General features: G+C 41.7%; 4 protein-coding genes across 9 annotated transcripts in view; 3 read left to right on the top strand and 1 right to left on the bottom strand.

Moving 5' to 3' along the window:
- riox1 (ribosomal oxygenase 1) overlaps window positions 1-5,436 on the top strand; it is a 5,684-nt gene extending 248 nt beyond the window's left edge. Inside the window, exons 2-15 of one of the 2 annotated variants that reach the window (XM_069515257.1) lie at window positions 661-813; window positions 925-1,142; window positions 1,308-1,407; window positions 1,812-1,925; window positions 2,194-2,300; window positions 2,644-2,751; window positions 3,284-3,318; window positions 3,406-3,584; window positions 4,142-4,246; window positions 4,329-4,470; window positions 4,594-4,714; window positions 4,878-4,977; window positions 5,063-5,149; window positions 5,298-5,436. In XM_069515257.1, the coding sequence (XP_069371358.1) occupies window positions 661-813; window positions 925-1,142; window positions 1,308-1,407; window positions 1,812-1,925; window positions 2,194-2,300; window positions 2,644-2,751; window positions 3,284-3,318; window positions 3,406-3,584; window positions 4,142-4,246; window positions 4,329-4,470; window positions 4,594-4,714; window positions 4,878-4,977; window positions 5,063-5,149; window positions 5,298-5,357 (1,629 nt within the window). In that variant the 3' untranslated portion in view covers window positions 5,358-5,436. Of the gene's footprint in view, window positions 1-660; window positions 814-918; window positions 1,143-1,307; window positions 1,408-1,811; window positions 1,926-2,193; window positions 2,301-2,643; window positions 2,752-3,283; window positions 3,319-3,405; window positions 3,585-4,141; window positions 4,247-4,328; window positions 4,471-4,593; window positions 4,715-4,877; window positions 4,978-5,062; window positions 5,150-5,297 lie in introns of both variants that reach the window. The other variant, XM_020097634.2, reaches the window with a different exon arrangement.
- A 123-nt stretch (window positions 5,437-5,559) lies between these two features.
- On the bottom strand, window positions 5,560-7,750 carry LOC109636097 (NADH dehydrogenase [ubiquinone] 1 beta subcomplex subunit 1). The gene is made up of 4 exons (XM_020097635.2): window positions 7,612-7,750; window positions 7,356-7,472; window positions 6,229-6,373; window positions 5,560-5,757 (listed from the first exon to the last, which is right to left on the bottom strand). The coding sequence occupies exons 1-4, from the start codon at window positions 7,661-7,663 to the stop codon at window positions 5,721-5,723; spliced, it is 351 nt and encodes a 116-aa protein (XP_019953194.1). The 5' UTR covers window positions 7,664-7,750; the 3' UTR covers window positions 5,560-5,720.
- On the top strand, window positions 7,642-15,338 carry cpsf2 (cleavage and polyadenylation specific factor 2). 3 transcript variants are annotated; one of them, XM_069515251.1, is made up of 15 exons: window positions 7,642-7,789; window positions 8,125-8,288; window positions 9,014-9,173; window positions 9,265-9,370; window positions 9,462-9,591; window positions 9,674-9,789; window positions 9,948-10,135; window positions 10,238-10,528; window positions 10,629-10,729; window positions 10,953-11,156; window positions 11,237-11,389; window positions 11,730-11,952; window positions 12,269-12,583; window positions 13,461-13,595; window positions 14,876-15,338. In XM_069515251.1, exons 2-15 carry the CDS (start codon window positions 8,140-8,142, stop codon window positions 14,966-14,968), a joined length of 2,364 nt encoding a protein of 787 aa, XP_069371352.1. In that variant the 5' UTR covers window positions 7,642-7,789; window positions 8,125-8,139; the 3' UTR covers window positions 14,969-15,338. The 3 variants fall into 3 exon arrangements, with proteins under 3 accessions (XP_069371352.1, XP_069371351.1, XP_019953191.1); XM_069515250.1 differs by having other exon boundaries at window positions 7,650-7,789; window positions 8,029-8,288; XM_020097632.2 differs by having other exon boundaries at window positions 7,650-7,789; window positions 8,122-8,288.
- An 11,062-nt stretch (window positions 15,339-26,400) lies between these two features.
- slc24a4b (solute carrier family 24 member 4b) lies at window positions 26,401-59,868 on the top strand. Of its 3 annotated transcripts, none has more exons than XM_069514966.1 (17): window positions 26,401-27,152; window positions 33,565-33,672; window positions 43,726-43,802; window positions 46,083-46,157; window positions 46,252-46,336; window positions 46,445-46,548; window positions 46,922-46,996; window positions 47,098-47,123; window positions 47,228-47,281; window positions 49,471-49,622; window positions 51,905-52,074; window positions 52,275-52,416; window positions 53,740-53,906; window positions 54,364-54,478; window positions 55,473-55,585; window positions 55,732-55,797; window positions 56,564-59,868. In XM_069514966.1, the coding sequence occupies exons 1-17, from the start codon at window positions 26,990-26,992 to the stop codon at window positions 56,711-56,713; spliced, it is 1,842 nt and encodes a 613-aa protein (XP_069371067.1). In that variant the 5' UTR covers window positions 26,401-26,989; the 3' UTR covers window positions 56,714-59,868. The 3 variants fall into 3 exon arrangements, with proteins under 3 accessions (XP_069371067.1, XP_069371069.1, XP_019953244.1); XM_069514968.1 differs by having other exon boundaries at window positions 52,281-52,416; XM_020097685.2 differs by having other exon boundaries at window positions 49,471-49,562.
- The last annotated feature ends 1,080 nt before the right edge of the window (window positions 59,869-60,948 follow it).

The raw sequence follows: 60,948 nt of genomic DNA on the forward strand, positions 1-60,948 counted from the left end.
TATACTACTTCTACTACTACTACTACTACTACTACATCAGATACTACTTCTTCCTCCCTCATCTCTCCCTTCTGATTCCTCTCATGTTCCTCCTCACACTTTAAACATCACAGGTGTGATGACCTGATCTGATATGAACGGATTAGTAAGAAGAACATATTATTGGATTAAAAGCTTTTTATTTTATATACATATACAAATTAGAATTAGGAACCAGGAAGGTATACGGTTCATAATGGAACTCCACAGGGTAGTATTATCAGCCCAGTATTTTTCCCTATTATGAAAGATTATATTTTTGTCCGCAGTTTGCTGATGATGGAGAAAAAGGGGGGAAGAATATAATATATAATCATAATTTGGTAAAAATACAAGAGGTAGTTAATGTGGTTGAGAAATAGTCATACTCTAAGTAATTCAAGTTGTGAATAGAGCAAATGAGAATAGTAATGCTTATGAGAAAGAAAGAGAGGCGTTGATTCACAGATAAAGATGTTTGGACAGAGAATAAAACAAGTCGAACAGTAATAGGAAATATGAGTGTCCCAGAATTGGAGATAAGGTGAAGTGCAGAGGGAACTGAACTGAAACTAGATCATCTACTGTTTATGTCCCAGCTGTAATGTTTGACATTATGTGTTTCCTTGTATTTTTTTCTAGGTGGTCACTAAGAAGAGAAAGAGGAAGGAAAATGGATTTGCAGTTAAAAAGACCAACGCACTTAAAGCTCAACTGAAGTCTGAAAAGAGGAAGATGAAAAAGAAGCAGCAGAAGTCTGCACAGAGAGGAGAGAGACCGAAAGGAAGCACAGAGGTAAGATGAGATATCTGCCACGTTGATGACCACATCCATCAAATGTTACAGAATCAGTGGTTTTATTGTTTCTTCTGAAACATGAACAGAGTCTTTATATTTCAGAAGCAGCAGCAGCAGCAGCAGCAGCAGGAACAGCAGCAGCCGGAGGAGGAAGAGGGGGAGGGAGAGGTAGAGGAGCAGGAGTGTGTAAATGGTGATGGCGAGGCTGGAAGTGAGATGGTTGATACTTTGCTGGCCGAGCTGGCGAGAGTCAACAACAGCAGGGAGAGAGCGAGCCAACTGTTCAGGTGGCTCATTCACCCTGTTCCTGCCAAAGCTTTCTTCAGGTATAGATGTGTGTCTTCCTTTCTCTCTCTGTGTGTGTAGGATCATTGAAATCGTGAACTACAACCACAAGAAATATGTTTAGAAATCTTCCAAATGATGACAAGACAATGCATTTTACAGCAAATGCACATTTTCTTAACCTATGAATATTTTTCCTCCGTAAGGGACACGTGGGAAAAGAAGCCCATTCTCGTTCAACGCAAGAATCCACATTTCTACAAGGGACTGTTCTCCACAGCAGAGTTCGATCGCATATTAAGAGAAGTAAGAATCTGAAATATAATGCAAATTTAACACTCATCACTTTGCATCATACTGCATTTATCATAGACTATATATAAATATTCATACAGTATATTACAGTTCAGCCAGAACTCCAAAACTGGTCATAATGCAGAAATGTTTTGGAGAATTATAATTATATAAGAAGACTGTATTGTAATTAATGGGTGTCTTGTAATTCCAGAAAGAAATATATTAAAACAAGAATTTAGACTTGGTCAGGTCAGACATATCTTGATTTTTTCTAAATGGCCACATTAATTACGATTATTGCTTCTTGAATCTTTAATTGTATTGGCTGATTATTGTCAAGGGAAGTTTTCTAAAGTTTCATCTCATTGCTTAGTTCATATAAAGACAGAAAACATAATGTTTTTCAATTTTAGGAGGATGTTCAGTACGGCGTGAACCTGGACGTCACGAGCTACACCAACGGCAAGAGGGAGACGCACAATCCCCCTGGGCGAGCTCTGCCACTCACTGTGTGGAACTTCTATGAGGTGAACAAGATGCTGTGATGCAGGCAGTCGATTTGTATTTATACAGAATGTTGTTATTTCTAATGCAATATTAAAGTAATTATGCATTTTTATGGTTCTGATTACATTTTTAATAGTCAGGTGGAAAATCAGTCAGATGCATGTTTATCTGTTCAGGGACACATTTTTGCGAATTAACCAAATCAGCTCAAAGTCTGCACAGCGCTCTCACTGCAGATTAGCAATCATCATACTTACTGACTGTGTCTCCATTTTTTTTTTTTTCCAGAGTGGCTGCTCCCTTCGATTGCTGAATCCTCAGGCTTTCTCCTCCACCGTTTGGAACGTGCTGTCCATCCTTCAGGAGCAGTTCGGCAGCATGGCAGGAGCCAACGTGTAAGAAGCCGAGACAAAAACCCGTCAATGGAGATATTTAGATCTAGTGTTTCAGTTTTTACCTGCGTCTGTGTTTACGTCTGTTAGCAGGATTACGCAAAATCTATTTGACTGATATCCAGGGGGAGTTTTTCAACATTTTCACCAATTTCCCAGGAAATAATTAATGGATCTTGATAAAAAAACTAAAACAGACATATTTAAAGAAGTTCTATCTACGAGTATGTGAAATTTAATGCAGCTTGATTGGATTTAAGGGGACTGTCGAGGGGGGATAACTTTGTGTCATTGTAGTTTCAAAGTTTTTGTTTTGGTATTAAATGTGTGTACCTTCCTTCACCAGATACCTGACACCACCTGGAACACAAGGCTTTGCTCCACATTATGACGACATTGAGGCGTTTGTGGTTCAGCTGGAAGGGAAGAAACATTGGAGAGTGTACAAGCCGAGGTAAGATACAGCTACAAAGTTAAATTCACGCTGTCAAATGTTTACTTCATTTACATTAGAGAAAAATTAAAGAAACTGCTGTTTAATTTTACACATCTGAATTGTATTTTACCTTTGTGAAACCTTTTTGTCCCCAGGGTGCTGAGAGGGAGTTTTCATTTAAAATGTTACACTACACAAAACCTAATAATGCAAAATGTTGTTGCTAATCAGTGATGAAAGGAATTCATTATCATTTACTACACAGAAAATAATTCATTTTTTGTGCTATTAACATAAAAAATAAATATAAAAGTTTTTTAAAAAACTTGCAAAGGGTTAAAATACTGAAAATGAACGAAAAGTAATATAAAAGTGTTTTACAGCAGTTTGTTGTTATTCACTGTATGGTAGTCATGATATGCAGTGTTTATATAAAATGTATGTATATTTAGGGTTTGTGACATTTCTAATAAACAACCTGTCTCAATTTAATATGTGAGAAACAGATATGAAGGAACCCACTCTGAGTTGTTCCTCTAACTTTTTTTAGGACCGACGACGAGGTGCTGCCTGTGCTTTCAAGTAGTGAGTAAAATCTTTAGCGGTTTTTTTGATGTTATACTCTTCTAATGCAGCTGATAATCCATCTTTTCTTTTACGTTCCCTCTCCAGCGAACTTCGATCAGAGAGACATCGGGCGGCCGATCCTGGAGGTGGTGCTGGAAGCTGGAGATCTCCTCTACTTCCCCAGAGGATTCATCCACCAGGGCGACTGCCTCCCGGACGCTCACTCCCTGCACATCACCATCTCCTCCTTCCAGAAGAACAGCTGGGGCGATCTGCTGCAGAAGGTTAATACACACTCACGCGATGGTGGCAGAAGAAGACGAAGTCTGTATTATAAGTATATTGGAATAACCAATGACATTTTCCCTTTTGATGCTCGAATTTTGATTTATTCAAAGTAACATTCAAGAAACAAATATTAATAAATTGGACATTTTACGTTTGCCTTCGCAGTTGTCAAGAATACATCATTTGTTTTTGTAGTTCAGCAGTGACAACACAAATGGTTGAACCATCGATGGAAATAAAACCAAACTTTTAGATTATCTCTTTACGCTACAAGCAAAACCCTAAACTCAACATGAAATCTGACATTTTTAATTTATTGGTTATGTTTTGGTCTGTTTTTTTTACCAAACTTATCCTAGAGCTTTTTTTGGTAAACTTGAGTACGGCAAATTCCAAAAATGTGGATTATCATTTAAATTTAAGTGTAAGAAGTAAGTTAACAATGTAATAATTAGGAAATATATAATATATGTACAATGTGAACAGGATGTATGCTGCCGGGAGTACACATCATCTTAAATACTTCTGTAAAGTCACCAACTGCTCTTTTCAGGTTGTTCCTGCTGCACTGGAAGTCGCGATGGAGGAGGATGTGGACTTCAGACAGGGTCTACCTCTGGACTACCTGTCATACATGGGAGTACAGAATTCTGACAAGGTAGTGAGGCCGTTCATTTTTCAGCTGCTGCTACACTCCTTTGTCCTTTCACCATTTACTAACTCCAGTCCTCCTCGTGCAGGATGACCCACGGAGGATAAAATTCTTCTCCCGGATCGAGAATCTGATAAAGAGGCTTAAGAATTTCGCCCCGGTTGATGCAGCTGTGGATCAGAAAGCCAGAGATTTCTTCCATGACTGCCTCCCTCCCGTCCTGACTCCAGGTATGGAAACATGTTTTCATTGGACAGACCTTTAATGCCTGATTTTGTCATAAGTCTACCTGGAGATGAGACAATTGATCGACTTGTGAATAATGATCAGTCTGTTCTCTGCGTCTTCTACAGAGGAACTGGCCACCAGTGTTCAAGGGGCCCCTGTTAGGTGGGAATGTGGGCAAGTTGTGAATGTGGGTGAACGCATCAATATGCAGACCCAAGTCAGAGTCCTCCGTGCCGAATGTGCCAGGTAATTAAACGGTGAACATTCTTTATCGACACATACGCATCAGAAAACAATGAGTTTAGTGTCTCACCTGCTCCAATGATCCGCTAAGCAGAAATTCGATAAAATAACAATGTTCAAAATCTATTTATTCAAGTAGTTAGCTCAAGCTTTCTCTCTTTGCCAGGTTATGCAGTGATGGAGAGGCCGTTCATCTTTACTACACCACAGAAAACTCCAGAGTTTACCACAAAGAGGAGCCCAAGAGTTTTGAAATACAAACGGAGGTAGACACTGGAAGTTCTGTGCAATTCATGTGTAGAACGAAGCGCTCGGCTGAGTGTCAATGACTAATAATTGTTTTTCTTGCAGCACACGGACGCCATCGAGTTTCTGATCCATTCTTATCCCGAGTTTGTGAATGTAGGAAGCTTCCCATGCGATTCTGCTGAGGACAAGGTATATTGTAAATGTATGACCATATGGGGTTTGCTTTTGGAAATGTATGCGTTAAAGACAAAAAAAAACATCTTTGCAAAGATATCAATTCTAAATGATAAATATCTGAGCCTGTCTGTGACCAGTTCTATTTTTCCTTTTTGTCCAGGTTGCTTTGGCCGAGCTGCTATTCGAGAAGGGGATTATCCACACCGAAGAACCTCTGTAATGGTCTAAGATTCTTTAATCATGCTGACTGAGTAGATTAAAACTGCCTTTGTACAAAATACAATCTTTGATTCAAACCACTTCTTGTCCCAAATATATTCATTAGCTGTGCTGGAATGATTTTGCTGAACAAGACATTCATGAATAAACGTTCTATGTTCGGCATCAGATGAACCAGTTTTTAAAGATAGAATGAAACGGAGTTTGATGAGAAAGGGCATGTTTTATTATTGGTTGATACAACTCAAAAAGATTTCAGATGACTGTTTGAAATAACCCAAAAGCAGAGGTATAGGAGTCTTCTTAAATAATCTGATTTGAGGGGCACCCATCAGTCATTCACACCACAGGACACAGGAGTCGTCTACTTCCAGGTAACTTCCTCACCAGGCTTCAGTTCCCTATGGTGAGGACAAATTAGAGAGTTACATAATGTTGGTGCCTCGACCACGGCTGGCATTAGATGACCTTTTTAAGCAGTCCATTACGGAATAAATCTTCTGCTTTCACTTCAAACACTCTGAGGCTGCTGTAAAAATGTAGGAACCTTATTTGAACTGTTTCACATTTACAAATAAATCTTTTTTTCTACAGTTTTTTAAATTCCTCTTCACAGCTACAGGCTGCAGTAAGTGTTTTGATATGACTATGAAATTTTATCGTCTCATAAAAAAACCCTAAAATATTTAGTTGGGGAGTGACTGTATATGTAGAAGCTGATGCAACTTCATGCATTCCCCGATCTCCAGACTGCAACTGTGCAACTTCATACATATAATATGTACAAAGTTAGAGTACGTGAATAAAACCTGATATTCAATACACTCGCCTGTTTTACTTAAACATGGAGGTAGGTAATAGCTTTTTCTTACCTGCTGAACAAAATACTTTTGTTCCTGAATGCTGTCAACTTCTGGTCCTGTTGTTTGTCGAGGTACCACCCGATCACAAAACCCATGGGCACCAATATGTTCACCCAGTGGTCACGCGCTAGTGAGATAAAGTTGACCATGGTTCCTACAGAAATAAACAAAACAGTCACAATGCACTTAGTTTTACTCTCAGGTCAAATGTATTCAGGCTGTCACTTAAACTGATGGATTCATTATCAAACCATGAACATGAAACATACTATATAATAATACAATTGCCTTTCACTGTGATTTTGATTATCACAGCCCCTAAAAACAAACCAGTGCAAATGTACATGTTGAGGAAACTGAACACACTGGAGAGGCCAGTACACATTATTTTACAACTACATTGGCTGACACCTCTAAACCATATGTACTCTGTTGTTCTGTCTGCACCTAAATGAAAACCCATTTATTTTAAAAGGGATTTGATCTGAAGACAGTGAAACTGGGAGATATGACCAAAACACAATCATGATAAATGTAACATTATTTATTAAAGACTGGATTAAACTCCTGAGTGAAGGTTGTGGTTTGAAAACATGTATTTACTTTATATTTATTGATAAATGATACTGCGATAGTTAGCTATTGTTTTATTACCCAGCTCTATAAGACAGTGGAGATAATCATTAGCCAAACAAAGGTGGCATCAAGCTAGATTTATGTTATTGATGTATTAATGCAAAATAAAATGACAGATTTTCTTATTTGACAAAAAAACAAACATCACATATACATTTCAACAGAGCCTCGATTTCCAGCTTCCCAAATGACAACACAGGAAATGTGCACAGTTCCTCTGCTGCAGCCTCGATCATTTCTTCATTTGCACATAGTTAAATTAAGCTTTTGCTCAGTTTTTAAAAACACATGCTAACAGCTAACAGCCTGGGATCACCTCCAGTAGCCTGGCTAGCTAACCAGGGTAGCCATGTAGCATGCGCATTAATCGTCCTGATTTCGTTAAGAGCCGTGTCTCGTTTGGGATAGCTAGTTATCCTGCAGTACGGTAAACGTGTTAAAGCACACACACACTCAAACAACGATGAGCTTTAAACGGGTTTAAAATGTCTGAACTTTACCTTGTTGTGACTTCGAGCTGCGGCCTTTAGCTCTCCTATCAACAGAGGACACTGGACTGTACCAACTGCCCGACTTACGGCGTGGGGGCTTAAACAGGAGAGACGCTACAAAAACAACTACTGCCGCAATGTTTTTGAGCATCACGGCGAAAAAAAAAAGTGATTTCACATTATCAGTCGGATTTTGGAATTAATTTTTGTGCGATGAAATAATGAAAATACAGTGTTTTGTTATTAGAACTGCATTGGTTGGCACCTCTACACGTGGTACGCTCGTTTGCCCTTTGACACTGACGCAGCGCGAACATGTCGGCGAGTCCAGTGTGTTTGTTCAAGTCTGGAGTCAAAATGTCTTAAAGTTGGAATAATAGAGGCTCCACTTTGTAGTTTGTCCCTGACAACCCCAGGGGATTTACACCGTGTCACGTTGAATGGTGTGTTGCACGTTCCTCTTTCGATTTAAATCACACACACCCACACGCTACCATGTAGCTAGCATGCTAAAGATGCAGCGTTGTTGAACGTGTGAGCTAACGGCTACTAGCATCCACATTGTGTTTATTTGTTAAACTTGTGCTCGGCTGTTTATAGAACGCTCTGGAACCTGCAGTTATATATGATGACGTTTTCACTTGAAAACAGCGTCGTGGTTTTTCTTTGTTTTCTCCTGTAGTTTTAATGGAACTGATTCGTGAAGAACGAAGATGTTGATGTTCAGCTCGTTGTGGTGATTCAGTCTCATCCAGTGACGTCACTGTACTTTCAGCAGGACATCTGAAGAAGAATGACGTCCATTATCAAGCTGACAGCCGTGTCAGGGGTCCAGGAGGAGTCGGCCCTCTGTTACCTGCTGCAGGTGGATGAATTCCGGTTCCTCCTAGACTGTGGATGGGATGAGAACTTTTCCATGGAAATCATCGATGCTATGAAACGGTGAATATGATGCCCCACTCTGTCATTCTTTAGATTGAACCAAGTGTGATGATCGATGACAATATATGACATGCTAGGTCCCGTCTGGTCTCCTGTTTTCTTAATCTAAGTGATCTGTCCTCTGTAGCATGCAGAGTAAAACCTCTGCAAACTTTTTAAAACCTCTCCAAGTGGATATCTTGTCTTAATACAACATTCCCTCTTTGTTGCTACTCTTCTACTGCAGTTTAATATCGAAACTGTCCAGATATTCAGAGGAAATTGTTTTTACCGCTGAGAATGTTAACTTCATGAACAGATTGTCCTATATTTTGCAAGCAACAGGACAGTTACACTCAGGATGGAATTGTTGAACAGCCAGTTAGAACAGAGAAAACTATTACAGCAAGTAAAGTGCATTTCCTCTTCAGGGGGATCAATAAATGCACATCTTATCTTATCATAAAACTAGTTTCAATGTTCATATGAGCACCTGATTATTGGTGACTTGAAAATTTGTCTTGACTCACTCAGTTGAATCCCTTTTTTATCTTCCAAAATCATCCTGTCTCTCTTGATCCTTCTGTATCTCTTGTCATGCAACGTTGACACTTGTGTGGTCTGTGCAAAGACTTTTCCTTGATCCACTGCAGTTTGGATTGTACAACATTTTTATATTTTTGCATGCGTTTTGGACAAAATCAAATGCAAAATGAATGAATGTAAATACCCTTTCTCCTCCTCAGATATGTTCATCAGGTCGATGCTGTGCTCCTCTCCCACCCTGACCCCTTACACCTGGGAGCCCTGCCCTATGCTGTGGGCAAACTGGGTCTAAACTGTACAATTTATGCCACAATTCCTGTTTATAAGATGGGTCAGATGTTCATGTATGATCTTTATCAGGTAAGGAGAAGTAATTAAAAAAATGCTGTGCATGTAGATCTCAGTTGCATTGCTACAATTGTGTTACTAAATTATTTCTTATTCTCTTTAGTCTCGAAACAACAGTGAAGATTTCACGCTCTTCACTCTTGACGATGTGGACTGTGCTTTTGATAAAATCCAGCAGCTGAAATACTCTCAGATTGTCCACCTGAAAGGTGAGAGAGTTGCAGATCTGTATAGGCCAGAGGTCACCTGGGGTTAGGTATAACCACCAAATTCTCTGACATCTTTCTTTTTACTTGACAGGCAAAGGACATGGTCTCTCCATCACGCCCCTATCGGCCGGTCACATGATAGGAGGCACCATTTGGAAAATTGTGAAAGACGAGGAGGAGGAGATTATTTACGCCGTGGACTTCAACCATAAGAGAGAGATGTAAGCACAGACACAAGATAAACATTTATACAGGATTGTTTTTGGGGCAGTGAATTGATTTCCTGTTTTACTCTGTTTCTAGCCACCTGAATGGCTGCACACTGGAGAGCATCAGTCGTCCTTCCTTACTTATTACAGACTCCTTCAATGCCACTTATGTGCAGCCACGTCGTAAACAAAGAGATGAGCAGCTCCTTAGTAAGTATACTTTTAAAGATCAATAAAGCTGATTCAGATTTTTTATTATTCTCTGCCATTCTTTTATATCTGAAAAATTTACAAAAAAGATGAACAAAATAGGTGAATAATACAGTTTCTTAATTTTAAACATGTTCGTATGTGTTTTTTCCTCTCAGCTAATGTGATGGAGACCCTCCGAGGGGACGGTAACGTCCTTATTGCTGTGGATACAGCAGGGCGTGTGTTGGAATTGGCTCAGCTCCTGGACCAGATCTGGAGGACAAAAGATGCTGGGCTGGGGGTTTACCCACTTGCTCTGCTAAACAATGTCAGCTACAACGTGGTGGAGTTTTCCAAGTCCCAGGTAACGTTCACTGATCACATTTGCGAGTATATACCAAAAGTTGTCTTGGTGCAGATACCAGCAGCAAATCTTAACATTCTTATAATCTATGCTTGTCCGTAGGTGGAGTGGATGAGTGACAAACTCATGAGATGTTTTGAGGACAAGAGAAACAACCCCTTCCAGTTTCGTCACCTGACCTTGTGCCACAGTCTGGCAGACCTCGCCCGGGTGCCCAGCCCCAAGGTGGTTCTCTGCAGCCAGCCAGACCTCGAGTCCGGCTTTTCTCGGGAGCTCTTCATCCAGTGGTGCCAAGACACCAAAAACTCCATTATCCTGACCTACCGCACTACACCTGGAACCCTGGCCCGTTACCTCATCGACAACCCTGGAGAGAAGATGCTGGATCTGGAGGTGAGACCAGTGGTCATGAAGCTGGTTTACTCCTCACTCACATTCAGGCCCAGCTAAAGAAACAACTAAATATGTCTTTCTTTTCTCTCCATTTTGACAGGTGAGGAAAAGAGTGAAGCTGGAAGGCAAGGAGCTGGAAGAATTCCTTGAAAAGGACAAACAAAAGAAAGAAGCAGCTAAAAAACTTGAACAAGCAAAAGAGTAAGTCTCAGTGGAGAGACGCTACATTCATTTTGGTGGTTTATTGGTTAATTGTCTCGATGATGCATTTAGCTGGTATATATAGGTATAGGTATATATAGCTGTAAAAAAATCTGTAAATCGAGTAATGACATAATGAAAACAACATTTATAAAAACTAAAATCTGCCCTTGGAATGACACCCATTTGTATTTGTTTTAATGTTTTTTTGATGCTCCTGCAGGGTTGACGTGGACTCCAGCGATGAGAGTGATATGGACGATGATCTGGACCAGCCTGCTGTAGTTAAAAGCAAACACCATGACTTGATGATGAAGAGCGAGGGGAGCCGCAAAGGCAGTTTCTTCAAACAAGCAAAAAAATCGTATCCAATGTTCCCCACGCACGAGGAAAGGATCAGATTTGACGAATATGGGGAAATCATCAGGTACTAGAACACTGACACATTTACACATGAGATTTTCCAAACCTGTTGTTAACACTCAACAAATTCTGTTGTTTTCACAGACTAGAGGAGTTTCTGGTTCCCGAACTGCAAGCCACAGAGGAGGAGAAAAGCAAACTTGAATCTGGGTTGACCAATGGTGATGAACCTATGGACCAGGATCTCTCTGTCGTTCCCACCAAATGCATCTCCAGTATAGAAAACCTTGAAATTAGGTGAGTGTCCATCCAAAGCTATGGACCGCTGGGAATCATATTAATGAGAACAGGCTCTCTGTAGGTTTTCATTCACATAATACTTTGTAGTTGAATCTTCTGCCCTTACAGCTGGTCAGAGGCCAACAGTACAGTATTATGTTGTGGTTGTTGGATGGCCTCCAGGTGTGAATGAGTATAAATGTTTGAAAGTGGAGCTCAAGCCCCCTTTTCCACTGGGGGTGGACACAATCAGCATTCATCCCCGGGTCATATGACTCTGCAGTAGACACTGTTATTATTTGTGTAGTTTGCGTCAAATCTGCAGTATTAAAAAAAACATGTCTTTGTTCATTTTCAGAGCGAGAGTAACATACATAGACTACGAAGGTCGCTCTGATGGAGACTCCATCAAGAAGATCATTAATCAGATGAAGCCTAGGCAGCTCGCGATCGTTCATGGGCCTCCAGAAGCCAGTCTGGACTTGGCTGAGTCTTGCAAGGCTTTCAGCAAGGACATCAAGGTCTACACACCCAAACTACAGGAGACTATAGACGCCACCAGTGAGACACACATCTACCAGGTAAGTGCGCCTTGGTCGGGCCCTGCTGCTCTGTTAGAGTGAATTCAGTTGCCTCTTTAGGATTGGGTAAACAACGTGTTATATCACCCCTTAAATGTGTTTTGTAGATTCATAAATGCTCTGCTGTGAAATAGTAACATTTGATGGATCTGTCTTTGTCAGGTCATTTTTTGCATTTTTCACTTCCTCGGCAGTCGTGCCAAGAAGTGAAACCGCTGCAGGGTTGATTTATTTAGCAATTACTGTGTCGGAGGATAAAAGTAACCTTCCATGACAGGCCTGCGTCTTCATTCAATCTCGTCTTCTCATGATAAAGGTGCGGTTGAAGGACTCCTTGGTGAGCTCTCTGCAGTTCTGCAAAGCCAAGGACACAGAGCTGGCATGGATTGATGGCGTGCTGGACATGCGCGTGGTGAAGGTGGACACCGGCGTGATGCTTGAGGAGGGAGTGAAGGAGGATGTCGAGGACGGCGACCTGGCCATGGACGTCGCCCCCGATCTTGGCATCGACATCAACGCCACAACGGTGGCTGCACAGCGAGCCCTCAAGAACCTGTTTGGAGAGGACGATAAGGAGCTGTCTGAAGAGAGCGACGTGATTCCCATGTTAGAGCCGCTGCCTCCACAGGAGGTGAGGGAACACAAACAGACTTTTACTGCTGATTTGTTTTTTCCAGTAAAAATTACCCAGTTAGAATTTCTCAAAATTACCTGAACTCCTGCTTCCTCATGAAAAAAAAATCAGAATCTATGAACGTGCATCTGATCTATGAATACACATGATGTCTGCTACTTCATAGAATTGTCAATTCTCAGTATCTGCGCGATGAAAGTTTTATGTTTTCATATCACAGTTTATGGCACAGTTGCATTTCGGATCAGGATGGGCTCACTCGTTGTGTGATAGATGGATACACAGATGGATGACTCACTGACTTCTCCGCTTCCTCTATTGATCCCAAGGGAAATTTAGGATATTGCAATATGTGCTTGTACAAACGCACCATAAACTCAGGTTTAAATTACAAGTAGTAGCAGAAGATGACATTTCGGACCCAGCCGCTGAATGAGAACTACTCATATCTATCTTGATTGTATATCTTAATGCAGAGGAATCTATTAGGGATAACAAATGAAATGTTTGCTTGAACTAAAGAATAAGACATATTTCGAGTGAGTTTCTACCGACAGAACTGGAAGTGGGAAAAACTAGGACCCAAACAGGGTGCTCTTTTTTACGTCAGAGGAAAATGTATTAATAAAGTTTATTAAAGTAGAGTATAAATAATAGAAAGAGAGTTTTGCTTTTGTCTTTGATTTAAGAAAGTTGTCCTCAGCTCATTTTCCCCAAAGTGGGTCACAGAGGAGAGTTTATCCCAGGACGGACAACCACAGGACTCACGTCTGCAGGAGAGAGAGCGGCCTCATTGAGAGCCACTGTAACGTGATCCTGTGAAAGCAGTTCACACAAACCAAGAAAGAGTCTGACTCCTCTGTTCTCCCTCTAGATTGCTGGGCATCAGTCGGTGTTCATCAACGAGCCTCGTCTGTCTGACTTCAAGCAGGTCCTGCTGAGAGAGGGCATTCAGGCCGAGTTTGTGGGAGGAGTTCTGGTGTGCAACAACATGGTGGCCGTCCGCAGGGTGAGTGTCCTTCTGCCTGGCTCACTGAGCGCACCATCCATCTGCTACAGATACCAGTGCATTTTAAAATTCAACTTACATGATGTATTTTTTAACAGCTGTATGCTACTAACGCTGTATGAAATTAATAATTGTTATCGTTGTTGTTAGACCTGGCTTAAGTTTAAATCCTTTGAAAAACAAATACATTAATGTCATAGAACTTCTGTTATTATCAAGTTTATTAATAAATAGCTTGAATCTGAAGCCTATCTCACAGTACACTTCGTCATTTCGCATTATTGTGAATACGACCAAGTTGCTGACATTGGAGAGGCGAAGAAGTGATCCCCAGGAAAAGAAAATTGCACTTTTATCTGGTATCGTATTGGTATGATTTGTGCACTTGCAGATGCAAGTCACGACATTTTCAACTGCATTAGCTCTGATGCTGGTATTGGGAAAATTAAATTAAAATTAAATGTAACGAACTAAAGTTCCTGTATAAAAGCAAAGGAATCGAGTGTCCGGCCAAGATCACTCAAAAAGTAAATTTCAAGTTCTTTGGTTTGTGTAAAAAAAAAAGTTTCTCTCTCATCAGTTCAGGCACCTCTAATGAGCAGAGTCATGAGTATTTGTTGTTTCTGTTGTCTGAGCCATCAGAAGTAGCACTGAACAGCTGAATATTGTCCCCATAAGAACTACTCATCCTGTTGTAAAGTGTGTCTGAATGTGTTTTTGATGCTGACAGGAGAAATCAAGATTCAATTACTTTGAGATAAAAACTTGTCTCATCAAGATTCACAAAACACCTAACAAAGAAGATTTGTATCTTTAATTAGTCCGAAATGACCAAATTTCCAATTTACTTACACACAATGAAATTAAATGGAACATTAAACACGAAGAGAAACAAATACTGCCTCAGTCCAGATGCACACAAACGAATCCCAGGCAGAACTTAATGACTGAAGTAAAAGGAGAAGACGGAGGGAGCCAGGATACCAACAACAAAATGCATAATTGACAAGAACTAAAAATAGATGCAACCCAGAAAGTGAAATCAAAGAGGTGTGTGTGTTTGTGTGTATTCTGGATGGATTTGGATTCGTTAGGCAGTTCTTTTTAAAGTCAGTAAGAAGGAATTGGGAACATGTCTTAATATTTAGTTTTAGAGGTCAGCCATTTGCTGCACAAGGCTTTTACAGCCACTTTCAAAGGTGAAACCATGTTTTGCAAAGTGTAAATGAATGTTCCATGAGGACCGACATGACCTGATTGCCTTTGTGCTCTTTGTCCAGACGGAGGCCGGACGCATTGGACTGGAAGGCTGCCTGTGTGACGACTACTACAAGATCCGGGAGCTGCTGTATCAGCAGTACGCCGTGGTATAGAAGCAGCAGCAGCAGCAGCAGCAGCAGCAGACTATTCCATGGCGTTACAGAGACAATCCTAATGAGAACTTTACCCAGAGGACAAGAGTGTACCACACTCTGGCTTCCTCTGCTCCCGTGGGCGGTTCCAGCTGTTTTACTGCAGACATTCTTGTACATTTTCCATTTTATATATTTTTTTTTTTCCCCAGATAGCAATGTGTTTTTTTCTGTTAGTTTACTGCACAGAATGGGAGGCAGATTGTTTCTCTGTATGTTCACAGACTGATTCTCAATTATGGAAAACAGTAACATCCTAATGCACTGGATGAATGAGAGGCTGCCGACTTCTTTGTGTCATTAAACAGTCTCGTTTTTTTTCTTTTTCAAATGTGCGTCATTGTGAAAGGTTTGTCTCTGGTGTCCATTCTTTGGTTTGGGTATTGAAGTTTAAATACTTGCTTTTAAAATGTGACTTTACCAAGTATCAGTAGTTAAGAAATGAGGTCATAGTGATGTCATGTGTTGAATACTAGATTGCATAGTACTCAGAGGTACTTCATTTAAGTAAGTAGGAAAAACAAAAAACATAGGAACACCCTGCCTAATCTGTAATACAATACCTTCCTTTAACTATGACATCTGTTAAAAACAAATAATTTACACATTTCCAACCGTCACAAAAACCTGAACTTTATAAAGGCTTGTACTTTGTACTGAATTACATTAGGTTGTACAGGTGCACCCAATAAAATGGCCTCTGGGTGATGAGAAGATAAATCACTATTGTAAAGAATTCATCGTTGAAGGTATATTTCCAGATTAATCATAATACTTTGGTTTTTATAGACAAAGTTTGCAGCTATTTTCTGAAAGAAAACATTAGAGATGCACCAGCTATGAATCATCGCTTTTCAATTAAGTCGGAGAACTTGCAGGAGACGGATGAAGAAGAGAAATGCTGCAGCAGAGATACGCTGAGTTTTTTTGTCCCTAATATAGGTCAGGCTAAAAAAAGGTGGATCCTACACTCTCTGAAACGCAGCTTGATCGCATCCTCATTTATGTTTCGGTTCAACTGTCCCTTTCTGGGCAATTCTTCCACAGCTCCTGCTCAGACTGCAGGATTTCTGTCTGACGTTAGAGTAATAATATTAAAACTCATAAAGCTCCTCCACAGTCACAGGGGACATGTGTCAAATTTAGTTAAGTCAGGACAGGACACTGCAGTTGTGTCATCTGGTTTTCAAGCAGCTCCCAAATCAGAAGTAAAAATAATACAATTATTAATCTGGAAGTCCAAGTGGACATTTGTGCCTCATTCAAAAGCGTTCTCTCAAGGTGTTCTTCAGATAACGTGGTCATGAGGAAAAAACGGTTTTGTGATTCCACAGTAATCTTGACATTTGACCTTTAAACCAGTGTGTCTTTGAGTCCAAGTGAATATTTGTACCAGATTTGAAGAAACTCCCTCCAGGTGTTTCTAAGCTGTGTGATGTGTTGTGTAAGGTCACAGCAACTTTGACCTTTGACCACCAAATTCTAATCAGTCCATCTGTGCATCCATATAAACATTTGCACCAGATTTTAGAAATTCCCTCGAGGCTTTCTTGGGACATGGTGTTCACAAGAATGGGACAGACAGACGGAAAACCTGAAATCACTGACCGACTCTTAAATGAATAAACAAAAAAGACCAAACTGTCAGAGTATTGCTGAATACATGTGCAATGTTTAAATCATATCTAACATCATATCATAAATCTGCCAAATAAAGACTAGAAATAAAAATATTCTCTAAAATTCTGTAACAAAAAGAAAGCGGCCTCCTCATGACCGACAGATTTCATGGGTAAAATTGATGAAAGTCCCATTTAAACACATATACACATAAAATATAACATAAACAAAAACAATTAAAAAGTATAATCTTGACACCAGGACACCAAACATTATGAAATACTACGCAGCCCTGTCTGTACAAGGTGTGATCTGCTATCACAGCACAAGCTGCACTGATACCAGGTCAACTAGTTACTGCATTAACAGCAGATGGAGACATTTTTCATTCCCATCTCAGCAGCCTCTGAATAAACCACATGGAATCTGCCCGTGCAGCTGCACCATCTGTAACACGGGGCCGGGATGACATTGTCCCTGAAGTGATAACTGGGATTGAATGTAGCTCGGCCTGCTGTGTTGTGAGCTCGGATTATCATATGACTCTTTATGTTTCTAACTGCAGCGTTTGTGACATCGCAAGAAGAGAAAATGAAAATAATTTTAAAAAATGGTTCAGCAGTTTATTTTCTTATCTTTTCCCGGCACACATGGATATACAGCCTCACCTCTGCAAGGCCCCGGTGAGGTGAAACGGCAGCATTAGAAGGTGGGGTGATAAGAGGGAGTGTGGCCGCGGTGGCACATCGACTCGGTTGATTGTTTGCAGTGTTGTGTGTGAATCCCTGTGTTAGATCTGGATACACCAAAACAAACCACCTCTTCATCACACCCCCCCCCCCCAACTCTCCAGCTCTCACACGTGCCCACAGTTGTGACGACACGCTCGGTGATGGAGTCTCCTCCTACACTGATAGCCTGTTAAGCAATCACAGTGGGGGGGTACACACACGCAAGTGGGACAGTGAGAATGAGCTGTGAAAGTGTGTGTGAGTGTGTGTGTGTGTGTGTGTGTGTGTGAGGGGGTGATCATGCACATGGTTGGAGGAGTTAGACTTGAGCACGGATGGATGGCCGGCTGACGTGCAGGCCTGTTTTTCTACAGTTGCATAACATACAGTCTTGCACTTTAGAAACATTAAAATTTAAATGCTCTTTTTTAATCCGTCGCTCACACAGACAGACACACACACACACACACAAAAACATCTTTCATGTTCAGAGACACACCAGTGATGCATTTATTTATTTATTTATTTATTTATTTCCACCCTGAACCACAGTAACCTGTGACAGACTGAGGCCGGGCGAGCGACACAGAGCTCAAGTGGAGATGAGGAGGGTGAGAGAGGAGCTCCTCTGTGCCATAGAGCATGCCAGCCCTGCCCAGTCACTGCTTTTCATTTTGATAATTGACCGGCGACGCCAGAAATGTCCATCAGCTAATCCTCTTAGCTTTCATAATGCTGACTCTGTCACAGAAGCCCCTGTTTTAATGTAACGAGCAGCTAAGCCCAGAGCACAGGGGGGCAGAGTCGCCCTGGGGGCAACACAGGCCGCTCTGCCCCCTGGAGGCCAAGCGAGAGATCTGCTGTCCCACTCAACAAGTGCCCCCCCCCACACACACCTCGCCTACCAATCTGTCACACCACGTCAAGTCATAAATCCGTAACCTGGCTCCAGGGTGGCCGCCGGTCCCGCTTTTCACACCGCAATCATTAGCATGGAGCTGCACTCGGAAGAGAGCATCTTGGTGGAGTGTGTCCATTCATCTGTGTGGATTGGAGGATGAATGAATTTAATCCCTTCTGAATTCCCGGCCTCCTCGCTAAGCAGACCACTTAATGTAAATGACATCAGTGTAATAATGTGAAAAGGGGACGAATTTCTATGAAACATAGCATACGGCACAAAAATCCCACGATTTCTAAAAATGGAACTTGATCGCGTCACTCGGCCCAAATGGACTTCACGCAGAAATGTGTTGAGCGTTATCACAGTTGTTTTCCAGGCGCAGGCTGTAAATGAATACAAAGCAGTGCTGACAGTTGCCAGATATACTGTTTGGAGACATGCCGCAATATTTTCATCAAACATTTGAACTCAAGATGGGGAAGCAAGCAATGAGGAAACTAGCCTCTGCAAAATCTAAAAAATATGCCTAACAACATTTTATATCTCATTTGTTTAACACTAAAATTGAAATGTAACGATAAAATGGTATTGTAGCTATAATGTGATGCTAAATAAGGGGCAGCGCAACTGCTTTCAAAGCCAGTGGAGCTGGTCCGGCCCTCTGACAATGTTTAGAAATCCCAACTTGATATCTCATTGTGGTTAGTATACACAAATAAGACAACAAGTCATTGTTGTAGTTGTGTCTTAGCGTTGAAGCTAAATTCAGAGACGGTGCATTCTTCAAATTTACGGGAATGCTATGAAATGGTATTAAAAATTAGCTTCACTTAACTCGAGCTGATCTTCAACATGGGAACATTTTACAAAAAAAACACCACTTTTGTACTGTGGATTACGACACATTGTGCTAATAAGTGAGTTTCGGGCTTTTTCTGTTAGAGAGCTAACTGCACCGTATACTATATCTCCTTATGTCATAATAAATGAAGCTCCTTGCTCTGTGGTCAGCAGACAGATATCAGAGTGGTATTGATCTCTTACACTACCTCTAGGCCAGCAAGTGAAAACCGCATTTCCTAAAATGTCGTACTATTTTTTGTGAAAATCTATTTTATGTGGAGTATTCAAAACCTAAAAGTGCATTTTTTGTTGAAACTTTTTCTTCCTTTATTCATTTTCTACACTTCCTATTTTTCCCCAAGGCCCTCAGTTGCTTTTTCCCTCCATCTGTCTTCCCCAATTCCTCATCAATATATAATCTCAGTGTGCCAGCATCTTCCTGTGGTTATGGTCCTCGAGTAAAGGAACCTGAGCTCACCCACTCTTCGAAATACACAGTGAGACTGCATTGAGCAGGAATTCTGAATTACTCCTCTACAGAGGAGATATTCTTATGCAACCTGCTCTTCACACCCTGTCCACAAAGCAGGAATGCGCACGAGCACAAATCCACAAAGGCCCTCTCTGTCGGATTATCCGTCGTCCACAGTGCTGCGGCTGCCATGTTGCCTTTCTGAAGAAACAATGCCCTTTGTTGGTCGCACTCACGGCTGGGACTTATCGTCGTTGGCTCTCAGGCGCAGACATGTGGATGACTCAGTGATCATGTGTATGAGACTGGAGACTTGGCTCCATTACAAACAGTGCATTCTTCTCCATCTGGACCAGAACAAACTTGACTGGTTGGTTGTCTGTAATTTAAGGCGATGCAGGCAGTATAGTCAGGAACCGTGCCCCTGTGGTCAGTGCAGTATTAGCCTCGTAGAAAACTGCATCCAGGCTGACATGTGCTTCCAGCCAGTCAGCAGAATCAAACCTGGCCGGCCTGCTCTTTCCGCTCAGCACATCAGAGGGAAGAGGCTTCATCCGATGTGACACGGCTGACACCACCTTGAGAGCTGTGAGGAGTCCCTGCCGATGATTTATACTCGCTCAGAAAAAACCTGATGAGGATAAGCTCTCTGTGTTTACCCCTGCAGACGTGTCTCCTAAACTCAGGACGACTCCCTCGCGTGACACTGGGTCTTGTAATAAGGCTGAATCATTGGCGGGCAATGATGTTGACATGAAAATGAGTAGAGGCCAGACCGAGGACTCGGTGACGCGGCATTACAACCATTTATCTTCGTGCAGTTTAGTTTAGATGCGCTCTGAGTCGTGGCCTGCAGACCTCGGTTGAAGTGCATGTCCAAATTATTCTGCTTGCTTTAACTTGTGACACAACATAATAAAGATTTTCCTCAGATATTTTCCAGTCACAGGAAACAATACATTTTCTTTGAAATAGTCCAATGCTTTCTGTGTTAATGGAGTATTTTTACACTGTTGTCTGTGGTAATCTGATTAAATCTGTCAAGATTATGTAATAAAACAGATTTAATGTTAGGGCCGCCATCAATACAGTTTGTGTGGAGCTGTGGCCTGAGTGATGCATATATTATTACCAAATACATTTTTAATCAAACAACCACATGCACCACACATTGATCCTGGATCCTTCAGACATCCTGAGGCTCTAGTGCTCGAGGGCAGTCGACCACTTGACCTCGTTGATTATCGACCAGAGGAAGTATGTGACCTTTGAGTTAAGATTACCTCGTCACACGTGCTAATACAGCAGCTCTGAGAGGAATGTGATTGAACGTTGTATCATTTGAATTATTCAGAGACCTGGAGGACTGAAGTGAATTTTGCTCATGAACACTTGTGAACTTTCCCTTCAGGGATCGGCTTCTCCAGATATGACTCTCTACTGACTTCAGTCTTTAAGGGGGAACTCAAGCAATTAAACATTTTACTGTCATTAAGTCAGAGACTCACAAGAAACAGATTTAGATAATAATGGTCGGCACTGTAGCAAGATTTTTTCAGTTTCCACTCTTCTAAAGTTCTGAATTAGATGTAAATGCCATGAAAACCTAGAACATTATTATAGAAAAATTAAATCATAAAATAAATGTAATCATATAAGAAAATCTATAATTCCCTAGTATGATAATTTAGGCATTACAACTTTTATTTTATTTTTTATTTATTGTATTGTTTTACAGGTATTTTTCAGGACAAAAGTTTAAACTGATCTGGGTGAGTTGCTCAGACTTTGGTGCTTTGCTCTTAAAAACATTTCTGATAAGTTTTCCATGTGAAAATCATGCTCCAGTCCTCGTGCCTGGTTATGAATAATAAGCACATGACATTAACAACTCCTACTCACCCTCCTACCACACAGTGCCTATAACTTTTGTGTCCAGCACGGAGGTGTTCAGGGGGATGAAATCACACAGCAGGGAAATCTACTGGCTCATTGACTCTGCTGCACACCCCTCCGCCTTCAGCTCCGACTGAATGAAGACCTCACCCTTGTTTCTCAGGTGTACTTCATATTAATTCTGTAACCCGTCTCTGCAACTCTGATGCTATCATATGAATTGGCTTCATATTTCTGCTGGCATGGGACTCTCCACTGTTCTTTAGCGAGGAGCAAGGGTTGCTCTTCGCCCGCCTGCTCTTTTCTCTACTGCTCTGCGAACAAAATAATAATGAAGTTATTTATGTGCAGCTCATTACAAAAAGGCAAAGACTCTCAGATATAACCTTTTTCCTCTGGCCACTACGTGTCGTTTGGCAGGAGAGTGCCGCGAACTGTGAAAACCTTCATCCAATTTCACGCGGTCCTGATGCTCGAGCACAAAATGAATTAAATATCGCCAAAAAAGTCGGGATTGATGTCTCGGGCCCAAAGGAGGAGGGTGATTCTCTGATATGTAGATGGAAGTTTGTATGAAGGAAGAAAGAAAAGTGAAAAATAAGGAGATGCGGTTATGAAAGTTTGTCACCAGAATAATGAAAAAGAGGTGAGAGATTGAGGCCTACCACTTATCCTTTGAGGGTCGAGAAAGACCAAACAACCATTCACACTATGACCCAAGATTACAAATCAAACATTTCTAAATCAGTCCATTCTGTCCTGATCCTTGGAAACCATTTAACTCACAGTTACCTTTCAGGCTTTTATTCTGGAACTTGCCATGTTCATCCTCAGCAGAAGGTGCAGCCTCAAACATCACCACTGAGATTCACAAACAATATCTGACACAGTTTCAACTATAGATCAATAAGTGATAGAAAATAACCATAGAGCATCATTAATTATGATTTCAATCATATTTCAAGCAAAAACAAATAATATTCTCTAATTCCAGCTGAGCAAACATAAGAATTGGATATTCTTATTCAACACTGTTTATTGGAAAATGTTTCCTGGGGTGCTGGGAATATTTTACAGACAAAGTGATTAAATTAGTGTGAAGTGAATAATCAGCAGATTAATCAATAATGAAAACTGTTGCCACAGTTGCAGCTCTGATTGCGTGCCACTCTGGTACCTATGTGTTATGTAATATGTGTTTTTTTTCTGAGAGAGCTGAAGAAACAAGCATAAAACACACATAATTGATCAATTTGCAGTTTTCTGGAGCATATAAACCTGTGTCTCATAAAGAGAACCGTATGATTCGTGGCGTTTTGCTCGGATGCTGACTCTGAGGTTGACTGAGTTGCCTCGTGTTGTCGACAGCTGTACAGATGAGTTTTCATGTCATGGGAGATGAAGAGAGCGGAGCAGGAGATGACTGCTGCTTCCAGAATACACAGATTAGACTCTCCGTCGATCTCCTCTGCCCTGTTTACTCTTCACACCTGAGCAGACATACAAATAAACCTGCGGTGCTGCCCCAGAATGCTCAACGCTCATGATGAATATTTTATTTTCCCTGTAGCCGACTGAGGAGCTTTTGCAAGAAGTGAAATCTGCAAGTCTCCAGAGACGTCTCCTGTGTGTGCACACGCACTGTGCAGTTAGTAACAGCCATTGTCTAAAGTGCATGGGCTCGGCGATAGTTGGCAGGTTGAGAGGAAAAACTGGTTCAAAGATGGAGGTGTTTATCCCTCCATCTGTTTTCTAGCTGCAGATAAGTTGAATATTAGTAAAAATGCCAGCAGAGCGTTAATGGAAGGTGTCACGCTTCTTTCTTTGGCTCAGTGTCACCTGGTCACCTGGACACGTCACGAAACACGACTCAGCAGAATCATCCTCCCTTATGCGATACACCAACAGACAAAAACTGAAAAATGATAGAACACCACGACGAGGTTCATAAACTAGTGTTTCCGGGAGCTTCTCCACTGAATCACCTGACCATAATCAGCAGATGGAGTTCACCCAGTTATTTGTGGAGCTGCAGATGCTCCAACTTCATTTATTCTGAGCCCCAAAGACAAGATGATGTAACTTCACTCACAGTGAGGAGCGTAAATTGAAGTTTTTCACATTGGAGTCGTGTTCACAGGAGCACGGCTGGAAACGGGAAAAAAGTTGATCCAGTGGAAGCTGTTTTTAAATTTCTGAAACGAATGTGATTACAATTCATTAAAATCTCAAGATTCTCTGACCACATCTTTTTGGTATCACCTACACAAGCATACAGAGGAAAATACAGATTGGACTTCTTTGGGGCAGTTTCAATCCTTCATGTCATATTTATATACATTGCTGTGGTTGTGTGTTATCACAGCAAATAGAAGATAATCCTAAAATAATCTTAAACTATCAGCATTAAGATAATAATAATCTATGCATATACATCTATGTTGCTCTGTTTGGCAAAATATCAACACAATTAGAAAAACATTACGTAAACGCAGAGCTCGATCTTAATCACGCTATTGAACCGGCGAACAAACCCCATGAATCATCGCTGCAGTTGGAAGTGAGCAGCTCTGTGTCAAATGGCAATTGTTGTGTAACACTCACATTCGCTCATTAGTGATCTGCAGCACGAGTACATGACACATACTTGGCATTTGTCTCAAACAACACATTTACATTACACCGACTGCTCCTTTTGAGATCTGCCCACGTTAAACCACTCCTGCAAAAAGTCGACTGCTCGCCGTCTCCCTGCAGCTAAAAGCAGAGTTCACACACATTATCTCTGCTGCAGATTAGCAGCCATTCACCGGCTCCTGCAGAAGGCAAAGACGACCGTGTGTATGTTTGCTCCAGCGAGGGAGTGTAAAGCAGTGGCTAAATCTCTGTAAGCAGGCGCTGGCACTGCTCCCCCGATTGCCTGCCTGCTGTGTGGGCAGGGGCCTGGAGGGGACTAATGCCCTGGCATGGGCACGGGTCACACATGATGTTCATGTGTGTGTGTGTGCACGCAGAAGACCCAAGCTGCAGGATAAACACAAGACCTGGTGACAGATTCAGAAAGCCCCGACTAATAACCTGCGACGCCCTCCACACTTAATCAGTGGCCTTCACGCAGCGTCTCCGATGCCTCTCGGAGATGACGGGGTAAATCTTTTTGGAGGTCTGCCTCACAATGTACCGACAGAGACGACCCTGATCTTACGTAACCTCGGTCTGCAGGAGATTGCGCTGGAGTTTGAGGCCTTTGACCCCAACATGCTGCTCGGTTTTTGCCTATGTGGGCAGCAGCAGTCAGAAGTGGACATGCTGTTTCAGCCTCGTCAGCCTGTTTCCATCAATGTCGACGAGGTTGTGGCAGAGATCCTGCGCATGTTATCTTAGCTGAGGTGACACGCAGCCGGCCTGGAGCCAGCGAGAGTCGGCTGTGATCTGTAGCCTCTCAAGTCCCCCAACACGTGTTTGTGTGTGTGTGTGGGGGGGGGCTGTTTTTAATTTCAAGACAAGATTGCTTAAGGATAAAGTTTGACTCTTTGTTCATTCACTTCATTAGACAGTTAGATGAGATGGTGTGGCTATGAAGCTACAGCTGGTAGCTTAGCTTATCTGTAGCTTAGCTCAGCACAGAGAGCAGGATCAGGCCTGGCTCTGCTCAAAGCTAACGGCTACAAGAAACACAACTCCAGCTCATCCTTTGATCTGGGAACTGGGCTTTGGCACAACTTTGGCATCAGCTTTGTGTATTCTGAATATTTGGATGTATTGTGAGTATTTGAATGTGTTGTGAGAATTTGGTTGTACTGTTTACATACAGTTGTATTGTTTGTGTTTAGTTGTGTTGTGTGTATTTCCTTATGTTGTATTTGGTTGTATCATGTACATTCGGTTGTGTTGTGTGTATTTGCAGTGTGTTTTCTTTGTGCGTGTGTTTTCTTTAATCGCGGTGCATTGAGCTCTGAGGGCCACCGTACACTCGATTTCTCTCCACAGCTTCTTTCATATCCCTGAATATAAAACTGATTTCTTTCTTGTATTATTCAGTCTGGTGCAGGTCCCACTGCTGTTTGTGTGAACTCATTTTCTGAGGAGTAAAATCCATGAGCCTTTAAAATCATAGGCACTGAGGAATTATTTCATGCCGGTAGATGTTTTGGGGTAAAATCAGGCATTGATGCCCGAGAACTGGACGATCTATAACCTCAGTTCTTCAGAGGACGGGCGACTTGTGGGTTGGTTATTAAAGGACCAACAAATATATGAGATTTGTTTTCATAACACAGTTTGCAAATCACAATGACAGCAACGTTAACAAACAAACACAAGGGCACTGACTTCCAGGGGGAAAGGCTTGATGCTGATTGGATGGCAGCACTGTCTGTGTTTGTGAGGTTGTGTTTTCTTGTTGAGGTTGTGTTTCCTTGTGTTTCCTGTTGTTTTCTTCTTTAAAGTTGTGTTTTCGTATTTGTTTTTATCTGTTGTGTTTTGTTTGTTACGTCTTCTATATTTGCCATTGTCTCCTTATTTGCCTTTGGTTTCCTGTTTGCAGTTGTGCTTTGTTACCGTTTGTGATTTGCTGTTGTGTTGCGTTTTGTGTTTTCTTATCTGCTGTTGATTTTTGTGATTTGTTGTCTTTTGTCGTTTTTCTTCTTCGACCGTTCGTTCGTTTTGGATCCACAGGGTCCAGAGTGATCGACGAGGAGCCGGTGGAGAAACAAATGAGAGGGAGGACAGTGGGAATTTTTCACATGCAGAGCTCAGGAAAGTTGAAGGAGGCCGGGGTCTCAGTGGAGGGAGCGCGGGGCGCAGAGGAGGAGGAGGAGGAGGAGGGCAGCTGGAGGCGCTGATGGTCCTCTCTCTCTCTTTCTCTCTCTCTCTCTTTCTCTCTCTCTCTCTCTCTCTCAGCACGGCTCCTCTGCTCTCTACTCATGTGGAGGGGGAGGCGCCCGAGCGAGTGGGCACGAGTGTTGGCCGCATCCAACAATTAACCTTGATGACCACGGATAGGTTTCACTCAACAGGCGCAGGTGCGTGGAGTCCACGGCACGGCGCAGCTGAGCGGTTCCACGCTGATCACCGGACACTGACGCATCTCACGCAAGAAAAAAAAAAAAAAAAAAACACGGATAGGAGGAGGATATCGCAGCCGAGATATATATTTTTAATTCTCTCTCGCTTTTCTTCACGGGACAGGATGCACGTTGCAGCAGGAGCTCTTCTGCCGCTCGCACGATCCGAATCCGGGAGCGTCGGAATTTGACCGCTCCGTGTCATTGCCCGGTTCGCCCGGTCCCAGCAGCAGCAGCGAGGAGAGGCTCAAGCTCCCGGGGAGACCCAACAGGAGGAAGGCGGGGAGAGAAACTGTCCTGGACGGCGTGAAATGAGTGGCACATCCCGGCTCTGAGGCGAGAGGGGCGGCTGTTTCATCGGCTCTCAAGGACGCACGGAAAAAAGGGGAAAAGAAGCGGAGGGGGAGGAGGAAGAGGGACAGAAGTGCCCGCCGGCCCGAACTGCGAAGCATGGAGCGGGACGACACCGACACCATGAGCTCGTCCAAAAAGACAATAATCGCGAGGATCTTTAAAGTTCGCAAGAGGAGGGAGATGCTTTTCGTGCAGGTGTGCTTCATCTGCAGTGTCCTCTTCGTGGCGTGGAGCATGTCGGCGCTGTTGACCAAGACAGGTGAGTGCATGAGGGGGGAGACTGCAGTGTAATCATGCACACACATGCTCGTGAATTACATGCAACCACGGAGCTACACCTGCCCTCCATCAACACCCCCAGTAATGTCAAGGACACGCCATGGAAACATTGCATCCGTGCGCATTTTGGAGCAGGAGCGTCTCCGTATTGTCCAAAATGCGCATGTGACGCCTTTGATAGTGATTATTTTTGATTTAGGACGCGTGTGTAGTTTGCGTTAGAATATCACAGGATGCATTTAGCCCCGCTGCTTCATCAGTCAGTAGGAAAAGTCATCTGCACATGTTAGAGATATATTTTCAGCTCGCAGGGTTGTTTGATTTGGAGAATTAACGCGCCTGTTTGTCGGTGTATGTATGCCGCAGTGTGAGCGCTGTGGCAGCGGCACGTTTCTTAATTTGAGAGGCAGGCTCATGGTCACGGCGCTCACACGCACACCTCCTCCTGCTCCACATGCGCACATGCACCGATCCAAAGTAACCGACCCCGCAACGAACCCAGATTTTGGCTTGTTTCCGCGTTTTTAATCCAAATTGTGGCGTTTTTCCTTCTGGTGCCAGGCGCAGAAATCCTCGGTCCCACAACACTGGAGCTGTGGTTATCATCGTGTCTGACTTTACACACACACACACACACACACAGTGGTTCAGCTCGATCACACTCGTGCACCATCATCACGCTGCTGCCAGGCTCCGCATGGCGATCGGAGGGGGATGCCGATTTTTACGCAGAGGCCTTTTAGGCAAAAGGAGGGAGGGTGGGATGCTTTCTGCTCGCTCCATGTTGCAATGTTCATAGCTCGTGTCCGAGGTGTGCAACGATAGATTTGGCTGAACATGCGTGACGCGTGTGATTCCTACACACACACACACACACACACACACACACACACACACTGCACAACAACATGCCCTTCCATGCACATGTGTCAAAACTCTTACTTCAGGCCCGTGGACTCGCTGACACTCAGAGCATCCCACACAGTCTCCCACACGGTTATGTAATCCAACCACCAACCTTGACATTTTGCTGGTGAAGAATGATATCTGACACACACTGGGATCAGGGGGCAATTACAAAACACACACACACACACACTCAGTGTTCTGTCAGTGCCAACATGAATTTTGAGAATTTTTATTCCAGCTGCATTTTTTTAATCAGGATATTTTTGTGTGAAAGAGCAAGTGCTTCTCCTAACCCTAACCCCCCCAAAGCCTCAGCCCCCAGACCCTGGATCCGTCCATCTGCAACCACTTAGGCTGGAAGCGCGGCTGTAAAACTCACCACCGCTATTTGCCTGACTGTAGATCTCTAACGGATGTATCTGGAGTTTTATTAATTACATTAAAAACAACAAGAGGCTTAAAAGATTATTCTGGAATGATATCATACAGGCGAGTACAAATCTCTTATCTCCAAAGGCAGGCTGTGGGAGCCAAAGTAAGTCAGTCTCTAATGGCTCGCCCTTTTTTTTTTTTCATTTAATCAAGTTCGCCTGACCCACACAGTGATTGTCATGTGGGGGTATTTGACAGAAGGCATTTCTTGTGAATCCCAGTCCCAGCAGCAGCAGCAGCTCTGGTGGTGGTGGTTTCAAGGTGACATGCATGAGAAGTGTTTGATGAGGGGCGAAGCAGAAAATCCCCATCTGAACCCAAGAGACCACAAAGTCCAACCATAACGGCCTTCTCATCTTTCAGCCATCACAACACGGAGCGAGCATTCGTCATATCTCAGTCACAAACCTGTGCCACGTGTTTGCCTCTCATTTGATTGATAGCAGTGTAAGGGGAGGTGGGTGCAGCGTTGATGTGCCGAATGGTCCAGATGGATGGGATTTGATGTACTACTCCTGGGTTACGTCTCCATAAAGAGGGGTGGGGCCCAACATGTTGTCGTGCATGCAGATCGGGCTTCATGTGTGATGGAGCTCGGCACGGGAGACTGTAAAACAGGTGTTTTTGGAGCGGCAGGGCAGGGCCCGAGCTCTGACAGGTAGCTGCAGCGGGCTGGCGGTGACGGGCGAGGGGGGGATGGCGGCAGACTGCTGGAGATGATTCTGTCGACGAGAGGGTGAATACTCGTATAAGGGAGCGTGTTCACAGCACAGGAAGATTGATGGATGGCTGTCCTTGGTCCATCTCCTTCCTGGGCTGATTGAGCAGAGCTGCAGGGATGACATTACGACTGTGCTGTCGTTGCCCATTCTGTGTCCCTCTGCTGCTCAGTGTAGTCTGATGGAGGTTTAGTCACAGCCTTTTTTTAAATCCCATCAGAGGTCATTTCTTACTTCTCCAAAATAGCCAAGGAGATGTGCTCCCTCTTTTTAATATAACCCTGTTTTCAATGTAGTCTTTAGGATTTCAGCTCAGCCTCTCTCCTCTATACTAAAACCAAGTGTGTATATATATATATATATATATATATAAACCAAGCAATCTGCCACGGCCCAACAGTCTCCTTATATTCAATCAACTCATAGATGTCAATCACCTTAAAAAGTGATTGAATTTCTAAACAGAAATAGATAAGTATGAATTTAAAAATTGTTTTCAGGCGTTGATTTAATTCAGCCGATCAACTAATCCACAGATTATTTAAAACACTTGACTAATCGGTTATTTAAGGATCTGATGAGATCTTGGCTCGAGGCGTCTTTTGAGATTTCCCGTCGTCACAAAACTGAGAATGAATTAGTTTTAAAGAACAAGTTCCTTTATGACAGCAGAACACTGGTCATCGAACAGTGAGTACGACCGTTAATCAGTGAGTCAACATGGAGAAGAACAGACTGCGAAGTACTGACAGAATCACGTCGCCTTTGTTTTCCCTCTCAAGTGTTTGGCAGAGAGCACAGTTACTGAACGTCCCCTGCACGCACGCACACACACGCACACACACACACACACACACTGATGCTTTGTCTTGGTGAAAATTGATTTCGTAGATCTTCCGTTTTAAACCAATAAGATTTCCTTGTTCTGGTCAAGTAAGTACTAATCCACAAATGACACCATGAAATTAGTGGTTGCATTTGTTACGTAGTCTGTGCTGACTTTTGTGCAGAGACCGTAACACTCTCATCATCATCATCAGCGTAACATGTGGCTGTCTGTAAAGTCGACAAATATAAATACACATTTCTGGTACTTTAAATTAGTAGTTCCTGAATCAGCTCGTTAAAAAGCCCGTTGGATTAGCTGTTTTTCTGAGCTCATGAAAGTTACAAGGTTCTCACAGAAATATAATGATCTTAAGGAATGTGATATATTATTTATATATATATATATATAAATAACAGTATATAAACTAGTTTGAGGTGAGATCAACCTTCAGATGGAGAAGTAAAACATTTTACTGCATTACAAGAACTTTTACTTTTCATTCCTAAAGCACATTTTGCTGATACATATGTTAATTTAGGGTTTTGAATGTCGCTGCTTGTAATAGAGGATCTGAATACTTCCTCCACCACTGAACGTCTCCTCTGAATAGCGTTCACTGATGCTTTGTGATGATATGCAAAATGTCCTTTTTAAAAGTAGTGTGATAGCTTGATATTCGCCTTAGTTCCCTAAACAGTTGTTTTCTTGTCAAACACAATACGTTCCACCTATTTACATCCTGTCCCCTAAAGTCAAATCGGACAGAGCTGTTGTTGTGAGCGTTGCTAGAACAGAAGTAAACAGAAACGGGGAGACCAGAGGCTGAGCTGGTTAGTGAGGAGGAACAGGTTGGAGCGATGACTGGAGGGTTCGGTCTTTTGGATCAGACCACTGTGGGAAGCAGCTGCAGTCGCCTTGTGCACAATCTGTTTGTCCAGCGCCTGCTGATCTCCAGGCTGTCCCAACTATGCTGGATTAAAACCCACATTTAATGAAGTCATTTCTGTGCCTTTGAAAAAACATTCAGGTCCAGTTTTATATCCACAATGAAGTAAAGGGCTACTCGTAATATCTGCCTCCGCCAAGGAGGTTGTGTTTTTATCTGCGTTTGTTTGTGTGTCAGTTTGTTAGCAGGATAACTAGTGGACAGATTATCATAACTATGTGGAAGGATGTGGTATGAGTCGGCGAAGAACCCATTCAATTTGGTGTGATTCTGGATCAGGGGGCGGATCCAGGAAGTGTTTATCCCTTCATACATTTCAAGATGGGGCATTTTTTTCAACTTTTTCGTGTATTTCCCACAAGAAAGTTCATGGACCTTGTTGAAAACAATGAGGTACATTTAGGGTGTGGCTAGATTACATTTAAGGGGACTGTCGGGGCCTTGGCGGAGGTGTGCGCTCTACTTAGTGAAGTTCTAGTTGTTTTGTTTTTCTAGTCTGGAGCCGCCGTGTTTTTAAGTCTCCACTCCCATCAGCTTTGTTTCAAATCGCAGGAGGCAGCTGTTATGTGCAAAGAGCTCTGACAAACCTTCTGCAGACTGACCTCTTTAGTAACCAAATGGCAAACTGACACAGTTAGCGACTTGCTGGTGAACACAGCGAAGCATTAGCCGCTAAAGAACCACATATTTTCCCTGGTCTCTCAGCGGAGAGCAAAGCGATGCTGGAAGGGCAAGAGCAGATGTGTCGCGGCTTTTCACAGTTTATAATTTACTTCAAATTAGAATTCAAATCTATAAATCATTCAAGTCGTTAATGAAACAAAATTCACACATTAATTAATTTAAACTTCCTCTTCTCATTTTCCCGAAAAGAGAGACCAAAGCGTCTTGATCACCGCTGGCTGCAGCATAGGCTACAAACCCTGCCTCTCCCATGTTAATGGATGGGACATGAGTCAAAGTCTACATCAAATAAACAATTTCAAACATGATTTCTGCCATTTTGGCTTTGATTAGTTATTCAATGCTTTAAAGTCATTGTAAAAGATGGGCCAGTCTATCAGAATGAACCTCTTTTACTGTTTATTTCATGGCAGCATCATTTCCTTTAGTAATCTTTAGTCTTTATTATGGGAGTGTGTTGCTGCCACGATCACAAAAAAGATTCAGTCTTGTAATAACGAGGAACTTTTCTTTCTAACATTAGAAATAAGAGTTGAATCACAAAGGATCAACACTTGACCAAAAGGAAAAGGGCAGATAAATTGATATTTCCCCTCAAGCATCTTCTTGTTATCAGCTGATCACTGATCCTGTTACATGTGCAGGAAGATAATATCTCTCATTTGACTGATTTAGTTTTCCACTCTTGAAATGCTCATAAGATTATGAGCATTTCAAGAAGCCAATGGTTCCTACATGAGAACACATTGTCTAATGAATCTGCTTTAAAGGCCAACTTTAAATTTTCTCCCTTTGAATAGTTAGTTGTCTCCTTTGTCTCCACCGTTACTTGGTCATAGACTGAGCCAGAGGGGAAATTGGTGAGACTGAGCGATCATACGCAGACATTCACATGGTTCCAGGGATCATGTGACTCTAGAAGGTTTTTCACAGCCACAGGGAAACCTACATCTAAGAGCCAGACAGAGGTGATTCGCTGATTCTACAAGAACACAACTACCAGTCCTGGGTTCTCCCCATAGAGCAGCACATAATGTGTATACAACAATACAGTTCAATCAGCATGAAAAACGCTGCTCAGCTCATTGGCAGCTTATTTTACATAATAGATTTGGGACTGCTGTGTTTTTATGTTCTCATTACGGAAGCTTAAGAGCAGTTTAATGAAAAATGAAAGTTGTACTCTGCACTTCCCACTCTGCCATCCCAAAACATAATGACACAGCATCTGCATTTTGATGTTGTTGCTGCCGTCGGATGAAAATGTCATATAGGCATAAACAAAACGCTAAAGGAAAATCATCTGGATAAATGATCATGGATCTTTTAGGTCGTGAAACATATTCCGTGCAAGATTGGCAGTATTCAAACCAGAATATCACTCAGCAGAGCTCATTTCTCCTCCAAGGCCCAACAATCCCTTTTTTAAATTGAATAAAGCTGCACCAAACGGAATAAACTCAAAGATAATAGTTCCATAGTTATGTCTGATCTTTTCAAAATCAAGCTCAATGAATGAGTCTCTGGGAAATCAGGGTTAAGAAAGGGATTCCTTGATCCACGTCTTTGTTCAGATCTGCACCAAAAAACTAATGAGTTCTTTATTGTCCAATGTCCCAGCCTTCAAGTTTTGTGGAAATCAGTGAAGTCATTTTTTGTGAAATCCTGCTGACAACAACCAGCAAATAGGTGAAAACATAAACACCTTGTCAGATGGAAATATGTAAAACTGGAGTTTCTATGTTTCCCTGCAGCAAAAAGAACGATTTTAAATTATTGACGTCCAACACTTTGTGTGCTGTCGACTTGGCCGCAGGCGTAGATGCCGTATTTATGTGATAGTCTGATAATCAAATCTTTTTTTCTGTTGCAGGTCATGGGATGGTGGTGGAAGGACAGCCGAACATGGAATACTGGGGAAGACGACTCATGGCTTCAGTTCCAGAGAATGAGACGGAGCCGAAGAACTGTTCAGAGCCGGGTACGTACGATCAACAGTGGTGTAATGTGAAACTTCTTCAGCTGGGATGAAACACTTCTAGTATGTTTTGGCTCATTGTGTAGTTTTTTCACAATTAAATGTACATACTAATTTGCATTATGATGTGATACTGTCAACATTACAGAATTACAAAAATAAATGCTTTGAATCAGTAATTTTTGTATTCAGCCATGGTATGGTTAGTATATGTTCATCATTATATATCATCGTTCCATTAACCTTTTAAATTTTTTCCTGAAAATGTCTAGTGTTTTCTTTTGTGAGAATGAAAACGTCTGTGTCAGTTGCTGCTGACATTTTCCAGAACGTTTCCCCGAGTAAAGAAAATGTCTGAGTGACTCTATGTGAGAATTGTGTTGTTGAAGTTTCTAATGAGACCGACGCAAAACTGAAATATGTCAGGATGAAAAAGAGGTGTTTTTTGTTGATAAGGGCAGACGCTGGGATTTCTGCAGCTGAATGTCTACGTCATGTCCAGACTCCTGAATTCTCTATCGAGGTCCTACTCCTCACCTGAATGCTCTGTTGTTGTGGACGTGTCTCACTCAGACGATCTCCTGCTGCGTTTTCCTGTTGTGAAAGGCAAAGTCTGGAAAATGTCTGGACCCAATCAAGCGGACATTTTTTCAGAGTTCATGTCTGAAAACAGCAGCTCAGATCCAGCACAGTGTAGTAAATACCATCTCTATATTGTTGTCTGAGAAAAATAAGCAACACAAATCAAAGTGTTGTGAAAACTCACAGTAATGAGTTGTGTAGTTTAAGTTGATCTACTGCTTGAATTCTCAATGAGTCTGTATTTCACTGACTCAGTTTAGATCAGGCGCTGTACTAAGCTCTATTAAAAGAGTCAGGTATTGATTATTTCACTGCATCTTCGGTACATTTAAAGGAAGCAGCATTTTCTATAATTAGTTCCACTGGACTGTATGTTGACAGCTGCTGACATCTGCACTATGACAAACATTCATGAAATTATTGTTTGAAACTGTGGTAATGACTGCGATGACAAGACATGTCTTGTTATTTCATGTCTGTTATCTCAGTTTGAATCATTTCTTTAACAAACACTGTTGGTGTTTCCACAGCTGAACGTCCAGAGCGATGGTTTGTGCTTTTCAAAGTTTGACAAACACTATACCTGACAGTGATTGGTTCAACCGTGTGTGTGTGTGTGTGTGTGTGTGTGTGTGTTTGTCTCTGTGTGTGTGTGTGTGATGGATGTTGGTGTGATGTCAGTTTAACAGCATTTTTTAGCTTTCATGGAGGATAATGATTCGATTCGTTGTGTTGCCGCTGCATCATCCAGTCTTGATGGCTTATGGTTTATTTTTATCGTTGTAGCACATTACAGCTAAATATTTCATCTCCTCCTCTCCCATGCATGTGCTACATCATCTTTACTTGTCTACCGGTTATTTTTATCTTCTACTGGTTGAATGATGATGAGCCACCTCAGCTTCCTGTAAATGCTCTGAAGTCTCTTTGGGTCTTTGGTCCGGGGCACTTGTCACACCTGCTTAGAGCGTGAGCGAATTATTGGTTGGCCGATAACAATCCGCTAAAATGAACCATCTTAAACAATAAACAACACAAGCAACGTTTCATCATTTGACGTATTTTCAAGTTTAATATTTGTATCACACCATCACCAGATTTCAGTAGATGTGAAAGCAAACTTTGATTCCCTTTCTGTGATCCTGTGACACGGGGGAGAAACACCGATGAAACTGTCAGGGTCTCCTTTTTCGTCCCATTTGGAAATTTCATGATACACATATGAACGTCTGGTGCAGTGATATCAACTGGTCGTAAAGTATTTTGGGACAACCTGCTCGTTGAATTATCACAAACGTCAACATATATGAAACAACGATTTTTAATAGTTATTTAGCTGAACGAGGTGGATTTACATTTTTGAAATCCTTTGAAGGGTTAAATCTAACGTCTCATTTTGCATCATAATGACCCAGTGAGGCAGTGAACCGAACCCCTCAGGGTTAGTGAATCTGCTGTTTCACATATAAACAAGCAAAAACAAACACTTTTTCAGCTTTGTGACCATTTAAATGTGAACTTTATTTATTTCAGAGTCACAGTGGGGTTCTATTGACACGAGCGCCAAATGACAAGATTATGTTCTGGAAGTTTTCCTCCTAATCCTCCAGGATTACCTTTTTTTTTTTTTTTTCTCCCATTCAAATGTCTGCAGCAGCGAAGGCACCACACTGTACTTCACATTCCAAACATTTCTCATCGGCTCTAGTCCTCTTTGCTCTTATCCCACCCACCGCTCGGCCTCATCAGTGTGACCTGATCATATGACTCTTTGTTCTTGGGGCTTGGTCTCGTGAATAATCCCGTCATACTTCAGGCACCTCAGCTGACAGGTTGTTTTGGTTAGTTCCGGTAGCATGTGCTTGTTGTGTTTGAGGGGCCTATTATACAGATGTATTTATTGTTTTTTAGTTTGCTTTAGCCATTACAATATATTGTACTGTTTCTGCAGTTTAAAAGTAAATTTTTTTTAACCCTTTTTTTTGTTTCGAATGTTTTTTTTGTCTCGGTGGAAGTTGATATATTTTAAGGAAGTGGTGTAGAAATGAGTCAGTATCACAACACTAGAATGGAAGTCAGCAGTCCCCTCATAAATCTACATCACTAGGTTTATATTTGGATCTACACTGACACACTCATAAATATCAGTCCCTTAAACATGTGTGATTTATTTTTGTCTCTGTAAACATCCATGCCAAACTTTTTGAGAAATCGATTTGAAAGTTTAAAAAACTGCTGTATACCTCCTCCAGGGGGTGGTGAAGCAGTAACTGTGGATGGACCCAGGCTGGTTCGGATGACAATTACAACCAGAGGCTTTTTTTTTTTGGTTTTCTGCTGAGCGTGTGCAGCATCTGACGGCGCTCTGTTTTAATTAGGCTGCTGTTTGTGGGCTGCATAGATTACGCTCGGCCAGCTTTAGTCTCTATGCACTTTTCCTCATCATTATTTCTCTGATCGGCGGGGGAGCCCTTCTACGAGTTCGTGGGGTGCTAATGTTGTACCGCGTCCTGAGACTTGTGCAACTAAGGCAGCCATTCATCACAAGTGCCTCTTTTATTGGCCCTTCAGTATTAATCCCTGGAAAACAGAAGTTGCTTTCCAAACTGTTTGTCATGCTTGTTTGATGCAACCTCTGAATACTTTTGTCAACCGTCACATGCAGACCTTGAGTCACACCATGATGCCATTTCCATGACAAATGGAATAAATGTGTTTTTTTTCTTTTTAACCAAAATTTGACAAGTAGCAACTACACTCATAATTAATTATCAACGCTTCCAGGGGCGTGATCGGTCTTGTGTTTGATGAGTGGCTAATGTACTGTAGGAGGCATAATTTACCTTTAATAAAGACGGTGCTAATGCTATATACTGAAAACTCCCACTCGAGTGGCATAATTGTCCTGGAAGAAGTGGATGGCTGTGCACAAAATCAAAGCAGAGGTTTCAGAATGGCTTGATTTGTACTGATGTGTCATCTGATGTGATTTGATAATGGTGGTTTTCAGATATATAGCTGTGGCACTAATCTGCTCATGGGTGGGGAAGCACATGTTAGGCATGAGAAGAGGAAGGAGAAGGAGGAACTGTGGGTAAACCTATCCTGCGGGTGCTGTACAATGAGTAAAATAGTTTATTTTCCTAAATTAGTGTGAATACCATTAAAAAAGAATTTTACTCTAGAAGATTAGATGTAATCGGTGGATTAAAACAGGAATAAATAACTAAAACAGGACATTACAGGAAATCTTCACAGTCTTTAGTGATAAATAACATTGAATTCTGTATAAAAATGCAAAAATACACATATTTTAGTTTTTGTACCCTTTTTTTACTGTAATTGATACAATACTGATTTACACACTAGAGGACGACCATTAACAAAGTAAGATAAAATAAAGTAGTGGGCACAACAGATATATATGCATTAACTCCCATATATAATTTTAGTTCATTCAACTGCATTTCATTGTTGCAATACTTTTTACTGTTTAGTCTTTCTTTTCAGTGTTGATTTTTTTTTTAGTGATGTAAATGTCTGTGTGCGAGTCTCAAAGAAAAGGCAGGATTTGATGATGCTGAGTTATGTTGGGGAGGAGGGGGGGGGCACGGGCTAGAAATTTGGCGGGAGTGCAGGAGTAAATCCGCCAGCGGGTAGCCGTGCTGCAGGTTCGTCAACTCCAGGGAAACACCAGAAGGAGGCTTTTTAAAAGGGAATTACACAAGCGGGGGATTATGCTGCTGTGCATAATGGAAACTGACCTCGCTTTGCTTCTGGCTTGCATGCCAACGGCGGAACAATGCGGCGAGGCGAGCGCAGGCACGAGCACCTGCACTTTCTAGGCTGTGCAGATCCAACATGTCTGACCTCGTTACGCATACGTTGCTTGTCATTCTGTCCATTCTGAGATGTGCTGCCTTTTTGTTGCTCATAAATTTTCATCACATCTGGCTTTTGGTGAGGAAGAAGTGCTTTTTATTAAAACTGAGGAGAGGAAGCACATCGTGATGGGTTTCAAATTGTGATGCCACAGTAGCAGCGCTGCTCTGTTCTGTTACTGCAGATTCATACTTCCTCCCCCTCCTGAGGGAGTTGCTCACCTATTTCTCCTCTACACAGTTGAATGCTTATGTTTGACAGTGGTGTCCCCTTTAGGTTATTGAACCAGGAGTCTTCTGGTCCACCGCAATGCACACAGTCACATACGGGCTGATGGGAATTGATGCACGTTTAGTGTGATAGGTATGCGAGTGTGCTCATGCAGGTGAAATTGCATGTGTTTAAGTGGTTACATGGCCATGTGAGAACAGCTGTACATGTGACAAGGGAAAGTATTGACCAAACAACAAAGGGCTAATTGTGCGTGTCGCCTGACTCGTTTCCGTGTGACCCTCAGAATTTCCCACAAGGCGACCTGCGACGTTGTCATCGTGTTTACAAGAAGAGCTGATGTCTTCGGCGGCCGAGTCATGATGCTCACTCATGTCTGCCGGAGCAAGTTAATTATCTAATAGGCTAATGATGACCCAAAGGAACCGTTCTCCTCTCAAGAGTCTCTTCATTACTGAAGTGTCACTCGTGTTGCATTAATGACCTGACGGGTGTGTGAGTGCAGGCCGTGACAGAAGGTAGCGCCAGTGTCGTTGTATTTTTATGTGGCTGTTTTTAATCAATGATGTCATTGTGACGATACCGTTTTGAAAGTGTGCCGTTTGCAGGACATCTGTAACTGGGATTTGCGTGAGCGTTGTGTTAAAGAGCGGCCTCCTGTAAGTCCTGATACTGAGCTCCATTATGTAACAGCACCATAGAATCTGAAATATTACCAGATTATAGAATAGTAATTGCACAAATATAGAGAATGGCTTGCATGCTGACTTTAATACGTCAATATATTAAGGTTAACTGAGGGGATTTCCGTATATTAACTAAGACTTAAAGCTGTGGAAAGTAGCCTGTGTAGAAAAGTATATTGAGACATGATTGTATTGGCTGCAGTATAGCTGGAAACTGAGACATGGACCAAACTAGTTTTGAGAACAAGTGATATACATTTTTCCTCAAGATGGTTTCTAGTTATCAGACCGTTGTTGCTTCAAGTGTTCATGTTCCTGATAAGTTTGGTTTTAGTTAGTTAATTGAAGCTAGACCTGATAGCGCGTCTCAACACCACGATCACTACTGCACAGACTCTGGCTCCAGATGACGTCAAAGTTGCAGCATGGCGGTTCTCCTATCCGGGATATTTTGGGGTCATTTTTGTTCAATAGGAGGAGGTGGAGATGTGTCGGCCATCTTTATTTACAGTCTAACGTGTCATAGGCATTAACATTAAATTACCACTTTTTGTGAATGTGGAAATGAGTGTATTCTCACTTAAAAGTGAACGGTAATGGTAATATTGAGATAAAGCTGAGTATGATGGGAATTACTGAGCTTGACAAGACGACCCTGTAGTGTACTGTGCACACCGAACCACCCATCCAATAATTTTTGTGCTGTACCTAACTGACCCCAGTGTAGCCGGTGATGGTGTTAAAAGTATTAATGTGGATTGTGGCAGCGCTGCGTCTCGTAAAATCCTCCCAACACTTCTTGTGAGGTCTCTGCGTGGCCTTGTAATTACTTCTGGAGTTGATAAGATGAGGAGCAGAGGGTTGGGGGAGAAGGATGAACAAAAATTGTTGCCAGTAATTTCTTGCATAAGCGGCCCAGTCAGGTGTCCAAACAGAGAATCCAGGGTTTATTTATAGATTTGTGGCTTAGCTTCTGAAAAGGACTTTTTTTTTTTGGGTTGCTGCATGCCCTGCCAGTCCTGACGTCCTTTTGTTCGCGCTCTCTCTCCCTCGTTGGCTCCGAAACAGACAGCAGTCCTATACAAACAGGACAACAGCAGGATAAAGGTTTTAGTTGTATTTTCAGAAGTGTACAGTCACAGAACCTTTGTACAGCAGACTGCAGTTTATTCTGAAAGCAGTTTACTTGGCACAATTCATTCAACACATTTACCTGAAGATTAAGAATCTCTGGCCAAATTAAATACAAAATTAGAAGACATTGGAAGACATCCTTTGGTTCAAGATGCCAAATGTTTAGAGTTCTGTATATCTCAGTGCTGTATTGGGAAAGGATTAACTAGAATGAAACTCAGTAAAGTAAAGTGCCCACTTATGAAACCACATTTAAATTCACTAGATCCAGATTTATTTATTTTTAAATCTGCACCACATTGCAGACATCTGTATTTGCCCACAATGCATCTTACGAATTATATGTATATGTCAAAAGTGTGTCTTTAGTTATCTTATTTGAGTTCTGTAAAAATGGCATTTGACTCGACAGAGCTACATATTATATATGATTCTATTTATGGGCCTCATTTGAGATGCTTCGTTGAAAAAGTCCGTCTATCCCCCTGCTCCTGTGTGCCCATCCTGTCCCCGTCCTTGTGTGTGAAATGGCTGTGGAGGCATGTGCATGTCCGGTTTGACCTCTACGCTGAGGAGACACAGACGAAGCTTGCAGACGCTGTCACGTTGAGTGTATAAAGAGGCCGGGAGGTGACCCCTGCTTGCCTGTCATCTCTCGGCTGTCCCAGTGCTGGTGCCCTTTAAACACCTTTTGTGAACACCTATTTTTAACACCCACGCAGCCAGAGCTGATTGTGTACAGTAGCATGGGGCTAAACGGTAACTAAAGAACATGGGTGGCTATGGCATTCAATATTTGAATTGAAAGGACTACATGAGGTGAACAGATGTCGAAAGGAGTAAATCCAAACCTAATGTTTTCAGAGGTTTAACAGTCGAGCTTGTGCAGCTACAATGATATATAGTGGTGGTGTTTGTGGACGAGGTATCAGTGGGAGTTTAGCTTTCTGTATTGGCATCAGTTTGTTTTCAGTCACCTCTGAGGGCACAGCTGACAAATCCTGTAATTGATTGTGCCTTTGCTTGAGGCCGCCTGCTCTCTGACACGTTTAATACAGCACATAAACCCGTCAGAAATGAAATGAGCTAAAGCCGCTTGCCACAGTCGTTGTTTTCAATGTCATCCAGGTGTTGTGCAGCTTCTCATTACCCTTGTATATTACGGTCATAATCCACATTACTTGTATGCTAAAGTTTTTATTATTTATTTATTAGTCCCGCAATGAAAATGGGTGCATTTACTATCATGAAGCGCCGCAGCGATGCCTGAAAGATACCGAATCTCCTACAAATCAAGGTCGGATTAATTTGTTTCCCACCGCCAGAAATAGCATTGTAGTCGTGGCTCTTTGTTATGCGGCAAAGATAATGTGTTTGATGACATATGGAGATGCACCGTGTGCCACATTTCCATATACGTGATGTAATTGGATGAAATCCAGGAGGCATGCATGTTGATTAAGTGGACCTGGACTTGCATCCTGTGGAGTATTTGATTTGCCTGTGCAGTGTTCCAAATGCTGCGCCGATTCAGTCATGTGTGCACACCGAGTATCATAAAAACAGGCATCAGTGAGGTCGGGACAGATGCAGTGAAAAGTCTCAGGTGAGCACTGTTCCACTTCATGAGTCCATATGTGACAAGGGCCCAAATCTTGTAAACAGCATTGTTTTGCTGTTTTTCCAACACATTAAGCATAAATGGAACAGAAAAGCTGTGTTGCAAATCCGTTTCCATTCTAGCTGCTGTGAAAAATGAACATTGTAGATTGAGTAATTGATGTATTGATGGTGATGCTACGTTTTTTTCTGCCTATAAGTTGTGAAGGAGTCAGCTGACGATCAACTGAGATTTAAAAAGGCATTGTACTGAAGCGCGGTTAACACTCAGATGTATGACTAATTCAATTCTCCTATCCATGAACTCTGAAATCTTTTATTGTTTGTTCCTTTGTTTATCTGATGGTATGTGAAGCAAAATACCAGGGGCAGTCATGCATCTCCATGTCGGATGAAGTGAAGGGATTGGACATCGTGTTTGTAATTCTGAGAATCGGCAGTTCTCAATATTCTCAAAGGATTTCTTGGGACTTCTGTCCATTTTGAAATGTTTATCTCAGACTTGATTCCCTTTAAGTTTTATAGTTATGTTAGTGACAAACAGATAAAAGATTTTGGTCCAAACAATATAAAAGGCATTCATGAACCAAACAAACCCATTAGTAGAACAAACAAAGATATTAAAAGGTAATGCAGTCATTTTTGAAGGCTTAATGGTTGGGCAGGTATGTGAGAGGACACACATGTTTACATGTTCATGCTCTCCAGAAGAGGAAGCTCAGTGACCTTGATGCCCCTCTAACACGTACAGCCACAAGAAACCCAAGGTTTCTTATCGGTTTTGTTTTTAAGTCAAATGTCTCGATTTTGGACGGACATTTGCTCATTAACATCCATGTTGCCTTCAGGATGATTTTAAAATCACCGCTCCTTTCCCTATCTTTTGATCTTTTTCATCCTGCGCCTTCATCAGGTGAATTTGTCAAATACTTTGTGACCAAATGTCTGAAAAACTAAAAGCTAATACACTGAACTAAGATGGGGGGGAGGGCCTTATACCCAAGGAAACATGTTTGTCATTGTGAGCATGTTAGCATGCTAATCTTGGCATTTAGCTCAAAGCTCTGCTATGCCTGAGTACAGCCTCAAAGAGCCTAGCTGGCAGCTGTATAAGGCTAACTGTAGCTTAGATAGATGTGGCTTATGTAAGCAATATACCGGTAATGTTGCCGGCTTGATACAAAGCAAGACGAGATGAGAGCCTGCAGCTCGGCCCCAACGGGGACAGGTCGGTCGGCCAGAGGCTGTTCCCCACAGGTGCCGGGGGGACGGCCAGCTTTGCTCCCCGGCCAGGTGCACTGCGGAGTGGCCGTGCTCCCAGAGATCTGAGCCGTCTGGTGGTACCACTGTCACACTGTGTTCCAGCTGGAGCTCTGGATGATGGATGATGAGTCCTCAGCATGGGACGTTTTTCTGTCCCCTGCTTTAATTCTGTATGACTTCAGGCTCCTAATATAGCCCAAGCTTTTTACAACAGTGTTTTTTTTTTTTTTTTACATGTGACACTTGATTCTCTATTTTCCATGAATACATATGAAGTCAACCATTTCAGTCCTTTTGAAAATTCAAAGCCTTTGACGATGTCTGAGTGTGAAGACATTTTTTGGATGATGATCACAGGCAGCTATTTGATTTGCATTTGACCCTTTCTGGCTGTTATGCTCTGTTTATTTCTGGTAAACAAGACACTTTTGCTCACATAGATAATCCAGTGGAAAGCGAGATTTGAGGAGTAACTGTGCCTTAGGTGCCGCAACAAAAAGAGTTAAGCCAGCTGAGCCTACAGGGCATCCCAGGCCTGTTCCCTGGAGCCCGACATCCGTTATGAATTCACACAGTCCTCACAGGCTGCGGCGGGAACATGTACCCCACTGTCATGCTGCTGATGTGTGCTGACCGTGACGTTTCCTTCTCTCCTCAGCAATACACGAGTTCCCCGGTGACCTTTTCACCAATGCAGAAAGAAAGACCGGGGCCATTATGCTGCACATTGTGGCGGTAAGAATACTTGGTTGGATTTAGAAGCTTTTCACGTAGCTAATAACTGCTAACCTGGCTTTTAAAGCCTGGAAGGTAAGTAAATTGGGGTTATGAGAGTAGTTTTTGCTAAGCCAGATTTTAACGGTAACTCAAAGAAGATGGAGAAGTTAATTATAATAATTTTATTAAAACCAGCATGCATCCATGTTTTTGTGCAAACAATATCCCATACATACCTTATTCAAGGCCGTATACTCCCTTTAATTTCAATCAAGCTAAACCAAATTGCACACACTGATCGATATCATTTTAAATGTATATATATTTCATCAAGATCCAAATTTGCAATTTTGTTTAAGAAAGTGATTAAAATAAGTCCCCATATCCAACCCTTTTTCCAGATCTGTTCTTTATTGGTCCATGTACCATCCTTCCAAGTTTGGTAGAAATTTGCTGGGTTCAGCTTTTCTGTAATCCTGCAAAACACAAAGAAACAAGAAACCAATGCACAGGGGTGAAAACATAACCTCCTCAGCTTATTGACTCGTAAAGGTACACAGGGAAAGAATAACAAGCGAATAAAGCATTTAAGACAATATCCTCAACAAGGTTTACTGATCTAACAGCACAGCTGATGTAAATCATTTGTGTAAGTGCATTTATACTGTAGATCAGCCTTATGGTCTGAACGCACATTATCACGACAGAGGCACCGCAAGAAGCCATTCATTTCCTTTTATTACTTGGAGACTCATAAAATGATGATGGCCTCTGAAAGGAGAGCTTCAACTCTCTGAGTGAATTGGAAAGCTTTATAAATATGGCGGAGCTTCTCTTGGAGTGTGGAGTATTTTTTGAAATGGTCCCTGATTCCTTAGAACCGTGCAGATAAACACAGGCCCAGGTGAGAATTAAACAAATGAGTTTGAGGGGCTGAAAACCATTGTTTATATTAAGTCATGTTAAGCTCCTCTGACTTCGACATAGACTCTTGGAACTTTAGTTTCCAATGGAGCAACCGAGCATTGTTCACTTTTAAAGCACCAGCAAATGAACAGTTAATGCAGATTTTAATATATATTATATATCCAGGACTGAGGATTTTAGAAATACTGACGTCACGATTCCATCATTCCACTCCTTGGAAAGTGAAGAAAAAATTCCTGGATCATGTCCCTTTAATTTCGTGTGATGCTGCTAACTAATACACAAACACACATGAAAACACTACTATGAAAACATACTGTGGCGGTGATCAAATGTAAATTAATTGAAATTGTATCCCCCAAAATGAAATTCTGCAGTTTCAAAGCATTCATCTTGCTCTTGAATTGCTGAAGAATTATTTTTTAATTATTATTGTTGGAGAAAAAGATAGTCCGTCTAAAACGTTTGACTTTTTTAGTAAAAAATTCTCTTACAATCCCTTCACTGCTGCTGAGACTTTTGAATTTTTATTTACATAACAAGGAGCAAAAAGTGCATCAGTAAGAAGTCTCTTCATGGCCCTTACGAACAGAACGAGAAAACATTTAAATGTTACTTTAACACTGGTATTTAATTAGGATTAGTCATAATATGAGAAACTGCTCATAAAACACCCACAGTGTAAATTTTATGATCGCTACAGCCTCTCATGTACTGTTCAGGTTTGTCTATTCAGAATGACAAACTGAGATTTGAGATCCTGGTCTCTCACCTAAACCTTGCCCCAGACTTTATTCTGCTCCCTGAAATATGACTTAATACAAACATGACTTATTGTCCTGGCTTCAATACAGAGGAGAGGAGAAAGTGTGTGTACTGCAGTCCTACACTGCCCCCTGTGGATAGCATAGAGCAGAGCACGCCTGCCACAGCTGCCTTGATGATGTCACAGCTGATCTATAATTTATAGATCTCTCTCCTCAGCTACTGAAATAGCCCCCCCCCCCCCCCCCCCCCCCTCCCACACACACGCACAGCAGCAGTGGTGTGCAGGTCCTGTAGGTTTTTCACATTTGAAGGGAAAACGTCTCGCTACTGAACTGACTGAATTTAATGCAGTTTCAAATTTAAGTGTGTCCTGTGGTTTAAATTCCCTTCACTCGTCCTTTTAGCCCCAGAACATCTCTGCTCTGCCAAGGCTCTATTCACTCATTTCATTTATTTCTAATGATGATGATGATGCATGCACACACACGTTTACTCCCATATCTGTTTTGCCCTTTTCTCTCTCTCTCTCTCTCTCTCTCTCTCTCTCTCTCTCTCTCTCTCTCTCTCTCTCCCTCTCACACTCAAACTTAACTCTGTCTGCAGACCCTCTACATGTTCCTGGCCCTCGCCATAACATGTGACGAGTACTTTGTGACATCGCTGGAGAAGATATGTGAGGTACAGGATTCTTTGTAGTCTTTAATCTTTCAGTGTTTGAGTAACACAATGCTGGTTCGTCTGCATGAGATGCCCATCTGTGTTATTTCTGCAGAAACTCGATTTGAGTGAAGATGTTGCAGGAGCCACCTTCATGGCAGCTGGTAGTTCTGCACCAGAGCTTTTTGCATCCATCATTGGTAAAGACACACATTCCAGCATACACATGTATACCGTGTGTGCATGCACGACATTCCCAGATGGTTGGTGTCACTGCAGATTCTGATTGGCCGACTCCCTGTGTGCAGGTGTCTTCATCACCCATGGTGATGTGGGGGTGGGCACCATCGTTGGCTCAGCAGTCTTCAACATCCTTTGCATCATTGGTGTCTGCGGGATCTTCGCTGGACAGGTGTGTGTGTGTGTGTGTGTGTGTGTGTGTGTGTGTGTGTGTGTGTGTGTGTGTGTGTGTGTGTGTGTGTGACACTTACTGCTGTGGCTGCATCATTCTGTTTATTTATAGACTGCAGAGCAGCACATGTGTAGCTGAGGTTTTCTTTTCACTGAGGGGAAACAAAGCCATCTGCTTCAGTTAGTTTTTTCAGACCTGGTTTAAGTGGAAATGGAGAATGAAATTCTGGAGACAAACTGATAATAATTCTGATTGGCCCTTCTCTTACAGTCAATTCAATATATGTATCATATGCTTTTTATATTGTTTTAATCAACATGCTTCATAAAACTTTGAATAATACATGTCTGCACTTTTCCCTGTGAAATCTCAGGTGGTGATACTGACCTGGTGGGCTGTTTTCAGGGATTCCTTCTACTACATCCTGTCTGTCTTGGCTTTGATTGCAGTAAGCTCACCACATGCATTATTTAAAATGGACACCAACTGGCACTTTCTTCTTTGAATGTCATTTAATTTAATCTAATAGAAGTGTTTACCATTTTTCAGTTCATCTACGATGGGAAGATAGTTTGGTAAGTTTTGCTCTTCAGCCCCAACTACTAACATTTGCATAATCTAAAATATTTTGTAGTTTTTTGTTTATTTATTCCTCAACCTGTACTTTTGTTTTCATCAGGTGGGAGAGTTTGGTGCTGGTAGTCATGTACGCTGGATACATCCTCGTCATGAAGTGAGTTCTGCACGTTCATATTCTGACACTGGTTCTCTGCAAGTTGAGAAACACCGTCATCATAAGAAGCTGAGGGGGGAAATGCTCACACATTAACACCTGTGAGCTGCTGAGGATGGCCAACGAGAGGAGGGTGGGTTTCCAGCTGGAGGGGAGTGTCTCAATCCCGTCCCCTGTCCAGATGTTTGCAGCAGATTCAACTCAGGAGCACTTCTGGTGAAACATGTTGCTGCCCCACTCAATTAAGATGCAGCAAAGTATGATTTCTATGATGCATTTTTTTCCACTTGGACAAATTAGTCCCCTTAAAGGTTCAGTGTGTAGAATTTAGTGACATCTAGTGGTGAAGTTGCATGTTGCAGCTGAACGCCCCTCACTTCACCCTCCCCTAACAAACATGACAGAGAACCTGTGGCAGCCTTCAGTTGTCATAAAACTCAAAAGGTTTAGTTTGTCCAGTTAGGGCTACCAAAGGAGGACCCGCTCCCGATGTAAATATAAAGTATTTAAATATCAAGGGCTCATTCTAAGGTAAAGAAAACCACAATTGGTACAATTTTAGATGAAACACACTATTGAAAACATCACTAAGATTATTTTATATTCAATTTCTGCCAATTGATCCCTTTCACAGATTTTTTCCTCATCAAGATCCTGGGATATTGGTGAAAACGCCGAAAAATATCCCATCATTACACTTTCAATGAAATCAGTCTGGTCCCCTTGTCTTTTTACTGTATCTGTCAACATTGAGCTTGTTGGCGCAACCACAGACTCCTATTACATCATGTTGTGTCTTTACAGTCCAGACTGTCCAGCTGGTAATCTGTGTTACACTCAGCAGCAGTCTGCTCTCTTGCTGCCATAAGAGTTTAATCTTTCTCCCTCTGCAGTGGCTAAGAGCACCGGCTTAACCGGATCACTCCACTCCTTTCTCATTTGGAGGAAAAAAAAAAAGTGCCCACTGTAGGAAACGCTGTTATGTCTCCCCTGTCCCAAAATATCCGCTAACACTTTTGGGTCGTTCAAAATGGAGCAGAGTGGGTTCAATACAACACAAGCTCTGCTCTGAGGTGACCTTCATGGCTCGGCTGTGTTTCCAAGCGTAAGGCTCACATGCTGCAAAATGTGAGGACACGAAATGACAACCTAATTACAGAAAACTTCTAATACTTTTGAAAATTAGTGGAAAATAAGATTAGTTAAGTTTAACTGGGCCCAAAATTGACAAAATGTACTAAGTAAAACAGTAGTTTCTTTCTTTATCTCCAACTTGCAAGTCTTTTTTTTTAATTACTTAAAATTTTAAAGAATACTTTGATTTACTGTCTAATTTTTTACAAGCAAAAATATGTAATATTGTATGGACAATTAAGATTACTATTAGAATCAGGTGAATTAGAAGTTGTGTTAGCCAGGTAGCTAGCTGCATAATTTGGTGTTAGCTATGGTTTTGAACTTTGTGATTATTATTTGAGAGAAGAATTCTCTCATTGAATCTGGTCCATAGTTTGACCTATATACTTTACAATCTATACAAAATTGCTGTAAATGTTGGTGTTATCCAGGGTTCCAGCTGAAAATCCTGGTTTTTCACAGTGAAGGCAAATGATCAAGCTTTATTCGATTTCATACTCTTGACGCTTCCTTTTCTTTAATATTATTGTGTTTTCATTTAATCTGTTTGCTGTGTTTTGGCCTACATACAAAAATACACAAAAATATAACGATTTAAATTCTTTAGCCTGTAGAACCTGAGTTCAGCTCAACACATTATGATGAAAGGCCGCAGCACAGTGTTTTTAATGTGATGCTCTCTAATGGTCTCATGCTGATGAAAGTCTTGTGATTGGTTCTTTCAACATTTCAGATTTTCTCTCCCTTTTCTGTACTAATGCAGAAAAAGCACATTTCAGCCATTTTTTTCTTTCATTTAATGCTGATGCTGGTTTTCAGAAAGTAGGCCACCTTAGCTGTAAATTCATTATAATAGCAGTATGATGTGGAAAAACTTAATCTTAACTAATTTATACATGGTATATTTCAAACGAGCGGGAGCCTTTTCATCTGGAGCTCAAACACTATTTTCTGAATCTTGACACAAAAAAATCTTGTTTGTCTTTTTGGGACTCTCGTCTGAACTATCTCAGCATCTCTAATGTTGGGATTATATTCCATCTGTTCACTAGATTCAACTCAAGCATGCAGAGGTTTTTCATGGGGACAAAGAAGAAGAACGTGGCCAATGGTAACGCTGCAGCCAGCAGTGAGATGGAGGACGGTAATACTAGTTATGACTATGTTTGGGATGACAACCCGTCATTGCCTTTACTCTCAACAGGTAAGGTTAACCAGACAGGCCGGGTACCCAAGACTGTTCTGTGCCAGAGAATCAATCAGACATATGTTGAACTCAATGGGATGATTTGGCTTTGTTTCTCTGGAAGTCTGTTTCCTTTCTACAAGACTGTGACTTCACCCTCTGCCTCTTTCTGCTGAACTAACTTAAGTAACTTCAGCTCACTGCATTCTGCTGAAATCTACCTGAAGCAATAGTTCATCTTTTTTTAGGAAATAAGCTAATTTGCTTCATTGCTGACCAGAGGAGACGGTTGCTACCGATCACCTTTGATTGACACTATTACATTTTGTATTTTGTATGAATTTATTAACAAGATTGATGAACTTAAGAGGGACTTTGCTGTCTTTAATATCATGTTTGGCTTAAATCTCCTTGTTGCCACTTCTTCTTTTCCAGCCCTTTGACTTTTCCAAAACGTATTCTCTGACATTAACCTAACTCTTCCCACTTTGGCTGCATTAGTGTTAACATGCCTGTCTGTTTAGCCTTACTAAAACTTATCTTGCTTTATTGTCAACAGTGTTGTGCTGCTGTCTGTGCCAGTTCTTTCTGCTCGCATACTACTTTATCTCTGCGGGTCTCTGGGGCGTAGACCCACTCACTCCTGAAGTGGTAATGAATTTCACAAGAGGAAAAGTTGATGCCAGCTCTGTTTACACAGTTAATTTATGTGCATTCTTGCATGCATAATAACTCAAATTAAAGCAGAGTTCAAATAATAAGCGTATGTAGAACTTTTTATAACCCATACACTGTATGTTATTGCAGAGAGCAAATAAGGAGTTATGGAATGCTAATAAAACCTTTTTCGTTATGCATTCTTGTCAGAACACAGATAATCTAAAGTGGAGGTTTGCATGGTAGTAAAGGTTGTGAGGTCAAGGATGCCAGAGGTCACATCTTCAGTCTCTCAGGTTCTGAAATCAATCAGTCTGACCATAAATATTCACAACAGGCAGGGAGACTTCAAAGCTGCACTGGGCAATTTGAGAAAGTTATTTGAAGTTCAGTAGCAAAAAATAAATCTTGTAAACTGAAGGGGTGAAAGATTCAACTCTCCTGAGTCCTGGGGTGACAGAGGTTACAGTCATTTCCTCCATGACGTGAGCATAGAGTGAAGTGGAGGACAGCAGGACTCTTAATCTGCCACTCCGTCAAGTCTAGCTGGCTTTTTGAACTGGGCCTGTTATGACTGAATCTGTTCAAACCTAAAAAAGATGAAGGCCTTTCTTCAGATCTGCAAGTCACCTTCCACATAACTTTATTCACCCGTGCAACCTTCTTCAGGTCTGAAGTAATCTTAAGAATATAATATGCAACAATTCTTCATTTAAATGTTTTGAATTTACTTGATCTGTTATATATATTGTCAACTTGTGTATTTAGATTATCAGTGAAAACCGTGGATCTCCAAATTCTATTTCTTCTTTTACTTAACTATATAAATTCTTATCTAATAATGTGCCTGGAAATATGTTTTAACAGATGGATAATATAAAATCCTCTTATATGAGATAATGAAATTAAAATGGTCCACACGTACATGATGATCCAGTACAATTAATTTCATGAAATAAACCGCAACCCTCAATCAAACCTCATTACCCAGAATCACTTACTTTGAACACAAGCATCAGGAAGGTACCCACATAAACTGCAGAGGGTCAAATGAAGGATTTGAGTGAAAGGAGAAGTTATTTCCAGAGCCTTGGACAAACCTCCAACCTCCACATCCCTGCGGTTGTTTAAGGGACGTTTTTACTCTCAGGTTTTGATTTGTGTGGATATTGAGCCGTCCACATCCACGACTCGTGATTTAGGGTAATGGGAATATATCTTTACATGAAAAAACATTGCATATTGCAGCTTTAACTCTGATTTAGTGACCAAATGTCTCTGATTCAGCAGCCATTAATATTCCTTAATAACTTGGCACAGGGAGCTGTAGCAGCACAGGATAAAAAATGACCTGACAAGTGTTCATAGTGTCGTGTGTCACTTGATGGTTATTCCACTTTAAAAATAAGCTCTGTTTAGTCTCATAAAGTTTTAATCGGCACTTTTGCTAATGGGACATAATTGACTTATTACTTTTTAACCAGCACGGCAAAGCACTTGAACAGGAGGTATCAATTACACTCACTTAAAACATAAAACACAATTGAAATGAATAAAAAACGCAGCTCTGTGCTTGTGTGATTTTCTTCTCGATTGATCATTTGTCACCTTTCATATTTTGAATGTGACCCTGCACCCCTCAGTGAAGCCCACCAAGGCTTACAGCCGGGGATCCGTGGTGATGGTGGACGAGATCATGAACGCCAGCCCTTCAAAGTTCAGGTTTCCAGAGGCTGGGCTCCGTGTCATGGTCACCAGCCATTTTGGACCCAAGACCCGTCTGCGCATGGCCAGTCGCCTCATCATTACAGAGGTACAGCAGGGCGTTGTTGCTCCATAAGTAGCTGACGTAGTATGTACATTTTCTTTTTTTGTATTTACAGCTTGGCTTTTCTGACGTGTTTTTATTAAACCCCAACACAATTGGACTGAACGCAATGTCAATAGATCAGCGATGAAATGAGCAGCGCATCTGCTCATGTGCTCTTTGACTTAGTTTCTTTTTTCTGAAAGCGCCAGAAGTTGGTCCAAGCTGCCAACGGCGTGGAGACACAAGTGATTGACGGGAAGGTCGAAATCGAGAACGGAAACGTGCCAGAGGACAAACCCACCGAGGCGGAGGAAAATGAGACCATCTCACCATTTCATATTCCAAGTATGTGATTCGTGTATTTACTTGATGTGAATTCAAAGTAAAAGCTTGACCTCAGCGGGGAGGATAAAATGTTCCTTGGCATCAGAACACAAGAAGGAATAAAAGTAAATGTAATCAGGCCTTGGTCACAACAAAAGGTGGAAATGTTTTTAGCACCATTTCTTCATCTATCCCATTTCAATGAACTTTATCAGAACTGACAGCAGTGACAGAGCGAGAGGTTGTAGGAGTTTGTTGCAAAAATAGAACGGACAAGATTAGCAAGCAAAATAAAGGGAATGTGTTGGCTCAGGCAAGATGAGATGAGTCAAAGAGCTTCACAGAGTCATTGAAAACATTAATGAGACCTTAATGTATTTAAAAGACAATAAAACCAAAATGGTTACAATACATTTTTAATCCCAAAAGCAATTTGGTTTAAGTGACCCAGAAAAAAAACAAGACCCAGATATGCACCGACAAACATCCACTAAAACACCTTAAGAGACTAAAGATTAAAAGGAAGTTTTAATTGAATTAATTGTAAATGTGCAGCAAACAGTAACTGCATTAGGCCTGATTTAAGTTTCTTTGCTGCACCTGAGTTCAGCTAAAACTGTCAGCTCATTTAAATCTGCTTCATCTTCCTTGTTTTCGATTTGAGGTTGAGTAAATCTGCAAACAGCTCTTTGTAGTCTGGGTTTCTTTGTAGTTTACAAGTAGCTCGGAGAGATGTGTCTCGAGCCTGAGACCTTTTAGTGCTTTGTAGAAAAGTAAAATGATTTTTAAAATCTATCCTTTGATGAACAGGACTCAGGTAGCAGCTGTTTGACTGATTGTTGTACTTTATATTTTAATCCTTTGGGACAAATTCAAATGTTTAAGTTTAGTTTGTGTTTAGTTATTCAACTCTAATTGTGGTGCATCCACTTACTGTTTTGCACTTATTCAGAAAATGTAATTGACTGTAGACACGTGGTGATGCTGCCATCTAGAGTTGTGTGTCATCCCCATAATTATTATAGTTAAGAGGTGTTAACGTATTCCATAATCTGAGCCATGGAGATGTAAAATAGAAATACATCTAGGAATCACTTGCTTGACATGATGGTTTCTCCACTTAATTTAAGGAGAAATTAAATTTAAAGTGTAAAATGAAATGACGAAAGAGATCTGAACAGAAGCAATTGACCATGATCACATCTGTCGACAGTGATTAACGTAAAACTTAATGTTAAAGTGACTCCTGGTTATAACATTTTAAAACATATCATCTGAGTGAACGTTTTCCTAACAAACACCTGAGGAGCTAATCTCTTCTGCCGGTGTGTGTTTATGCTGCAGGGGGCATCGGCAGCAAGTTGAAGTGGCTGATCTCATGGCCTCTGCTCCTGTTGCTGTACCTAACCGTGCCAAACTGTGCCAAGCCGCGCTGGGAGAGATTCTTCATGCTCTCCTTCATCCTGTCAACTGTGTGGATCGCAGTCTTCTCCTACTTTATGGTCTGGATGGTGAGTGCAGTCACCTTGGACAGTTTAGAATGAGGCTTTTACAGGGACATATTAGTGTTTGTCTTTATAAAGTGTATTAATGATAGATTTTATTTTTGCTTGAAAATTTTGTGTGAAAATGTCAAAATTAAATGATTTCCAGTTTTCCTTTGAGAGGAAATGAGCTTCTCTTAGTCTAATGTAATTTTGTTCGACTAACAAAGACATCTTTTTACAATATTTATAGACAAAAGATTAATTAATTGAAAAAATTAATAAAAATAAACATTTGGAATATTAATCAGTGATTCAAATAATCTTTAGTTCCAGCTGTAATTTAAAGGGAGAAATCAGGAAAGCCTGACAAAACAACAAAGATGTTCTGTTTAAGGGGCCGTTACACATGAGTATGAATTTAGCTTCTCCTCATTCAAACAGATGATTGTGTTCTCGAGCCCTGACACTGTGTTTCTCTCAGGTGACTGTAATCGGCTACACTCTGGGAATCCCTGATGTCATCATGGGCATCACTTTCCTGGCAGCAGGCACCAGCGTCCCAGACTGCATAGCCAGTCTCATCGTGGCTCGGCAAGGTGCGGCTCTCCCCCTGAAAGATACTCAGACTTCTGTCTTATTACGGTTTATTATGCAGCAGAGAGCCAGAGGAGAAAGTTTGTATGGATTTAATGGGACTAGTCAACCGGGACATTCCCTTTCTTACATGTTTATGATCCCAGGTGTCTAGTTGGGGGAATCATTAAATTAAGCAATCATAACAAATGCATCTGCTTTGTGGATAGTATGAGGTGAGAGTGATTTCCGAGGTTTTCCTTTTTCCTCGTGGCTAAGTAGAGAAATATGTCTATAATTGGTCAAACTTGCAGACATCCAGATAAGCCGGAGCCTTTCTTCAAATCTAGTGCAACATATTGTAGTGTACATACAGAGATGCATCCAGAGTGTTTTTGTCACCTGTGTGCATGGGAATAAATTGTAGGAGAGTACAAAGTACTAAGAAGTGCGGGAAAGAACAGAAAGTAGTGCAGAGCTGTTTATAGACGTTACAGCGTAGCCCTGCGTCACTGTCTTCCCACTTGGATAAGGTTAGGGCCCTCGTGAATATCAGAAAGTGCAGAACAACAAAATGTAAAACTTTATTTGATCTGAAATCTTAGAAGATGTGATGGAAATGAAACATTTATTGACGCTTGAGGCGTCAGGGAGAGGAGGGATGAGCGGTACAAGTTAACAGTGTCATTTCTCCCAATTCTGAAGGTTGTCCTCCCTTCCAGGGAGAAATGAAACACCTTCTTAGGGGTTGATACAGTGTTTTATAAGGAAACTCACAGGGATGTAAGTCTGTCCCTAAGTCTGAAGTCTAGATCTCGCTCCTTGGTTGCTATAGCAACAGTCAGCGGGGACAGGATAGTCTAACTCGATCAGTGTTTTCACAGCTAGAAGAGACAAACAGTGGAGTTTTGTCTTTATCTGTAAGTAACTGGTGGAGAAATTGTCTAGTGTTGCCTAATGAAGGAAAAGTTAATTCCGAGCTTCACATTTAACCTAATTTGCTGTGTTGCGTTGCAGGTCTGGGAGACATGGCGGTGTCCAACACAATTGGCAGCAACGTGTTTGATATTCTAGTGGGACTGGGCGTCCCCTGGGCGATACAGACCATGTGTGTAAGCTACGGATCAGTGGTAAGGAGACAATTTGCTTTGCAACAGTCTCACCCTCTTTTATGAGGAGCAATAGAATCCAGAGCGTCCTGATGTCTCACGTTGAGAAAAAAGATTAAAAACGTCTGCAGATGAATTGCTGATCTTTTGTCCCGTCTGTGTTGCAGGTGATGATTAACAGTCGGGGGCTGTTGTACTCGGTGGTGCTGCTGCTGGGCTCCGTGGCCCTCACGGTGAGCAATAGTTGATGATGTTTACGTTTCACTGGGGCCGCATGTCGACCGTTTCCAGGAAAACGACCTGTAGTGTACCTTAAAGTAATAACCCACAGTATTTTTATATGAATTATTAACACCCCTGTTTGCCTGCTGTCATCACTAACTCATGCACTGCAATGCAGCAGTGACTGAAGCAGGTTATGTAATTGGTTCATAAAAATGTAAGAATCTCTATCGTAAGCACTTTGTGTCTTTTTGCTTTTCCTGTGAGAAATCATAATTTTTCTTGAACAGAAAAAAACATTCAGGGCGAAGGTAGTTCTGCTGCATTCAATGATAAATGACACATGAGACCTAACACAGAAAATAAACCAGAATGACCCCACATGAAATTCATAGTACTGCTCAGGAAGTCACACACGTTTGATCCCTTCTCAGTGTAACATGAAATAAACATCTGTCCCCCCCCATAGTGAGTAGAAAACATCACTTTCTTTGCACAATGTATTTTTTTTGTTTTATCAGTGCAGGAATTTCAGTTGTTGGCCGACACCGATACTGGGGACATCTTGGGAATTTTTTTTATTTTTATATTGTCACTCATCCCTCAGATGTCATTATCAAACCATTATGAAAAATAAGTGTTATAAAAACTTTTTTATAGTTTAAATGTATTCAACTAAGCATTTTATCACTTATTAAAACTTGAACTTCCCAAAATGATTCAATCTGAATAATATGAGTCCCTACACAAACCACTGATGTGTGTGTGTGTGTGCAGGTTCTGGGGATCCATGTAAACAAGTGGAGGCTGGACATGAAGCTGGGTATCTACGTCCTGGTGCTGTACGCTGTTTTCCTCTGCTTCTCCATCTTGATCGAGTACAACGTCTTCACCTTCGTCAACCTGCCCATGTGCATAGAGGATTAGAGCACAGCAGCATGTCGTGGATACCAAAACCTCAATGCTCCCATAGCAAACCCAAACTATTTTTCTTTATTTCAATAATACTGGACCTATCTGCAGACTTCCCCACCCCCCGTGCTCTCCTTGTAATCCTTTTAGTCCCAAATATGAATCCAATTTCCTCCAGAGGGAGTTCACTGTAACAGAGGACTCCATTCTACGTCTCTTCTTATTTCTCCTCTGGTCACAGTGCAGCTCCTTAATGTCCATTATTTCAGGCGTTGCCTGTCTTGAGTTCCTCTGTGCACCTGTTAACTTTCTTCCCATCTAGCATGCCTTTAGATGTCGGGGACCTCCAGAATCATAAGTGCCCCTGTTGATTGTTGGTGTGTGTTTTCATTGTTCACATTGTAGATTTCCACACACCATTTTCAAAGCTTTTCCACAAACCAAACCCGAGTCTGTGAAGGAAAAGAAAACAACCAAAATCCCCAAGTAGAGTGAAGTCTCCTTGAAGTAATTCCTAAAAGATGAACCAAGTTACCCCAGCACCCAAAGAAAAACGCACCCTCCTTTTTTATCTCTCGCCCCCCCCCCCCCCTCGGAGGAGGGTCTTGTCCCCGGCAGCTCCCCTCCTCCAGCCTGGACCTGACTCCCCCGGCATGGCCTTTGGCATCAGGGAGCAGATACTGTTCGTGCTTCACTCACCCGGCGTATTTCTTCTCAACCCTGCTTGATCAAATTGGCTTTCTTTCCTCTAAAAAAGACATTGTCGGGAATGTTTGTGTGGAGATAAGCCACAGTCTGGATCAGTTGACTGTGAGGGTGTTATGCATATGCAGCACTGCACAATGTAAACTTGTAAACACTTTTTTTTGTTTGTTTTTGTATTTATTTTTTCAAAACAAGGTTTTGTCTTGTATGAAATATGGAGAGCTCGTTGCAAATATAGGACATTGCCTGTTTTTCACAGAAACAAATTGCACATGGAAATGCTTTTCTTGCTTTGTGCTGTAAGGAGATTCGACCACTCTGAGGGGCTTTCAGGCCGGTGGCGTGATTTTCATTCAGTGATGGGTTGTTACACTTTTCCCTCTGCACAACTGAACAAAAAAAAACTGTCTCCAGATATGTGGGATGCATCAGATTTCTGTCCTCAAATGGAGACTTGTTCTCGTCTTGAGACAGCAGCAGCATGGAGATAGTTTTTAAAAAAACAAATGCAAAGAAACCAGGCAGTTCTCAGTACTGTCTGTTATAACACCCTTTGGCCAGTAGGGGGTGCTGCAGCCTCTCTACCCAGGGCGGGGGTGCAAACCACAGCTGTCGGTTATCAGGGAAACTTGGAAATGGACACAACTCCAAGAGGTGGCGATGGTGATGGTCTCTTGATTTTGAGTTACATGTAGATATTGCACTTTAACAGCCATCCTCTCATTCTGAATCAACTAGTGCTTCCTCCTGTGCGTGTGTATTTTCAGTGTATATGTCTGTGCGAATGAGAAAGAGTGTGTGTGTGTGTGTGTGTGTGTTTGTTTGTGTGTATGCGTGTGTTTTCTCACACCGAGCTCCTGACCCTGAAGCAGACTGGAACCTCGTCGACACCATGAGCACACCTGCCTGTGTCTGCAGTGCATGCTGGGACACCGAAACGCAGCTCCTCCACAGCACAGCGAAAGGCTGAGGGCCTCTGGGCGTCTCCATGGAAACCGCCCGACCCACTTTACAAAAATCGGCAGCTACGCGCTACACTGCAATCCAGACATTTTGACATCATGCAAAAAGGCCTGCGACGAGTCCACCAGTGAGGTGCAGAGACTAAAACTAAAGCGTGTGGGCCGTGTTTAGGTGATTTAAAAAATATTCCTCTGCCGCGCTGTCGGCAGCAGGCACTCTTGTATATGCAATCTCAATGTAAAGAATCTGTGACCGAAGGCCCCTGCAAGGTTGCCATACAAAGACGGGAGACCCCGTGGAGATGTGACGTCAGTTTGTCTCGTGCTACTTGATGTGTGAGCTCACAGGTGTGTGTGTGTGTGTGTGTGTGTGTGGAACCGAGCCAACAGTATGGACCCCTCTCTGCCCCCATGGCATTGTGGGAAGTCTGATTTCACCTCCTACGCACACACACTCTTCTTTTCTTTCGTCTCCTCTCGCACAAGGGCATTAACTTTCCGCCAACACTAGCTGAAGGAGCAGCGGGGAGAACACAGATGGATGATTTTCTTTTTTCCTCTGTCGCCCTTGGGACTGTCACTTTTCAGTGGACCCGGGTGAGAGCAGACTTTAAGGAATTTTTAAAAAGTTGGACCCCTTAAACTGCTCCTCTACCTGGGTTCAAATAGCTGTGTTACTGGATGGAGGTGACCACACAGGGCCCACAGACTCCTCCGCACACCCACCTGTACGCCCTCCTTCCTCACCCACTGGGTCCTCTGTACAAACGGGACCCATGTTTTTCACTCTTTTCATGGGGAAGGCACATTTGTACTGTAATTTAGTTGATTCAGAATGGGCAGTGTTGAGATTTGTTGTGTTATTTTTGGCGTTGCTCTGTGTGGTCATGTCCCGGTTGCCAGGTTTGAGCGGTAACACCACAGCAGGGGAACACTGCTCCTCTTTTTGTCCTCATCCTGACACAGCATATGTTTTCATTGGTCGTCTGACTCACATCTTTGATAGTTTGTTTTCTTCTGCAGAGCGTAGGGGGATTGAAATTTAAAAAAAATAAAAAATCAGATGCCATACTTGTCGTAGCTCTGCATAAATTCAGATTGTATGGAAATCATGTGTAGAAAATAAGCGCACACTTAAGAACACGCGTTAGAAATGGTGATTGAACACGAGAGAGGACCGGTGTGTATTTCTTGATCGAATGCGACCTGATGCACTGTGAGCTCAATGTGACGTGGGAGTTGTTTGTCAAGAATTATAAATGATTAAAAAAATATATTTAATGTAAAGTTAGTTACTATAAAACATTATTGAGGACATCTGTATAACTTATATGAATGTATTTGTCTTGCTATACTGGACATATCCAACCAATGCATTTTACTGTAAAGCAATAATGTGAAGAAAAAAAATAAAATGGCAAAAATAATTCCTGTACATTTGTCTCATAAGTTCTTGGATTGTTTGTGAAATACAGAAATTAAATGAAGCCATTTGTACATGCATCTGTTTGCCTGTGCTGTTTTGTTTTTCACAGCATGTGCTGATGTTTGGAACTGCTTAAATATGCACTTTGAATCTTTTCCATTATTTTGGATTGAAACTGATGGAAAGGAACAATGCACATCTGCTCCAATTTAATGCACAAACAAACAATATCTCAAGAACACATTGACAGATTTTGTTTAAACTTGGTAACAACGTTTAGTTGGAATCATGGATGACCTGATTAGAATTTGGTGGTGAAAGGTCGACGCCATATTTACCTCAATCCAGTCACATTTGGCTGAACTGTTCACTTACTTGCAAATTAACTGTTACATCCACCATCAAAGTATCACTTTGAATTCAAGTACATTTTTCATGTTGAGTACATTCAGGTACTTTGACTCCACTACATGTATCAGTAAATATCTGTACATGTGTACAGATATATCTGTATATCTGCATTAAACGCCTTTAAACCCTGCAGATTCATTGAGACCATTTAAAAATGGTTTATGAATCACTGGGATAAAATATCTAAAGTAGTAAAAACTGGCTTCATCTCAACCAGCTGCAACAGTAAAACACAGACCTATTCATCAATATTAATTATTAGTGCTATAAAACAATATCAGTCATCAGGGCCTTTTCTCTGCAGAATGACTTCTTTCACTTTCTGATACTTCAAGGTGATCGGTGAAGCTCGGGGGATTGACATGCAGAGTTAGACCAATGGTCAAATCTGACATGATGAGGAGTCTCTGCTTTAAAACAATTCTCAAACGTAAGATACTACATTTCCCACAATGTGGTTTTCCATCTTTAGACTCTCTTTAGTCTCCTCAAGCTACAGATCACAAATTCATGATGAAACAGACCTTTAAATGTGAAGAGTCTCTGTTAAATGCAGGAATATTTTTTATCTTATTGGTGTTTTATTCTCAAGCGAAGGATCTAAGTCTTAAGTAAAACTACTTTTACTGGGCTGTTACAGGACTATCTAAAAATATTTATATTTAATATTCTACTACTAAACTCGTGATAAAACTGTTCTTTGTAATTGCACCTGTGGATTACCACTAATTTCATCTATCTATCTA

This window comes from Paralichthys olivaceus, chromosome 19 (genome assembly GCF_024713975.1).
Source record: "Paralichthys olivaceus isolate ysfri-2021 chromosome 19, ASM2471397v2, whole genome shotgun sequence".
NCBI classification, from domain to species: Eukaryota; Metazoa; Chordata; class Actinopteri; order Pleuronectiformes; family Paralichthyidae; genus Paralichthys; species Paralichthys olivaceus.

Bases quoted from the DNA above. Each gene is read 5' to 3' on its own strand.
- LOC109636097 (XM_020097635.2), bottom strand. From the start codon at position 7,663: ATGTTCGCGCTGCGTCAGTGTCAAAGGGCAAACGAGCGTACCACGTGT. The intron at 7,473-7,611 runs GTGCCAACCAAT...TTGCGGCAGTAG, and splicing joins CGAGCGTACCACGTGTAGAG to TTGTTTTTGTAGCGTCTCTC. The intron at 6,374-7,355 runs GTAAAGTTCAGA...TTATTTCTGTAG, and splicing joins CAGCTCGAAGTCACAACAAG to GAACCATGGTCAACTTTATC.
- slc24a4b (XM_069514966.1), top strand. From the start codon at position 26,990: ATGGAGCGGGACGACACCGACACCATGAGCTCGTCCAAAAAGACAATA. The intron at 46,337-46,444 runs GTAAAGACACAC...CCCTGTGTGCAG, and splicing joins GCTTTTTGCATCCATCATTG to GTGTCTTCATCACCCATGGT. The intron at 55,798-56,563 runs GTGAGCAATAGT...GTGTGTGTGCAG, and splicing joins TGGGCTCCGTGGCCCTCACG to GTTCTGGGGATCCATGTAAA.
- cpsf2 (XM_069515251.1), top strand. From the start codon at position 8,140: ATGACGTCCATTATCAAGCTGACAGCCGTGTCAGGGGTCCAGGAGGAG. The intron at 9,790-9,947 runs GTAAGTATACTT...TTTTCCTCTCAG, and splicing joins AAGAGATGAGCAGCTCCTTA to CTAATGTGATGGAGACCCTC. The intron at 11,390-11,729 runs GTGAGTGTCCAT...GTTCATTTTCAG, and splicing joins ATAGAAAACCTTGAAATTAG to AGCGAGAGTAACATACATAG.